This window comes from Cupressus sempervirens, chromosome 6, assembly GCF_028749045.1.
Source record: "Cupressus sempervirens isolate cs-2001-9-10 chromosome 6, ASM2874904v1, whole genome shotgun sequence".
In the NCBI taxonomy this organism is placed as follows: Eukaryota; Viridiplantae; Streptophyta; class Pinopsida; order Cupressales; family Cupressaceae; genus Cupressus; species Cupressus sempervirens.
The window spans coordinates 119,431,394-119,503,482 of NC_143123.1; the positions used below are offsets into that span (position 1 = coordinate 119,431,394).

Sequence of the window (72,089 nt, forward strand, 5' to 3'; positions counted from 1 at the left end):
AAAAGCATAAACAAAGCAATTGATACATAAACATAAATGCAAACACCTCAATGGTGTAGACCACTCAGGGTCACAATCATGATCCATCACAACAAAAGATCAGCAAGGTTGCATCCATCAGGACGACTTACAAAAGTCAAATGGGAGAGGCACTACAAGTATAAACAAAAGGGAAATTCTATATATAAAGAGAAATATTAGTATAAGTGAAAGGAGGAGATAACACTCAATAGAGTCAGCATGTATATGTGTATAGCTATGTACATAAGTATATTTTTATATACATTATATAGCATCAAGGAGATATATATAGAAATGTATATGCTGCAGCTTTACAAAGATCAATTTTGAAAAACCAAAATTTAGTGAGTTAGTTTATGTACATATTATTTGGCTTATAAGTGTTTTGTCACTAATGCCAAAGGGGGAGATTGTTGGCATTAAGTTATTATTTCCATTAGTGACAACACTTATCCATATTAGTATAGCTACTGAGCTTAGCACTTAATTCTCTACTCTCACCAAGCATTCCAGTGTTAACCAAGCTTTGAAGAGTTTAGTAGTTTACACCAAGCAGACAGTGGCTACCGAGTGAATACATGCAATATGAAGATTAGCAGTGTCTACCGAGCTTCATAGTGTCTACTGAGTAGTAAGCTTGTGTCATGTAGATTCTGTGTAAACCGAGCATTGGAAGAATTAGTGTTTATTGAGTGAGGCAAGGTAAACTCAGTATCTACCGAGTGACACTACATCTACCGAGTCACTAGTGGTCATTGAGTTCAGAATTACAAAGAGTGATCAGTATGGACTGAGCCTTCACTTCTACTAAGCGCATGATGATGTCGAGTAATGCAGTGAATGCCGTGTATCAGAAGGTCACTGAGTCAGTTTAGTGAACCCAAGTTATTTACTATTGGGCCGACTTTGTAATGTATTTGTTCACTTGTGTTTTGGCCGACCTTGTAATTTTATAAATTTGAAAGGTATATATGTAAGGTGTATTGTAAGATATCACATGTATGGAAGAAATAGCGAAGTAATAAGAAGTATATGTGAAAGATTATTAGCAGCAGTTCAAGGAATACAACAAGGTCAACACAGAGACATAAAAGTTATATCTATCACATAAGGTGATTAGTGCATAAAGGATCTTAATAGAAATCAGTTGTAAGTAGATTCACTGCTTCATCTTAATAGGTGAATCAATTTTCTAAATCCTCTAACAAGGTAGACTTAACAGTCTTTGTACAAATCTCTTAATCGAGTACATACTTCATTGTATGTTTGTAAATCCTCTAACAAGGTGGACCTAGCAGTCCTTCGTGCTCCTAACAGGGCAGATCACCAGAAGTGATCAATGTAAGCCTTAACAGGCCAACTTTATGCTACAATATTGAAGTTTTGTGGGTATCATCCCCACCCCAATTTTACTTTCTATTTGGAAGGTTTCTGGGTGACCAAAATATTGCGTTCTTTTGTGTGATGAATGTTTTAACTTTCAGTATTAATGCATACAATAACAAAGATTGGTTTGTGAAAAATTTAAAAGAAGATTTTAAAGTTACTGATTCACCCCTCTCCTCTTAGTAACTTATCATATATTGAATATTTCCAACACAACATGCATCTCTACTTGATGCAGGCCAAACGAAGGATACATAAATCTATGTTTCTACCATGGATTCCTAGGTAAGTACTCTCTCATATGCTAAGTATGTTTATGTAGAAGATCTTGAAACTAAATATGAAATATGGGAAAAGCTTAAAATCATGTATGATAGAGACCAACATGTCCAAAAGGATAAGACTGATAGCTCGAGAGGAAAACATGATGATATGAGGATGCAAGAAGGAGAAAATATCGAGTGGTATAGTAAAAGAATAAAAGATGTTATGATAGACATAAGATGAGCTAGAGGCACATTAGAGGAAGATGTTGTGGTGAGAAATATACCAAGGAAGTTGTAGCCTCAATATGCAATAAGGGTCTCAACCATTCAAGAGCTTAGATCATTAGAGAAAGATAAGGTGTCTCTCGATGACATGAGAGAAAAGATCGCAATGTTTTATTTGAGTAATTATGACAACAACCTTCCTAAGGGGCAAACAACATTAAAATATCATGTTTCACAAGTTGCACTCAAAAGAGGAAAACAAGTGGAGAGCACTTCTAGATCTAATAGAGACCTTGAGAGTCTCTTTGTTGAAGAAGTTAAATAGGAAGAGCTAGAGGCTCTACTAGCAGGAAGATTACCTTGGGGAAAAGGGAAGTACAAAGATAAAATCCCTTATAAATATTTTAAGTATAGAAAATTTAAAAATAAGATATATAGTCTCAAGATGTCCTGAAGGAAATAAAAAGGAGAAGAACAGAGGCAGATGAGATTCAAACACAAAGGAAAAAAACATTGCTATCTTTTAGAAGGTATGGCCAATAAAGACTTAACTTATTTTCATGATGATGAGGAAGAGATAACCTTATTTGTAATAAAATAAGAGTGGGTAGAGAGAGCTCTAATATCGATCACTAGACAAAACAAAAATTGGATCCTTAATAATGGTTGCTCTCATCACTTTGAGGAATGTGATGGAGGAACTATAAGATTTGGAAATGAAGCTCCTTGTGTGGTAATAGGTAAGGGTTCCATATTCATAATTTTGATTACACCAAAGCTAAAGATGTGTATTTAGTCGAAGGAGTGAAGTATAACCTATTGAGCATAGCTCAACTAAGTAATAAGGGTTATAGTTTGAATTTGGCAAAGGGTCATGTTGGATTTTAGACAAGATGGGCAAATTGTCGGTAATTGGTGAGAAAATCAAAGGTAATCTATTTTACCTTAACTCTACTATAAATAATTGCTTAGTAGATAAATCTAAAAAATAGTTGGCTCTAGCATAATAGGTTATGCCATGTAAATTTTGGAAATGTTGTTAAGATAGGAAGAAATAAATGTATGAGAGGCATGCATCAAATCACAAAACCTAATAATGTTATGTGTAAAGATTGTCAACTGGTTACATTAGCTAGTTTGAGTTTTTCTTGTAAATCTTTATCTTCTAAACATATATCAAAATTAGTATACTTTGACCTATATGTTCAAAGTGTTTAAAGCCAAAGTGGAAAGAGAGACATGCAAAGTATTGAAGTACATGAGATTACTAGATAGGGGAGGTGAGTTCACCTCACCAAAGTTTGTAAGTTATTGTGAAGAGAATAACATCAAAAGGTAGATGTCATCCCCTATAACATTCAACAAAAATGTATCACTGAGAGAAGAAATAAAACTATAATAGATTGGCCATAACTCTACTAATTTAGAAGAATATTGCACAAGTCCACTAGAGAGAAGTAGTGAGAACTACAAATATATACCTTGAATATGGTACAAGTGAAGAAAGATACACATAAAAGTCCCTATGAGATATAGTTTGGACACTCACCATTGGTGAGTTTCTTTAAAGTGTTTTGAAACAAATTATACTTAAAAAGGGATGAGTGCCAAAGGAAGTTGAAACCTAAGAGTGATGAAGGAATATTCTTAGGAAACTCTACAAAAAGAAAGGTTTGCCAATGTCTGGACACAAGGACAAATAAGATAGTGGAGTCTACTAATTTAAAAGTGGATGAATTATTCAAACAAAATGATGAAGGAATCAATAGAGAACTAAAAGACTACAAATATTTTGTTTACACACCACTTGTTACACCTATACTAGAAGAATCTATAGAAGCAATACAAGCACAGACAAAAGCAATTCAGTCTGAGGAGTCAATAGTTGAAGCACTAAGAAAAGAAATGATGATAGATACATTTGTAAGAATAAACCACTCAATAGATCAAATTATTGGATATATTATTAGAATGGTGACAAGAAGAAAAGTGAGAGATACTACCTATCTACTCTCACATGTTGAGCCCAAGGCAACAAAAGAAGCCTTAGAGGATGAAGACTGGATAAAAGCCACAAAGGAAGAAATTAAACAAATAACAAATAATGATACATTCATATAGGGTACACAACCAAAGGAAAAAAATGTCATTGACACAAAGTGGGTATTCAAAAATATAATGAATGAAGATGGGGAAGTTATAAGGAACAAGGCCAAACTATTCTGCAAAGGATGTGCATAGGAAGAATGAAATGACTACGGAGAAACCTTTACACCAATCGCTAGACTAGAAGGAGTCATGAGACTCCTATCATTTGTAGTATACAAAATATTTAAAGTTTATCTAATGGATGTAAAGTCCATATTTCAAAATGAAGTCATTGAAGAAGAAGTGTGCATAAAATAACATGAAGGATTTTTATCAAGAGATGGAAAGCATAAAGTGTGCAAGTTGAGGAAAGCCTTGTATAGACTGAAATAGGCACCCCAAACATGGTATGAGAGACTTCACTAATATTTAATTAAGATTGGGTTTGTAAGGACAAATGACAATGAAAAGATCTATTTAAAGGAGAAGATAGGAGCATAATTGATGATTGCATTAATATTTGGGAATGATATCATCTTTGGAGGACATCATCAAATGAGAAATAAATTTTCTAAAGAGATGAAGAAAGAATTTGAGATGTCAATGATTGGAGAAATGGATTTCTTTATTGGAAACAAGCATCTCAATTAAAGGGTGGAATTTTTAGAATCTGAATAAAGTATGTGAGGAAGACTGAATAACTTTTGATGTAGGGACAGATAGATTCAAGAGGAGTAAGTCCAACTTAAACCCATGAACATCCTCTGCTTAGAGTTACACATGGAAGCAACATACAAATTAAATGAACATCAGAGAAACAAAGACCGTATTTTTCACAACTAAATCGATATAATCAAAAAAAGAATCCAAACATGTTGAGTTGTGAAGCCTTCCAGGTTACGACCATATACAATGAATTCAAGTCCAAGCTTGCATCTTGCTTTCTTCTCTAGGATCTTCTCATGATCTATCCTCTACATAATATTCTCTACAATCTCATAATCCTAATAATGATTTATTACATTAATCTAAGCTCCATATATAGCTAGCTAAGCCACAAGTTGGCTAGTCAGGCATTTAATTACATTATAGGTCCACCTTGGAAGAGTAAACCAAAACTATCACAAATATGAATGAAAATTAATACCAAGTCATATTTAGGTCCACACATGATCCAATAATGTGGCCCTATCTTTAAAAAGATCTCATTTCCTCATATGAAATTGCGCAAGATGAAAACTCCACACATTTCTGCAAAAAATGCTTAAAAATCGATGTCCGAAGAAAACAATGATATCTCCTAGCTCTGATTGAGTTATAACTTGAAATTTGAAATAAAGATAGTAGTTTAGGTCCACTAAAAATATTTATGTGTGCAAAGGATAATTAATTAATTTTAAGTGTGCATCCATCCCAAAATTGACACATAGAAACCCATCATGAAAACTAGTAGAAAATTGATGTGTTAGAAAAATGACCATATCTCCCAAACCATGATGAATTATGACTTGTAATATTAACCATTGATATTACTCTAGGCCATCTTCAATTCATAAAAAATTTAGCCTCTAAATCATTATGAAAAATTAGTTATAGTGCCTACAACAGGTACACTAAATACATAAAAATACAGTTCCAGTAGCAATGCTACTTTACGAGTAGAGAAATGTTTTGGTTGACGCAAGATTGTGCCAAGACCCAAGATGCTACTACATTAGACACATGGGGTTAATAAAGAACTAATGTCCACATTAGGCACTACTCATATTCTGACCTGAATCATAAAGATCCAACTCAACTTATGTAATCCAAGAACTATCTTCAATTGGCTTGTCGTTCCACTAAAATAGATATTCCAATTAATCTTTTCCTCTAGTGCTTCTGCTTATCCTAGTATCCAAAACTCTTTCAATGCCATCAGCTTGCTTCTTAAGATAATCTAGTTTATCAACTATCTCATGATTTGATTCATGGTACTCATACATGTCTACAATGTTTAATATAGGTGAAATATCCATATCCTTTGGTAGTTCAATCTCAAAAGCATTAACACTTTCAAACTTCTTCTGAATTTTACAAGGCCCAAACTTCTTCATTTTCAACTTGTTGTAGGTTCCAACTAGAAATATGTTCTTCTTCAAGTAATCCATTTCTTCCTCACCAACTTCAAAATATTTATGTCTTCTTGTTTGATCCACTCATTCCTTATATAGAAAATTACTATTATTCAAGTTATCTTTGACTTCTTGATGTAGTTTCTTCATGAAATCAACAAATTCTTAAGCCTCAACACTCCTATTTTATTCCATGCTCAAGTCTCTCAATTCTATAATTCCCTTAGCATGAAATCTAGTAACAATCTGAAATGGTGTTTTCTTAGTACTTCTATTCACAAAATTATTATATGCAAACTCTACTTGTGCCAAAACCAAATTCCAATTAGAAGGCTTATTCCCAACCAAACATCTCAATAAGTTACCCAAACTTCTATTCAAAACTTTAGCTTGTCCATCTATCTAAGGGTGAAATGTAGAACTAAACTTCAACTCTATATTCAACTTCTTCTAAAGTGTTTTCCAAAAATAACTAGTAAATTTAGTATCTTTCTCTGAAACAATAGATTTAGGCAAGCCATGCAATCATACCACTTCCTTGAAGAATAATTAAACTACATGTAATGCATCAGATGTTTTCTTACAAGGTATGAAATGAACCATCTTTGAAAATCTATCAACCACAACAAAGATAGAATCATTACCCCTATGAGTTATAGTTAACCCAAGAACAAAGTCCATATTGATATCTTCCCAAGGCTTATCAAGTATAGGTAAAGGTGAATATAATCCCGAATTCTAACTAGTTCCTTTTGTTGTCTGACAAATTCTATGACTTCTTACCATTCTCTACACATCCTTATAAATTTGTGGGCAAAAGTATCTCTCTAAAATCAGTTTCACTATCTTATCAATCCCAAAATGTCTAGCAAGTCCACCACTATGTTTCTCCTTCATTATGTTTTCTCTCATAGATCCTATAGGTATACATAGATGAATTCCTTTAAACTACATGTCTTCTTGAACGAAATAATCAGCCCATTTATTGCTTATTGTTTGTTCTTTACAAGCTTTCCAAGGTTTTGCAAAATCAAGATCAGTCTCATATAAATTCTTCAAATCATCAAAAAGTACCTCAACTCTCATCTGAATTAGCAAATTTCTTCTTCGACTCAAGGCATCAACAACTTTATTCAACTATCGACTTTTATGCTTTAATGAAAAGGAAAAACTCTACAAAAACTCAACCCACTTCATATGTCTTTGATTCAACTTATGCTAACTTCCCAAATACTGCAAAACTTTATGGTCAGTATACGACACAAAATCTTTAGGCATCAAATAATGTCTCCATTTCTTCATAGCTTCATTCATCAATCTCATGAAAGCATTAGGTGCATTAGTCAAATCAAAGGGCATAACCAACCATTCATACAATCCTTCATTAGTCTAAAAATCAGTTTTCCATTCATCTCCTCTGATTCTAATATGATGATAACCACTTTTCAAATCAATCTTTGTAAAATACTTTGCTCTACTCAAACTATCCATTATGTCATCCATTCTAGGCAATGAAAATTTGTACTTCACTACTATCTTGTTTATAGCTCTAGAATCAATGCACATTCTGCATTCTCCATTCTTTTTAGGTGCTAACATAGTAGGTACTACACAAGGACTCAAACTTTCTCTGATCAAACCCCTCTCTAGTAATTCTTGCACTTGTCTATTTAGCTCAATCTTTTCACTAGTTGTCAATCTCTATGGTACTTTATTAGTAAAAATAGCTTTGGGTATCAAATCTATACAATGACTTATACTTCTCATAGGAGGCAAACCATTAGGTACATTATTAGAAATGATGTCATGAAATTCAGTCAACAAAGGTTCAATCTCAGTTGCATGTTCCAATTCATCTTGTTTCTCAATCTTTCTAGAAATCAAAGCATTGCAAACATTTTGTTCTTCCATTTCCTTCGCAAACTTTTTACCATCTACCAAACATACTCTGACTATAGTATAGTGACTTTCATCAAACTTTTCCACCAAAGGCAACAATATTTATTTCTTTCCTTCCACCCAAATAGTATATTGAAATAATCTACCATCATGCAAATCTTTTCTATCATACTGTCAAGGTCTACCCAAAAGAATATGACAATAATCCATAGGTATAATATCACACAAGACTTCATCATGATAATTTCCAATTTTAAATTTGACAAGGCATTGTTCACTTACAAGTAAGTTATGCTCCTTCTAGATCCAAGCAACATGGTAAGGCTTAGGATGACTCAATCTCTACAAGTAAAATTTGTTAACCAACTCTTTGGATGCCAAATTATCTGAACTTCCACTATTAATGATTACTTTGCAACATTTTCTAATGATCTTACATCTAGTTTTGAACAAACTTCTTCTCAAAATAGGTTCCTCGTCAACTTTTTCATTCTGCAAAATCCTTCTTAACATCAGGTTCTTGCCATTTTTCAAATTCCTTAGGTATTTCAGAAACTTCTTCACAAGCTAAAGTATTTATGCTATTACCTCCAAAAAAAAATCTAGAGTTAGTGCATTCAAAGGTCCTATGTCCTTCTTCACTAGATTTGTAACAAGCATTCAAAGGTCCTATGTCCTTCTTCACTAGATTTGTAACAAGTAACTTTAAACCAAGATCTCTCTTCTCTTTTTCCACTATTATTATTCCTAGAATAACAAATATCTCTACCTCTAGAGTAATTGCCTCTTTTAGCAAGTTCATCTTTCCATCCTTTATCTTGCATTATGTTGTCAGATTTTCTACTTTCCCCATAGGTTCTACCTCTACTTCTTTGAAATCTACGACCTCTTCCTCTGTGCCTTTTATCATGTCTCTTTGACAATCTTTCTTCAACTTTCAAAGAAAATTGATATGCCTCTTCTAAGCTATCCATCTTAACATAGTTGATCTCATCTTTAATTGATACTCTTAGACCATTTAGGTATCTAGTCACTTTCTCAACTTCATCATCAACATGTCCAGATCTTATATCCAACTTGTAGAATTCTCCAGTATATTCCTTCACACTCATGTCCTTTTGTCTCAAATTTTGCATTTTTCTCAACAAACTAACTTGGTAGTCTACTAGGAGAAACTTCTTCTTCATCTTTCCAAGCATCTTCATCCATGTTTTGATCTTTTCTTTTCCTCTCTTTTATCTGTTAGTTTGCAAATGATCCCACCAAAGAGATGCATGACCTTTCAACTTTATGACTACAATCTTAACCTTCTTATTATTAGGAGTACCTTCATACTCAAGATACTTTTCCATCTAAATGATCTGATCCAACAGTGCATTAGTCTCAAGTCTTTAGACATAGTGAGAAACTTCAACAATAGGTTTGGCATTAGCTTTAGACAAAACTCTCAAAAGTATTCCCTCATCTTGTTCAACTTTAGGGATAGGTTCAGGATTAGATGTTGCCTCTACTTCATCACTAACATCTTCAAGATGTACCACGTTGTCTCTAAAGCTTCAAGTCTGGTTGCAATATGTCTCAACATGTCCATTATAACATTATCAACATTTCCTCTACCACAAACCATCTTGACAATAGTTCTTGCAAGACTATAAACTTCTGCAAGTTATAGGTTAGATTCCAGATCTACCACCCTACAACCAATCTAATAAGGTTCTCCACGATCTAATCCATAAGAAATAACTCTACTCTAATACCACCTAACATAGGGATGGGAAAATTCAAGAGGAATAAGTCCAACTTAAATCCACAAACATCCCCTTCTTAGAGTTATGCAAGGAAGCAACATACAAATTAAATAAACAACAAAGAAACAGAGACCAAATTATATGCAACCATATTGATATAATCAAAAAATGAATCCAAACATGCCCGACTGTGAGGCCTTCTGGGTTACGACCATAAACAATGAATTCAAGTCCAAGCTCGCATCTTAACTTCTTCTCTAGGATCTTCTCATGATCTATCTTCTACATATTATCATCTACAATATCATAATCCTAATAATGATTTCCTACATCAATCCAACCTCCTTATATAGGCAACTAAGCCACAAGTTGGCTATTTAGGCATTTAATTACATTATAGGTCCACCTTGGAAGAGTAAACCAAAACCATAACAAATATGAACGAAACTTAATACCAAGTCAGATGTAGGTCTATACATTATTAAAGAATGTGGCCCTATCTTAAAAATATCTCATTTCCTCATACAAAATTGTGCAAGATGAAAACTCCACATGTTTCTACGAAAACTGCCCAAAAAATCAATGTCCAAGGAAAATAATGATATCTCCTAGCTCCGATTGAGTTAGAACTTGTGCATTGAACTAAATGTAGTACTTTAGGTCCAATACAAGCCCTTAAGTGCACAAAGGATGATTCATTAAGGATAAGTGCACATCCATCCCAAAAGTGACACACATAAACCCATCACAAAAACTGGCAGAAAATTGATGCATTAGAAAAATGGCCATACCTCCCAAACCATGATGAATTAGGACTTGTGATATTAATTATATATAGTACTCTAGGCCCTCTTTAATCCCTAAAATTTGTAGCCTCTGAATCATTATACAAAATTAGTTACAACACCCACAACAAACACACAAAATACATAAAAATACAGTTCCAACATCAATGCTACTTTACAAGTAGAGAAATGTTTTTGGTTGATGCAAGATTGCTTCAAGACCCAAGCTGCTCTTGCATCACCTTTAGACTAGAGGATTCCAAATTGGTAGGCACCCCAATGGTGATAGGTTAGAAATTATCAAAAGAAGACAATAGCCCAGAAGTGAATGAAACACTTTACCAATCCATGATCAGTAAATTGTAGTATGTTATGCACATCATACTAGATATTTCACAAGAAGTAGGGATAGTGGTTAGATTCCTGACCAATCCTAAAGAGTCACACTTATTTGTTGTAAAGGGGATCTTTTGATATGTAAATGGTATGGAAGAATATGGTTTGTGGTATCCTCACAAGAGAAACTTTGAACTTAGCATCTTCACAAATTCTTATTGGGTGAGAAATATAAATGATAGAAAGTGCACAATAGGAGATGCATTATTTCTTGGAGGAAGATTGATTGTATGAGCCAGTAAGAAGAAAAATTATATCTCTCAATGAACAACAAAGGTTGATTACATAGTTGTACTAGTAAACTAGATTTAGAATGTTTGGATCAAATATTTGCTAAAAGGAATTTATGAAAGGGTAGAAAAAATAGTGGTCATAACTGTGATAACAAAAATGTAGTCAACATATCAAAGAATCTAGTCATGCACTCAAAGACAAAGCACATCTCAATTAAGTATCACTTTCTAAGAGAGCAAGTGCAAGATAAAGTGGTCACGTTGGAATACATTCAAAAAAAGACCAAATAGAATATATATTTACAAAAGCTCTTCCAAAGGATACTTTTGAGAATCTTAGAGGAAAGTTAGGGGTCATACCGCTATCATACTTGAAGTAGATAGTAAGGCCAGACATCAATTCATAACCTTCCAATATTAAACCTATATTGAGTTGATGACCAAGAGGAACTATTCAATTGAGGAAGTAGTCACATAAATAAAGGTGATAGGAACCTTCAACATTGATGTCAAAGGGGGAGAAGTATAGAAAGAACCATGATTAGTATGGGGATAAGAATGAAGAGAACCATGATAAAAGTAAAGAGGAGCAGTGAAAAGAGAAATATAGAGGAACAACAAGTAGAAAAAATAAAGGAAGAAGTAAATTGTGCACTTATGTAGAGAAAGTGTGAAGAAAAGAGTGACAAAGAGAAAATGAGAGAAGTGACAAAGAAACAAAGAGATAATCTAAATAAGGGATAAAACATCCAAAGGACTCAATTATCTTAGGGAGATATGTTGAAGATAAAGAAGAACACAATATTTTCATGATATTATTTTCTAACAATGTTGTAGTCAATGAAACACCTTCATTTTTTTATGAAGAGTATGTTAAGGCATGTATCATTATATATGGTACTGAAGTTTCCATAAATGCCAAAGGGGGGATTGTTGGCATAACTATCATAAGGGAAGATATTGAGACCCACAGAGCTTACTGGTAAGACCAGTTATATTCTGGTTGTCATTGATGTCAAGGCTAAAATGAAGTACAATCACTATAAGGAAGTGAACAATGAAGTTAACAGATGGGACCAAAGGATGGTGGAGATAAGACATGTGAATATAAGTAGTCTTTAAAATTGTGCTTAGAAAAATTAGGCTAAGTACAAGTTGACATTAAGCAAGCAGTTGAGGTAGGTATACATGAAGCAGTGACTAGTTGTCATACAGACAAGATGAAGAGAAGCCACCAAGGTTAGAAATAAAGACAAGAAATACATGATTGACCACATAACAAGGTAGGAAAATTTCACTTAATATCTTGGAGAATGGTGAAGGAGTTGTAACATCAAGTTCCAATTAGAAGATCTATAAGTTAATTCAAATTTGAGTTCTATCGAGCAAGTAGACAAGAAGGGTCGCATACAACCTACAAGAATGATGCATGATAAAGATAGGAGAACACTGTGATGTCCCCACTCTGGCATATAATAAACAAGTACTATATATAAAGTAATATTAATAATATTATTAAAATAATAATATTTCATTAAATAACATTATATTACAATATCATATATCATATATGATAATAATAAATAATCATATTGTGATTAAGATATATTTTAATATACAAGTGCTATATAATATAATAATATATACTTGATATATTAATAATATAATTATTAATATACTTTATAACATTTAAAATAATATAGTATTGAATATAAATAATATATATATATCAACACTATGATATATAAGATTAATAATATTTATAACACTAACATGATTAATAACGATATCACTATATATATAATATATGTTATTAAACTTATATAAATAATAAATATACTTAATATATGGTATATTATTAATATAAATATATATAATAATTAATATAATTACAATTCTTAATATAATTATCATCAATGAAAGGACATGATTGTATGAAACATGCATATATATACAAAATCAAAACATTGAGAGGATGATCATATTGAATATTATCAGGCTAATACAAATAGGAAGGAAAATCAGTAAAATGTCCAAAACAAGACATTACAAACACACTCAACATAGGTAGGAGAATTCAAAATTTAAATTCTCAAATTAGGATTTGAAGGTGATTGAACAAAGATTGTATATAGTTGTTCATTTTTTAATGAATAAGTTGGATTGTAAATTTGTGATGATACCATCCTGATCATTGCCCTAAAGAACAAATATCTTATTTTCTCTATCCTATTTCAAATTTATTTTCCATCCATAATGTCTATATCCTCCTTAGAGTTCCAACATTTATATATATATAAGTTAATCTCAATAGTCACACTTTTTGGGACTATTAATAATGTACTATGTTTTAATACATGATATTATTGTTATTTTACTTATATAACATAATTAATAGTTCATATTCTATCAATTAAGTATTGTCACTATATGTATAGTGAGCTATAATATTTATTCATTATATTCTTATTAATGTAATATTTTATTATATAATAAGATTTAATATTATTTAATAAAGATTATATATCTCATAATAATTTATTAATTTATAATGTAACATGATTTATATTATATCTTGAAATAATATAACTAATTTAGTAAATTGTTATTTAATATTTAATAGTAATATTACCATGTACATATCATTGTATTTATTAATTAACTATTTCAATAAGATATTTAAATAATGTGTGCGTAGTTTAAATATTATTGTAGACACTCATGACAACATTTGAGAAGCTGGATTACAAAAAAGAGCTATGATGATTACAATCATAAGAGAAAAGGAGAGGAGGTATGTGAAGGCATAAAGAGTGGAATACAATTGTATTGAGTGAATCTAGGGAGCCAAATACATAGTAAGAGAGAGTGTTGACATGGAGTACAATTGAGAATAGAACTGAGAAAGTCCGAGTTATAGAGTCGAGGAGGGCTCAAGCAAGTTGCAAATTGATCCATCAACATAAAACTGATTTGAATCAAGCTAAGTTAAGTAGCTATCCATCACATATCAACCATTCTATTATTCCCTTATAAATACAACAAAAAATCCCATTGAGGGTGGAGTCTAACAAGATTTTGTACTAAAAATCCCTTAATCGGGTGACACATTCATTTCTATTTTAAGTCATTTAATTAGGTCACCTTTAAGTCACCTTTAATTAGGTCATCTTTAATTAGGTAAAGACTCTAACAGGTCTCTATTAAATCCCTTAACCAAGTGACACTTAACATTGTCTATGTAATATTCTAACAAGGATAAGCTCTTGATCAAGCACACTTTAGAAGGGTGCAATATTTGTGAGCATCATCTCATGCTCTGGTTCTCAGCCAAATCAAGTTTCCATGAGATAAATTGGTGTCATGTGTTATTATCTTTCTATCTTGAATGTTATGTTACTCATTTGGTAACTACTTAGGTCACCTACAAGAATGTCAATAGACAAGTGAAAGGTGAAATTTTGAATTTACCAATTTTATACTGATTCATGCTACCCTCTCAATATAATTAACATTGTGTGGACCAACAATCTATTGGAATCTTTCTTTGTTTGCTAAGAAAGTTCTCCATGCCTTTAGGAGCTTCCTCTCCACCATCTTTCACTCCCTCTAATACTTTCTTTGATTATTTTTCAAATATCATTTCTACTTTGACTCCAATCGATCTTATTCTAACCTCCAAACTTTACTGTATATTATACACTCCTTTAATTGATGACTTCAATTATGACATTCTTTGCGTTTCTTAATAATCTCTTCCACCCCTATCTATTACCACCAAATCTCTTTACTGGTCCTTTTTTCCAAAGCATGGGGTAACAAAGGGTAAAGCTTCTAGGAAACAAATTTTTTAGCGTGCATACTAAAATCCTTCTTTTGAATAACTTCATTTATCTTAAAAAAATCTCCACAACTCTTTGCCTAAGATTTTTAGTGCTTCTCCATTGTAATATTTGTGAGGAAAGTTGTATAGCCTAAGTCAAATTAGGATTTCCTCTGTTACATCTTTCTTGGTGTTAAAATTTGGTATCCAATCCTTAATGTAAAACCCTCTACTTCTTGTCATAAATGATCCATTATACATAATCCACTCTTTTTCCCTAATATTATCAATTACCACAAGAAGGAACCCACTTAGAAGAGTTCTTAAAGAGAAACAGTTACATGAATTCTCATCACGCTATTTACAAAACCTAACATATGCTAGCCAACCTCCTTCCTATTACATGGGAAGATCCTCTCTTTATACATTGAAATTGTGTCTCTTTGTCATTCGACCTCTAATCAGCTAATTGCCAATCTAGTTTTAATCATCTTTGATTTATTTTTCATTACCTAGGATTTTTGGGCTTATTTTTTGGTCTCCATTCCTTCTACTTCAAACTTTTGAAGCCCATAGTTATCCTTGAAGATTCTTGCAAAACCTCCTTGACTCCTTAACCAAAGGTTCCCCCCATTTATGTCTACTAATTTTCCTTTGTCAATCCTCTTGAACTATATGGGGAGGATTCAATGCCACAAGTCTTCTCCAGTTCTAATTGTCCTATACAAGGCTTGCTTTTTATTCATCAAAACTCCAATCTCTTTGAAACCCCACTCCTCTACACCTCTCTTCCATTCCTTTTACAATTAAGTTATTTATAAAATTATTTGAAGAGTATTTTTCTTAAAGGAAATTCAAATTATTTTAGTTTGTTATAAAAGGAATTTTCATTATGTTTAGATTCTTTTGTTCTTCTAGAGGTACTCCTCTATATTCTTAAAATACATGTAAAATTGTTGCATTACTCTTGTAATCTATTTGAAATTTTTCCCATGTCTTACTGATGCAAAATAAAATAAGAATAAAACATGTGTAAGTATTAGCTAGGCTAAGTACAAATTACCTTTTCTTAATGCCTCATAACTACTAAGAAAATTATTGTAATATATATGCTAAGGTTTTTATAATCTATTGAATTATTTTACATATGAAAAGTTTCTATTAACTAAAAATATAAGAACAACTTATTTTTTAAGTGTTCAAGATGAGTAGACATATATCCTTATCAAGATACCTAGGTTAGGGATTACATTTAGGATAACATTCTTTGATAGAGATAACTCAAACCTTGATTATATCTCTAATCCTAACTCACTCCAACATGTCATTTTGAATATAACCCTAATCATAATGCCAATCAATATATGAACCACAACACTAATAAAAAACAAACTCTTACCATAATACTAAGCATGATCTAAAACCTGACCATGACAATCATTTCAATCCTAAACCTTATCCCTAACCATGATTTGCAATAAACCTAGCCATAAAATGCATGATCGAAAACTGAACCATGATAATAATTCCAATCCGAAACCCTTTCCTTGATCATAATGCTAATTCTGATGTAAACCCTATCCCTAACCATAATTATAACCTTAAATTCTAAACCTTTATCCTAACTCCTTGTCCTAATCATAGTCCTAACTATATTACCAATCACACTCTAACCATAATAGTAACTAGAAAATAAAGCCCAATCTTAAACATAACCTTAACTTTAACTTTAAACCTCAATCTAATCAAAACTTTAGCCGTAACAATAATCTTGATTGGATATTATTATTACTACTTCATTTGATGTCTTCCATGTAGCATCAGCCTAAGTCCTAATCCTAGTCCTTACTATATTACTAAGTATACCCTAACTATAACACTAACTATAAAGTACACTCTAACCTAAACATACTGTTAATCTTAACTTAAAATCTTAATCCTAATCTTAACAATAATTGTTAATTGAATACAATTATATTAATTCATTTGATGTGTTCCATGTTACATCACTACTACTAAATTAAATTGTGTACGTGTATGTGTGTGTATAGAAATTGTGGAGAGATTTTTTTGCTAAGTGTTTATATATAGAATTCAATCACCTAAAATATGTAAAAATAAATAATCAGATTAATTGAAATTATTTATCCAAGTTATATGTCTTTCAGCACTTTCATAACGATTATTTTGGTTTTTAATTTTCCAATCCAAACTTTGATTATTTGTAACAACAATTTGAAAAACGTGAATTGCGGAAGCCTCAGTTCTATTTGGCCAATGCCCATTAAAGCTTCGGTACAGCATTGCATTTGCTTTCATGCACACCTCTTGCTGCATCTTGTGCTAGAATGGCGAGTCGGTGTTCACGTTTAAACATTGGGCGCCTGCTTCACCGTAAGCTTCTCTCTCTTTAACATCAAGATACGTGCGAAGGGTAGTATATATTTTACTAATTAAATGACTGGACTTGGTATCCTTCTGTGTAGATGAAAAATGTACAGCAAAAACAAGATTATTTAGCAGTGGAAAGCAGAGAAAGAGGAGGCTTATGTCGAAAGAGGACCGAGCTGAAGCTGTCAATTCCTTTGTTAAACAGTAACGTGTTCTCTTCTCCCTAATATGCCTGCCTGCATGCCTCTATTTGTTACTCAATGTCATATTTAGCTGGAATGAAAATGACTCTCTACGTTTTCAAAAATTAGGGTAATATTTCATTTATGAATTAAGCTTATAGGCAAGGGTAGTTTTTAAGGTCATGGCTAAGTGCCTTTGGGCAGTTTCTTAATGAAGGCACCCACCAATATGCCTTCAAGTGATGAACGTTAGTTTACTATGTCGAGGGTGGGAGCAGGTGTGGCAAACAGAGGGGGATGAGCTAGTGCCAGTTGATTGTTCGGTTAATATTAGTACACTCTTTTTTTGAGTGTCAATTGATCGAAAGGGTTTTAGGATGATAAACCTTTAGGTTGGGGAGGGTATTTATGATATCTTGCTATCAGATAAGAGCTCCTCCTCCATTCCTCTGGAGAGCATAGACCAAACATAAAGCCGTTGAGGGGGAGGCAGTGAGCATAGTGAATCCCTAAGCCAAATACCTTGGTGTCTATGATCCCCTTGCTGAGTTTTCCAAGTATTTTTACATCATACATTGTTACAGGTGTACATACGCCCTTCTCCCAAATTTGAACTTGTGCCTCCTCTATCGATCTAAGTTGCTGATTCGGGTTTGGGGATGGATTCGGGTTTGGGGTTCGGGTTCGTGGGTTCGGGCAAATTTTTTTTTTCCCCATTTGGGTTCATGAGTATATATATTTATATATGCAAAAAATAATAAAAACTCACATAGTTGTAAAAGTAAAACTAAGTGATTCCATAGTATGAATATATCAATGTTACTTGATTATTGATCAATGCCAAATGTCAAAGATAAACATTAAATACTCACTCATTAATCTATGCTAATGTTGTAAATAAAATCATACATTGAATTACTAAAATGCAAAATGGAATTTCAAAACATAGACTACTTCATCAGATTGATAGATAATAAATTATAACTTAATAAAGTTTGAAACTGAGAAACATGGTGATAAATCATAAATGACTCAATGAGTCAATGACAAATGTTTAAACATAGTTTATCAAAGATGCAAATGCCCTTCAAGGGTCAAATGGATCATCAAAATATGAGAGATCAATGGCTTCATCCTCATCTATATCATTGACATTTTCCTCATCATTGGAATCCAAACCGGTTCCACTAGCCCTAGATGCAGCTACATCCTCCTCCTCATCCTCCTCAACATCTAGCAAGGCAATTCTAGATATATCTTGGACAGTCATATACAAGTCAGAAGTCTCAGGTAGTACATCCCACAACTTCTTTAGTCCCTTCTTATATCCTGGATCCTTGCGTGATAGGAGGCCCCAGCTGTTGTGAATAAATACCAAGTCCTTTTCTTTCTTCGAACCCAACCGGTTACGCTTCACTGAGTGGATAAAGGAGTATGTACTCCAATTCCGCTCAGCAGCAGAAGAGCTCGCAAACTAGAGAGAAAACCAACAAATTTTAAAAAATTAGCTAAGTAATTTTACAATACAATAGGAATTTAATGTTAGAGTAAATAATTAATTTACTAATTATTTATTCTAGTTACTTAAGCTTACTTAGGTAAATGCATTTTATTTATTAGTTGTAGTCTAGGAGTTAGTTATAAGTTGTTGACAATACGGGAGTTTGTTCTCTCCTAAGTCATACTTATCCTCTCACATTGTTCGAGGACTTTCCACCTTAGGTGGATGTATGCTTAGTTGTCACATTTATCTCCTAGCATCTTCTAGCTTGTTCTAGAAGATTCCTAGAGCTTTTTATATTCGGACTCCCTCATTGTATTATCACATCATCACTTCTTGCATATTGTAAATACATTTTCTCTTGTGTTTGCATACTCGTGGTCTTTCATGTTCGTTTAGGGTTTTTCCCTTGCTCCTCGCTCTTCTGTCCTTGGCTTCTCTTTGACAGGTTTTCGCATGTAGGTGATCTTGGGCGTCTTCGGAGTCGGATTCTCAACTCCTACATGGTATCAGAGCCTTCCTGCTATTGCTTCGTTGAAGGATTTTTGAAGCCGTAATTTGGAGTCACAAACCCTAGTTTGTTTGTGCAATTTTTCTTCAAATTGGGGGTAGAGCGAATTTTCGGAGTACTTTCAGCCCAAACAGACGTTGCCATTGGATTCGGAAGGCCGTTTGCAATCAGGATTCATATAAAGCTTTTCGATTTTGGACACAGGGCATTTTTGAAAATTTTTTTGGAGCCTCCAGGTCGCTGTCGTACGGACTGTACGGACGAAAAAGAAAAAAAAAATCGCCGCCGTAGCAACGCCGAAGCGCCACTTGGTGACCACCCCACTGCCATTGTTTGCTTGCCAACCCGCCGCTACGTCGGCGGGTCTCACCGTAGCGCAACCAGCCGTCACCGCCGCCCGGGCGCAGCCAGCGCGCCACCCACGCGCTGCCCGAGCGCCATCGAAGGGCCACTTCAGCCAGCAGCGCCGTCGGGTTTTCCCCCCGGGCGCCACTGCCACCGGCGGTCCTCTGCACCAATAGGCTGCCGCCACGTGGACTCCTACATAGACTTGCTGACGTCAGTCTCTCGATCGCTGACGTCATTTTTCGGTGACTTGACGCCACTTTTCGGTCGCTGACATCACTTTCCCAGTTGACGAATTTTTTCTCGGCGACGGTCCCGTGATGGTCGTACGGGCGTCAATTTTAAGCCAGTGTCTGTAATTTTCCAGCAAGGTGCATTTTTGGAGCAGCAGTCGGTTTTTTGGCTATAACTTGAGCATACGGAGGTTTTTTTCCGATTCGAAAGAAGTGTCGAAAAGCTGACTCAGAGACAGAGACATTGGTGCTGGTTTTGTTAGATTCCGAGTTCGTTTGAGCTTCCATTTTTGGCGTCAAAGTAGAGGCTTGTGTTTCCTCCTATTCTACATCAACGAATCCAGGTTCTTTTTTAGTTTTTTGCTTTCCTTAGTTGTTTTTGTGGTATTTGAGAGATATTATTGTACATTTGTGGGGGGGTTTCTTTCTTTTCTGTAATTTACTTCAGTTAAGACCCTTCTACTTCCGTCTTCTTCTTTCTCTCAATGGCGGATTCATCTATAACCCGTCTCACACCACACAACTACCACACCTGGAAGGCACAAATGACTAGGCTTCTCATGTCAAGAGGTCTTTGGTCTTGTCTGGATGAGAATCAGCCAAATCTTACGCGACCTTATGAGGTTCTACAGCACAGGAACAAGATGGATGAAGCCATGGGACTGATTGCACTCAACATTTCAGACAGTTTGTTGTTTCACCTGGATGGTTTAACCACTCCATGGGCTTATTGGCAGAAATTTCAAACTTTGTTTGGACAGGTGAATGAGTTCCGAGCACTTCAGTTGGATGCAGAATTGACTTCTTTGTCACCAAGCAACTTTCCCACCATCGAGGACTTTCTGATGAAGTTCAAAGCCCTACATGCAGTTTTACAGGGATGTGGGAAAAACAAAACGGATAATGAGTGCATATTTTTGATACTCTCAAAGCTGAAGGGGCAGTATCAGGTCTTTTCTTCTACTTTCTATTCCACCATGGATGCCCTTGGAGACAGACATAGGATGCCTACATTTGATACATTTTGTGATAGGTTGACTAGGGAACAGGCAAAGATCCAACAGGTGGATGGCTCTGGCTCTTCCAGCCAAGCATTGGTTGCTCAAAATTCTAAGGGGAAATCAAAGAGGAAAGGCAAATCGAAGAAAGACACATCCAAATCTGATCCTCCAACTAATCCTCCAGCAAACCCTCCCAAGGGTAAAGATTCTTTAAAGTCGGGTGAGTCTACCTCCAAGACCAAGAAGAAATCGAGTGAGAACTGCAGCTTTCGCGGGAAAGATGGACATTCAGTTTCTAGGTGTTGGAAATGATTAGAGGCTTTAGAGGAAGCCATGAAGGAGCATCACATTTCAGCTCCTTAGTCTTCATCTCCATCTGCAGGGAAAGGTCATGCTCTTTCTGCACGAGCTATGACTTTAGTGCTTTTATGGATTCTTGATTCCGGGGCTTCTCACCACTTAACAAACACTCCCAAGTTGCTTACTTCACTTGCTCCTTGCGCCACCACATAGATTGCAGTTGGGAACTCTTCACAACTTTCAGTTTTGGGTTCTGGCACTGTTGCTTTGGCCGGGGGTTCTCTACAGGATGTACTTTGTGTTCTTGATATTTCAATGAACCTTCTGTCTATCTATCAGATTTGCCACTCTGGCTTTGGGAAGACAGTCGAGTTCTCACCACATGATGTGGTTATTCGGGACTTGCATGATCCGAAGATGATTGTGGCCACTAGGAGTGTTGACTCTGCATTACGCCTCTACAGATTTGATGGATTTGAGTCTTTTGATGACACAGGTTCATGTTTAGTTGCACATGCAGATTCAGTAAGTAGACTTTGGCATGAACGTTTTGGGCATGTCAATTAGAGATATCTACAGCAGATGAGCACACAGGCACTTGTTCTTGGGCTTCCCCAGATTTTCTGTCCAGATGGTGTTTGTCAGGGATGTGCACTTGGCAAGCAACATAGGGATTCTTTTCCACATGGACGAGCCACTCGTGCTTTAGCACCTTTGGAGTTGATTCATAGTGACCTCATGTCATTTCCTACTCCTTCCTTTTCAAGTGCTAGATATGTGCTTACATTCATTGATGACTTCTCCAGACGCACATGGGTGTACTTTCTTAAGTACAAGTCTGATGCCTTAGACTTATTTCGAGTTTTTAAGGCATTTGTAGAGAAGCAGTCTGGACTTTCTATTTGGTGCATACGCACGGATAATGGGGGGAGTATGTGAACCAGGCTTTCAGAGATTTTTGTTCTGAGCATGGTCTTCAGCATCAGCTTTCAGTGCCTTACACTCCTCAGCAGAATGGTGTGGCTGAGAGAAAGAACAGAACCCTTCGGGAGATGGCAAATTGTACGATTCAGTCTAGGTCCATGGATTCATGTTTTTGGGTAGAGGCAGTCAATTGTGCCAACTACATTCAAAATCAGATGCCTCACAAGGCACTTCGACATATGACTCTTGAGGAGGATTGGTCCTGTGTTAAGCCTGATGTGTCATCATTCAGAGTTTTTGGGAGTATAGCATATGCATTTGTACCTGATGCTTAGAGGAAAGCAATGGAACCGAAGAGCCGACCATTGATTTTTGTTGGCTACTGCGAGGATGTAAAGGCTTACAGGTTATTTGATCCTGATTCCAGAGAGGTCCTATTTCGACAGGATGTCCAGTTTGATGAGAGCCCTCCTGCAGTACATTCCTCACCTCCAGTGCCTCCTCCAGCTCCCACTACTCCCTCTTCATCTCCACTTTGTTTCACAGATGATGAGGATGATGATCATGGTGATCCCGATATACCTCCACCACAGGATCCTCCCCAGATGCCTAAATGGGCTCGAGCTACTGTTGATGCTGCAGGATCTCTAGCTGGTGACCCATCCACATCCCGTTGCACCCGTTCTCACACTGCAGGTTCCAGTCTACTTTTGCGGAGGCCACAGGACATTTAGAATGGGACAGTGCAATGGAGGAGGAATATTCTTCTTTGATGAAGAACCACACATGGGATCTTTGTTCTCTTCCCAAGGGGAGAAAACTAGTGCGTTGTAAGTGGATTTATCGCACTAAGTACGCTGCTGATGGTTCCATTGATAAGTATAAGGCTCATCTTGTTGCGAAGGGTTTTTCGCAAGTCAAGGGTGTTGATTACTTCGAGACATTTGCCCCTGTCGCCAAGATGAATTCTATTCGCCTTGTCTTATCCCTCGTAGCTTCACAGGGATGGTCAGTTTATCAGATGGATGTGAAGAGTACCTTCCTGCACGGTGATATCACAGAGGAGATTTATATGGAGCAGCCTCCAGGTTCTGTGTAGGATCCCACTTTGGTTTGCAGGCTTTGACGTTCATTGTATGGTCTCAAACAAGCCCCTAGGGCTTGGTATGAGAAGATGGACTCATTTCTACTGTCTACAGACTTCACTTGCTGCTATTCCGATCCCATAGTGTACATTCAGCGTCTTGGTGTTGAGATTCTGATTCTTGTTTTGTATGTTGATGATCTTATCCTTACAGGTAGTTCGTCATCCATGCTCCAGGATGTTAAGCGTGCACTGATGGACCAGTTTGAGATGACTGATCTTGGTTTGCTGCACTACTTTCTTGGTCTTCAGATTCATCAGTCTCCTACTGGCATTTTTGTGTATCAGCAGAAGTATGCTCTTGACATGTTTCGTCGCTTTCACATGCTTATTGTAAGGCTGCTCCTACAACATTTCAGTTGGGTGTCACTTTGTCTACCTCCTGCTCTTCACCTACAGTGGATGCTACTTTGTATCGGCAATTGGTTGGCAGCCTCTTGTACCTGACACACACCTGCCCTGATCTATCTTTTGCGGTTGGCCTAGTCTCTCGGTTTTCTTAGGACCCTCATGAGGGTCATTGGCAAGTTGCCAGGCGTATTCTGCGCTACATTCAGGGCACACTTATGTATGGCATTCACTACACTACGGGGATTCCACATATTGTTGGCTACACTGACTCAGATTGGGCCGGTGATGTTGATGATCGGAAGTCTACTTCTGGCTTTGTGTTTTGCCTTGGCTCCGGTCCCATCACATGGTCGTGCAAGAAGCAGCATGCTCGAGCACTTTCATCTATAGAGGCTGAGTACAGGGCCGTAGTTCTTGCTAGTCAGGAGGCTTTATGGCTTCATCAGTTGATGACTGAGTTTGGATTTCCTCTTGATCGCCCTACTGTTTTGTGGTGCGATAATCAGAGTGCCATCCACATTTCTCGCAACCCGGTGGAACATCAGCGTACCAAGCACATTGAGTTGCATATGCATTACATCCGTTAGTTGATCCAGGATGGTGTTATTGCATTGGAGTACATTCCTACTGCCGGTCAGGTTGCAGACATCTTCACTAAGCCTTTTGCATCGCCACACTTTCTTCAGCTATGGTCAATGCTTGGGGTTACGGAAGTTGTCCTTGGGGGGATTGGTTGAGGCCTTCCTTCCTTCACTTCATGTTTTTTTTCAGCATGTTGTTTTTACCTCTTTTTGGAGGAGGGTTTTTCCCATAGGGTTTTCTCTCTTTCTCCGTTTTACAGAGGTTGCATTTAGTTGCATTGTACTTGAGTACCTAAAATGGCCTAGTTGTCGGGACCCATTTTGCATTTTTCCTTTGTTTTGTGAGCTTAAGGCATTTCCCTAAGTTGCACTTAAGGGGGGGTGTTAGAGTAAATAATTAATTTACTAATTATTTATTCTAGTTACTTAAGCTTACTTAGGTAAATGCATTTTATTTATTAGTTGTAGTCTAGGAGTTAGTTATAAGTTGTTGACAATATGGGAGTTTGTTCTCTCCTAAGTCATACTTATCCTCTCACATTGTTCAAGGACTTTCCACTTTATGTGGATATATGCTTAGTTGTCACACTTATCTCCTAGCATCTTCTAGCTTGTTCTAGAAGATTCCTAACGCTCTTTATATTCGGGCTCCCTCATTGTATTATCACATCATCACTTCTTGCATATTGTAAATACATTTTCTCTTGTGTTTGCATACTTGTGGTCTCTCACGTCCGTTTAGGGTTTTTCCTTTGCTCTTCGCTCTTCTCTCCTTGGCTTCTCTTTGACAAGTTTTCGCATGCAGGTGATCTTGGGCGTCTTCGGAGTCGGATTCTCAACTCCTACATTTAAGAGTGTTAATTCGACAAGCTAAGTGGGCATAAGAAAAGGAAAAAAACTTAAAAACATACTTGTGACAAGATCTTAATCGCAAGAGGTTGGAGGTACATGTAACTTTCCCCATGTAGGTATCACCATCCAATGGCATCCAATCTACTTTGGTCATTGATTGCATCAAGTTTTGCATTTTTGCCTGAGACAAAATCAACAAACTCTCTCCTAACATTTGATGCCACATTAGGATCACTAAAGAGCCTATTAAGTGCCCTCTTATACCCAGCAATAACTTCAGGATCTCCATATGGTGCCACTCTACCAGGAATAGCAAGTATCTCACTGCTATAATATCTAGGAGAAAGTGCATATGCCAGGAGGTGTAAAGGTGTAGTCATCTTGTTCCAATGATGTAGAACAATTTTCTCCACCTTAGCGTACAAGGTATCAGGATCCTGCTCTCGCCTCTGAATGACCTGGGATGTCAAATGATGTACATGTAAGTTATCTTGATGTAGTGCTAATAACTTAATTAAAATAAAAAATCAAAATCTCTCAATAAACAAGGATAAAGTATTGTATAAAAATTTAAACTTACTGATTTCATTCTTTCTAGCATGGAGTCCATGGTATCATATATGTTCCCCAAACAAGGCTCATCCGTGTCGGCATACCGAAGCATAGACATGATGGGCTTGGTGAGTTCTAATGCATATTCCACCCTATTCCAAAAATCATCACTCACGATCAAATCCTGTACAGTTTTGGCCTTTTTTGTATCAGCTTGCTTCCATCCACCCCATTTGTTGCTAATAACTATTTGACCCAATGCCTCTTTCACCCTCACAAGTCATCTAAGGACAATTGTGTGTGAAGCAAACCTTGTTTCAGCAACCTATTACCATGTTAATTCAAATTGTAAGTTAATAGGATAAGTTGATAACACAAAAATTTAAGAATATGTATTAAATTTTGTAAAGTATGACACAAAAATTAAAATGATAAATGAAGCTAATTAAAGTTTAAAATTTACCTTCAATAATTCCAAGCGGGAGAAAGTTCTGAAAATTGCTTGTGACATATGGTGGTTTGTCACAAACATTTGGACCTGCTCACCCTCCTCATACACATTTTTCATCCGTTCAATTTGGCTGACCATTGTTTTCATCACTAAGTTCAAGGTGTGGACAGTGCATGGTGTCCAAAAGATATGTTCATATCGTGATTCTACCAAAGCACCTGCAGCCTTACAAACTTTAGCATTGTCCGTTATTATTTGGACAACATTGTCAACTCCCACGGACTCTATGGATTCAATGAGAAGTTGGGCAATAAAATTTGCATCCTTTACTTGCCCTTCACGATCAACTGCCTTCAAAAACATTGCTCCCTTGGGGCAAACAACAATCACATTTATTAATGGACGGTTTTTGCAATCTTTCCATCCATCAGAGACAATGCTCAATCCCGTTTGGATCCAAGAATCTCTTATTGGTTTGAGGAGGTTTTCTACATTTTTTCTCTCCTTATGCAATATGGTGGTTCTCAACTTTTCATATCCAGGGGATCGGTAACCATGAGGTGCATCATTTATTGCTTTCACCATCTCTCTCCAATAAGGGGATCTCACTAGATTGAATGAAACCCCATTTGTAATCAAGCAACGCCCAATCTTTATGTCAGCAATTGCTCTCTTGTCATTTTCAAATGCCATATCTAATGGGCCTCTCTTGCGGGATGCGGATGTTTCTATTTCATCTTCATCCATAGATGGGGTAGGTAGGAAGGGATGTGGTCTACTGATTGTTTGAGAGGGTGGTGTTGGTGGTTTTTGCTTTGACTTATCTTTTTTTGCCTTTGACACTAAACTATTAGCCTCTTGTTGTTCTTTTAACATGCCTACTATTTGAGGAGCCAACAACCCTTTTTAACCTCTCTCTGGGGGCCCCTCACACATGGAAATCCCTTGACCTGGTGGACCTATCAAATGATGTTTAACTCGCAATAGGAGCTTCTATATTGGTTTTGGCAAAAATTACATTTCCATATATACCCTCCTTCACCAGCACATTGCTCAATTCTTGTTATATACTTCCACAAAGGAGAGCCTTTATCAATTTTAAATCTTTGGGATCCCACCCCACCCACTGAACCTTGACTACTCATTCTTGGATTCTTGCAATCTATAAAAACAAATTTTAAAAAAATTTCAAAACTCATACAAAACTTGATAAAAATTTAGAACAATAAATATTTAAAAAAAATTAAAAACAAACTATGAAAGAAGCAAAAGGAAGGATCAAATGCATACCTGGAACACTCAACACTGATTATTTGAAGGATTTGAAACTCCACAAACAATCTCTACAACCTTCTCTTCAAACTTGCAAAATGGCCACACCAGAATGAGAGAGCAAAATGACAAAGCAAATGAGAGATTAGATGAATGAAATGCATCTAATAGGCCTTACTTTAGGGTTTGGCAAAAAATAAATTAAAAAAACATATTTTTAATGCTTTTTTGGGCCACTTTTTGGTCCCACCTGCTGAGGGTCCGCCCGGATTCACCTGGGTCCGCGATGGGTTTGGGCAGGGTCCGTGTTTTGGCCTGCGGGTCCGCTCGGGTCCGTGCTTGACTCGGGCGGACCCGCAGGCCAAAACATGAACCCTGCCTGGACCCGTCGCAGACCCGGGCTCGAATCCGGACTCGGACCCGAGCTCCAGGGTCCGAATCCGGCAACTTAGCTATCGATTAAAGAGACCACCACCATTTTGTTTGCTCAAGCTCTACACTTATCTTGCATGTTGGAGGATACCTTTCACATTGTGCCCTGGCATATTAGTAAAGGTTTATATTTGAAATGCACTCCTCTTAAATGTTGTTTTATCATCCGAATATGACTTTTATTGGTACTGTTCATTAAAGATTTTGTGAGATATATTTTTATCTCCTTGTATGCATATTTATCTTACTGAAGTTGTTGCATGCTGTTGCTTCATCCTCCATATTGTTTTCAGCAGTTTCTTCTTTGTACAATAGTTTGGACGTGAATATGGTTCAACCTTGCAAGCTTCTACTTTTTGCTCTTAATATAGTGTCTCTTTTAGTTTTGACCTCTTGACCAAGTTTGTAATAAGATCAAAGTTCAAACCATGGCTCCAGTTTATGAAGATATATTGTTGTTTATACATGAATATTGAAACATATGGTGGTTTATGATTTTTTTGTTGTACTAATGGATTTTATGTATGGATTACGTAATGATATGATATTTCCAAGGTAACATGGGGACTCGTCCCGTGTTCTCACAGCCTCTGTCCCTGTGTCCTCTCCATTTCCGGGACAGAAGGATGTAAAGGAAACATACCTCTGCTGTCCTCTATTCAAAAGAAACCTTGGAAGCAGTTGGAAACTTATCTAGACAATGCTTCCACCATTCAAAAAGCCCCAAAAAGCATATTTTTAAATTTTTGGCCAAAAAAGCAATGTGGGGGTCCCACAATGGCATGCGTTTGTCTTTCTATCCCTAAAATGATAAAAGGACATCAAAATGAAAACAAATCACTTCTTACCAAACATTTGTTCTCCTCTATTTCTCATTTTTTGCTTGTTGCTCTGAGATTTTGCTTCTTGGAGAAGAGATTGACATGATTTAGAGGATAGATTTGGCTGAATAGAGGAGATATTGGACTGATTTTTATTTGCTACAAATTTGAAAGAAGATCTCAGCTGCAAGTTTGAAACTACAACCAATGTATTTTCCTCTTATTTTTCTTTTTTTTCTTTGTGAGTAAGCTTTTAGTATGTAGATTGAAATCTTCTTTCATTGGTCCTGTTACAGATCTTGCACCATCAAAAAAATGCCACAAAATAAGCAGCGGCTATAGTAATGACAGCCATGAGGGTGGTTGTTTGAAACTACAACCAATGTATTTTCCTCTTATTTTTCTTATTTTTCTTTGTGAGTAAGCTTTTAGTATGTAGATTGAAATCTTCTTTCATTGGTCCTGTTACAGATCTTGCACCATCAAAAAAATGCCACAAAATAAGCAGCGGCTATAGTAATGACAGCCATGAGGGTGGTGACAATAACAATGAATTGCACACAATGTCATTAGACCCATCTTCAACTTCTGAAAATTCAACCTCAGCCTCATCAATAGACCTCATTTTGCATGCTCTACACTCTCCCTTAAAAAAATTTCAGGAGGCCCTTTTAATCCCAAGAATCCATTAAGTTAGTTTGCCACAAGTGTGACTTCCAACAAGGGAAAAACTACTCTGCGAAGCAAGAAGTGGCTTTGTCATGTTTGCAACATTCATTGTCATGAGAGCTGTACTAGGGTTACGAGACATCTAGTGGGTGAGAGTGGACATGGTGTTATATTTTGTGAGGCAATAACATTGAAATTACAGATTGAATTTGCAAAGTTGGTTGGAGTAAGTGTGGACAAAATCGTTGCTTGTTACAATAAGAATCTAAAAAGGCCATCCATTGATATGCATGCCTCTTACAATGTGAATGTGTTAATTGAAGAGTGTCTGATAGAGGGAAGAATAAAGTGAGAGAACTTTGGTGATAGGGTTAATTAATTTCTAAAAACATGAGCAAGCGAGTGATGCAATGGCCAAATTCTTTAATGCTCGTGCTCTTCTATTTAATTATGCAAGTTACCTTATTTCAAAGTATGGTGAGAAATATATTGATAGTTGAATCATCTTATGGCCCCTTGGAGAACATAGATTGCATACCTCCCTCCTTAAAAACAACATTCAAAAGTGCCTACATGGGTAGCTGAGTTGTCTCAGGCTTTGGATTTGCTACCCATTTCTCTCGAGTTCGACTCCAAAGTCCAAACTCAATGCGTCTAGCTTGTAGGAAGCTTGGTACATCCCAGAGGATTAGTCTTGCCCTAGCTCGCCCTTTCTTGACCCCAACTTGGCAACAAGTAAGTCCAAGGTAAGGCGGAGTGGGGGATACTTGTGGGACAACAAAAAATAAAATAAAAAACTCAAAATAACCTTGATGATGGAGGAGATGAAGCAAACATGGACTATGACTGGTTGTTCCATTGTCATGGATGGGTGGATTGATATTCAACATAGGCCACTCATTAATGTTGTTGATATGTCTTTCTGGTTCATACTTGCATATAGCTGTTGATTGTTTTGGGGCCACACAAAATAAAATATAAAATTCAAAAACATCCTTGATGATGAAGGAGATAAAGAAAACACAGACTGTGATTGGTTGTTCCATTCCATTGTCATGGATAGGTGGACTGGTAGTCAACATATGCCACTTATTAATTTTATTGATATATGCCTTTCTGGTTTATACTTCTATAGAGCTGTTGAATTTTTTGGGACATTAAGGATGCTGATTTTTGTTTGCCATTTTGAAGTATGTCGAAGAGGAGGTTGGGCCTTCTAAAGTTGTCAAAGTTGGGACAATTTTAGCTCATGTATGTAAGTTAGCTGGTTTGATGATCGAGAGTGTCTAACATAACTTCTTTTGGACTTCTTGTTGTGTGCACACTTTGAATAATGTTTTAAAGGACATAGGCAAAATAGATTGGGTGAAGGTAGCAGTGGTAGATTCTAGAGACTTGCAAATGTTTGTATGTAACCATCAAACATCACTTGTACTATTCCAGATTTTCAAAAAATAAATTCCAAAAATGAGTTGAGACTAGATATGCTGACTGCTATATTTTGACAGAGAGGATGTTGGAGGTGCAGGATGCTCTATAATCTATGTTTACTTATGCAAATTGAAAAAAGTGGTCTCAATCAAAGATAGATGAAGGGAAGGGACTGAGTGATGTACTTAATGAAATTTGGTCGACAAATATTTAGTAAGAATTCCAAAATTTATTTTTTATTTTTGAATTTGTTTGTTACTAGTGTTACTTATTTTCAAGGTCACCAGGAGACGGGGAGACTTCAAGGTCTCTGGTACTGGTACTGGTACGACAATTTTTCAAATAGGATATGGGGGTGCTTGGAGACGGCAATTTTTAATTTTTTTTTAATAATAGTTTAAAGAGTCTATTATTAAAAGTAAATACAAGATTTGAAAATAGTAATACTGTAAGGCTAAAGTAAATAATAATAGTAATGTCACATTAAAAATTAAAATAAACTCATAGAGTCAAAGATTTCAAAACTCACATGATCACAATATTGTATCTCATAGACGTATTTGTTTTTCAAATATTGCATATGATCACCATCATATCAGATTGATAATCGCTGAGATTATCATTACATATTCAAATTTTAAATTCAAAAAAGTATAGTTTGATGCTGAATTGCCGATATGCAAACAAAAATGAACACTTTGTACAATAAACAAAAAACAGAAATATATCTAGTATTAGTATGTCGATGGTACTATCATCTACTCCACAAGGTTGTGATCATCCATCTCAAGGTCTTCAACTATCATGCTCTCCAAAAAATCATCACTCTCCAAAAATATTTTAAATGATTTAATCATTTAAATTGTTGAGTAAAAATAAATTTTTAAAAGTGTTTCTAATGTTTTTAAAGTTATTAATTTATTAAATAAAATATATTAAATGATTTAATCATTTAAATTGTCGGTGGTCTTAATTTTTGTATGAAAAACATTCAAATGAGGCTAAAATATATAAAATTATTTAATATTATATTTTGCATTTATATTTTACCAGGAGACTTCGGGGAGACTTCACTTTTTGGATGAGGAGACGGGGAGACTTAAGGAGACTTCGTCATGAAGTCTCCAACCTTTTTTGAGGTTTTCGGAGACGCAAAAAGTCTCCGAGACACGACTTTTAGTGGGGAGACGGGTCTCCCGGTAAACATGCTTATTTTACTTTGATTTTTGAAAGTTCTAATTTTTAAATGTTGCTTGCAGGTATGTTTGCTTTACCACTACACTAGTTGTGAGGGTAATTGGGTATGGAGATATAGATTTGTTACAAGCTAAGGTTGCCATTACACCAAAAGATCGACTTGTTAATGCTCGATACAACCACTAGACTTATAGAACATAGGAGGGGGTTAAGCCATGTCACTAATTCTGAAGGGGAACGTTGGCAATTAGTCCAACAATCCCCTCTCAATGTTAACCTAAGGTGATTTGAACTAGTAACCAAGGTCTGATACCACTTGTTACAAGCTTGGGTTGCAGTTGCACCCAAAGATTGATCTGTTAAGGCCTAATACGACCAGTAGACTTATGGAGCTCAAGAGACAATTAAGCCTGTTGGCAAAATCTTCACTGCTCCCCTTAGGATTCGCGACGAGGGCTTAACAACCTCTTGTGTACTGTAAGTTGAGTGTCTGTATCAGGCATTGACAAATTGGTCTTTTAGCGCAACATCAACTCCACTCTAACAAGTGGTATTAGAGCTTGGTCACAAGTTTGAATCCTCAGACCCTTTTCCCCTCAAGATTCATGACAAGGGCTTAATCGTCCTTGGTTTACTATAAGTTGAGTTGTATCAGGCATTGACAGATTGGTCTTTTGCCACAACAACCCCACTTTAACCAAGCTATGTCATGAATCCCGAAGGGGAATGTTGGTGGTTAGTCCAACAAGATTCTCCTAATGTGGGAGAGATTTATGAGACTTTTGATAGCTAGTTTGATAAAATGAACCTAGACCTCACGAAATGTTTTCTTCTAAGGATGAAGGGGTGATGGAGGGGCTTACAACAACCCTTGTTAAAATGTATAACAAGGAAAAGGAAACCCTTCCTTGAGAGCAGTCACTTCTATTCGCTGATCTTCAGGGTGCTGCATTCAAAGGTTAGGTTGGATATGGCAGCCACTGTACAAAAAGCCCCATTGGATGGTGAAAATGTCATGGGAGGGACACACCATAAGTGAAACAACTTGCCATTGGATTGCTTTCACAAATTGCTAGTTCCTCTACTCTAAATTAGAAAGAGGAATCGCTCCACCTAAGTAGCCAATCCCGGTCCTGGTTTGGATTCAGGTTTGGATTTCAGGATTCCACAATTTTTTTTGGGCAGATTCCTTTGCTGTGGGCATATATATTGACCATAGTTCCAAAAATCGCCATGAAATCGCCGAAATCGCCGAAATCGCGATAAGATTCATGGCTCCCGATTTTTTTGGAATCGGAAATCGCTGGTGGCGATTTTTTCGCATGAATCGCCTGAATCGCCAAAATCGGCGATTCATGGAAAAAATCGCCAGAATCGCCATCGGGTATCGCTAGAAATCGGCCGCGGCAGCAAGGATAGAAAGTTCAATTTTTTAAAAAAAACACATGTTTTATTTGCTTTCTAAGTTGACTTTCCTCTTTGTTATAACCCTAAAGAGCCTTCTATTTGCTTAGTATGAGTAGAAGAGAGGAAGAGTGAGAGAGAAGAAGAGAAAAGAGAATCCATAGGTTTCCAACCGGCAAGAAGGAAGAGCACCAAAGAGATCAGAAGTCCATTTGGGGAGGCCATAAATTGCATTGGGAGCATTAAGGAGTCAATATCAACACTCCTCAACTCATTTGCAAGAGGTAAGTGTTGGTTTTTTTTTTGCATGTTAGTGTAGTATGCATTTTTTGTTAAATTTTTTTAGTGTTCATTTGCAAATCTTGAATGTTTTTTATTTTTAGTTTTAACTTTTACTAAATTGTAAACTAGGGTTTGTTGTTTTGTAGTTTTTGTTTATTAGTTGCAAACTTTGATTTTTTACATGAATTTTTTTATTGCAGCAGCCCTTTGCTTTCATTTTCCAATTTCCACAATGGGTAAAAAAGATGAATGCTGGAAATATAATGAAGAGTTTCCTGGGAGAACCAAATATCAAACAAAATGTATATTTTGCAAAGAAAAAATAAATTCGGGAGGTATCTATAGATTGAAATACCACATTGCTGGCATACCTGGCCATGATGTCACAGTTTGTACTCAACAAACCGCTGAGGCAAAACGCTCTTGTTTAGTGGCATTAGAAAAAATTGAACAAGACAAGTTGACTAAGAAAATGCAACTTGAAGGGTTAAGAGGTATTGGCTCCCGTGCTCCCACATCCGCAACCGCATCTACATCTGCAAGTGCATCTGCATCAGCTTCCGCATCCGTAGGTTGTGTTGGGGAGGGTTCTTCTAGGCCTCCTTTTCATCCTAGTGCTAGTGCTCATGTGAGTGTTAGTGGTAGTCGGTCTCATACTGAGACAGAGTCCAACACCAACCTATTGCGGCCTAGAGTGCGGAAAAGCAGAATGGATAGTTACTTTGTGCCCCGCACTACTCCTGGCTCCCAACCCACGCTTGAGGGCATGGGTTTGAACAAGGAGATTCATGATGCTGCCAGAAAAGAGATTTGCAAATTCTGGTACTTTTGCAACATTCCATTTATTGCAGCCAGGTAATTGATTCTTTTTTCTTTGTTATCTTCAAAGTTAAAGTTAAAAGTAAAAGTAAAACTTTAATTATATCTACTTGTTTTATGATTTTAGTTTTTGACATCTAAATTTCTAATCAATATCATTATCTATTTGTGACAGGACTCCTTATTGGCAGAACATGATAGATGCAGTTGCCATTTGTGGTCCGGGGTTTAAAGCCCCAACTGAGGCTGAGTTGAGTGGATACCTCCTGGAGGAAATGGTTGAGGATATGAGGCATGAGCTTGAGGACAACCGAAAGGAGTGGATCGAAAAGGGTTGCACCATCATGACTGATGGTTGGACAGATAGGAGGGGAAGAACACTCCTCAATTTTCTTGTATCCTGTGGAGGTGATTGATCATTCTACTTTCCTACATACATAATTTTGAATCGTGATTGACTATTTCAAATTTTGATTTGTTGATTGCTAATAGTAATTATAATTCGTTGTTTTGTTACTTGTAGGATATACCATGTTCCTCAAATCCATTGATGCTTCTGCTCATGTAAAAAACGCCACATACTTATGTGAGGTTATTGAGGAAGTTATAGCAGAGGTGGGGGAACAACATGTGGTGCAAGTGGTGACGGATAATGCAGCAAGTTATGTTGCTGCAGGTAAACTTTTAACTTTTTAAGTTTTGAAAATAAATTTATTTGAATTTTGAACTTTTTCTAATTCTAACTTAGAATTTCTAAGTTTCCTAAGTTCTAGTTTGAAATTTGAATTTCTAATTATCTTAAAATTGTTGTAGGCAAACTTTTGATGGAGAGGCACCCCACCATATTTTGGTCCCCTTGTGCAGCACACTGCCTTGACCTCATGTTGGAGGAAATTGGCAAACTTGAGTGGGTCAAGTCATGTGTGGAAAGGGCAAAAAACATATGTAAGTTTATTTATAATCATTCATTTGTCCTTAGCACAATGAGGAAGTACACAGGAGACAAAGAGTTAGCTCGTCCAGGGATCACGAGGTTTGCCTCGAATTTCATCACCTTGCAGTCCTTGTTGACATCAAGGGATGATTTGAGGAGCATGTTTGTTGGGCGGGAGTGGATTTCATCTTCCTATGCTACGACCACTGCAGGGATAGATGTGGTGGATTGCATATTTGATGATGATGGTTTTTGGAAACCTGCTAGAGAAATACTTAAGGTAATTTTATTGCAATTTAACATTTAATATTTTACAGTTTACTATGCTAATTGTTTAATGATTTAGTTTTACCTTATATTATTGAATTATTCTATGTTTAAGTTTTGACTCAAATTTTTGTTTTACTTTATATGTAGGCCACTGAGCCTCTTGTATCTCTCCTACGAACTGCTGATGGGGAGAAGCCCTCTATGGGCTACATATATGAGGGCATGGATAGGGCCAAGGAGGCCATTAAAGCTCAGTATGCAGGAGTGCAGGAGAAGTATGCCCCTATTTGGGACATCATTGATAGGAGATGGCAGAATCAGCTCCACAGACCCATCCATGCAGCAACTTACTTTTTGAATTCGGCATTTCGTTTCCGTCCTGACTTCAAGGCGGATGAGGAGGTTCTCACCGGATTATATACAGTGATCCAGAGGTTGAGTACATGAGGATAGCAGTGCTGCAATTATTGAGCTTGATAAGTTCAATAATAAAGAAGGGCCACTTTTCTCTAGCAGGGTAGCCATAGATGCTCGGGAAACAATACAGCCAGGTAAAAATTAAATAATATATTCAATGTTCATGAATCTAGATTCTAAACTTAAAGTTGATTATGTAATTTTAGAGTTAACTTGTAATTTGTAATTTGTAAATGAGACTAATTATTTTTATTTTCCCTTATTTCAGATAGATGGTGGCAAATGTTTGGGGCCACAACCCCAAAACTTCAAAAAATTGCCATTCGTATTCTGAGTCAGCCAAGCAGCGCTTCTGGATGTGAGCGCAGTTGGTCCATGTTCGAGCACATCCACTCGAAGAGGAGAAACAGGTTGACAGTGCAGAGGTTGAATGATCTTGTCTTCGTTCATTACAACCTCCGTCTTAGGATCAGACAGATTTTGGGCACTGACTCCTCTCCGATCATTCTGGAGGAGATTGATCCAGAATCAGAGTGGCTCACAGAGGTTGTAGATCCAGTCTTCACTGAGGAAGACCGTGCGTGGATTGACCAGGTGGATATAGAGGCTGAGGCAGCTAGAGCACGTTCTTCAGGCATTGGTAGACGCACACGTGCACGCACAGACACAGGCCCTAGCGACATTCGTGAGCCCATCATATATGCGGGAGATATGGCTCGACAGTCCTCTAGGACCTACATTAGACGCCTTGCTACTAGGCAGACTGGATACTCAGAGGCTGAGGCTGAGGCTGTAGCCGAGCTTGAGGATGATGTTGAGGATGATGATGACTATGAGCCTGAGGCTTGAGCTGGAGCCTTGTTTTTATATTTTGTTTACAGATATTGATACTGAATCATTGATAGACATATGTTTCAAAGTTTCAAACTTTCATGGATCTTCATCTTAGATTCTTACATAAATTTATGATTTGATGTCTTATGGATCATCTTACATACATTCTATGATTTAAATCATTATGATCATTTGATTTCTATTTACTTCAGCTAGCCTACAATTTACATTTTAGAATCTTAGATAACATAGTTACGTATGTGATGGTTTTTATGTTTCATGTTTATGTATGTTAAGTTTTAACTTCTATTTGATGATGTTATAGTGTGCTTAAGTTATATTCAATAAAGGGTGCATGAAATAAGTTTTAAATTGTTAAAATCTTTAAATTTAACGGGTTTTTTCAAATTTGCCGATTCATCGCCGATTCATTGCCGATTCATTGCCGATTCACGATTCGATTCGACCTTGCCGATTCCGATCCGATTCCGATTCACGTTTCTTTGATATTGACACATTCAATATGCATGTATGTATGTATGTATATGTATGTATCCATGTATGTATTTATGTTAATAGAGTCATAGATGCAACGTGTCAATGCTCATTCATCATTGGTTCAAAACTTTAAACAAATAATAATAAGAAGTTAGAAGCAAAAAAATGAGAAGTTGAGCAATGCTAAACCTTAATGAGTTCATTTTCCACCCTGTCATTTTGTTCATTAAAAAGCTCATAAGTTGGACAATCCATGTGCTCAATAAAAAGGGCTTAATGGTTAAAAGAATCCATATGGAGAAGCACATGATGTAGCTAGCCATATAACATATGTCTTAGCTCTAAAAACTATAGAAGGTACTCATAGAGATGTATAACATATCATTTTACAAGATGAAAAGCTTTTCAAAGGATGATGCAATATGATTTTAATGACCCGCCTTTTGAAATTGAAGTCCAATAAAAGAATTGCACATAAAGTTTAGTCTTGTTTATGCTGTTGAAAAAGAGTGAGGATTAAATATCTTTACCAGATAATATAGTCTTGCTTTTCTGGGCGTTAAAAGGGATAACAAATATGAACTTGTCCATTGAAAAAAATGTGGATTACTTTCATGCCTCAATGTTGCAAGATACACTTAGCATTTTTGTTGTCATTCAAGGAAGGAAATTACTACAATTTATTTGATGGATTAAGTTCACTTGAAGGGCACTGCTAGATTTAAATTTGGTTCTTAATACTTGCAGTCTTAAGTACAAATAATTTCCAAGCACCCAAGGTAAACAACATGTTGAATACTTCAAATTCACAGTCTACAGTGCAATTAAAAATTTGTTAAATGCACCTTAAATAAATTAAAAATACTACTTGTTAAAGGCTGAAGCGGCCAATACATGCCTAGCTTCCTACAGATTTTGCTTGGATATTGGCTAGAATCTGGACAAGAATCCTGCCCGGAATCCTATAGCAATGCACAGGAAATTTGGATTCCCATCTAGAATCTTGCCAAAATCCAACAAAATCTGGGCAGAATCAGGATCCAGAATCTACCAGAATCAGGATTGAGAGGCATATCAGAAGAATCTGGTGTAGTGGTCCACATATGGCTTCATCCACAATATTAAGAAAAACAATCTTGAAAGCTAGCTGAAAAGCTTGTTGCATTTCTCAATACTTTTAGATTTTTGGACTCACATAGTAGAAGTACAAATTAGGAAAAAAACTCCAATTATATCTGATTACATGGGAATCGGGCCATGACTTGATTTTTTCCCCAAAAAAATTGACAAAACTCAACAATAAAGGTTAACTATTTGTTGCCAAAAAATTGACCAAAATGGGTTTAAATCATGAAAAATTAGGATTAATCTGCTAGGAAAATTGTGTCATTTTTTGCCAAAAACTCTAATAATTGTGATATATGCTGCCATTTCCTATAAACACAACAAAGCCATTTGCATAGAAGATTCGCTATTTTTCTAAACCCTAAAATATGCGAATTCTAGTGAAAGAATTTGTTCTAGGTCAATCATAGGAAAAGTTGAAAGAAGCAGGAATCAATCCGACCAAGCACCCAACCTCTCGTATTCCCTTTTGACCCTAGCTTGAGGAATTAATCGTCATTTCTTATCAATGCGGTAGAGCTGATTTACAAAGTGCCCAAGCATTTTTAAAATAAACTATTTATTAATATGTGTTTTTGTTTATGCTTACTGTATAATTTTTTTAATATATATTTTTTGTTGTTTACTGTATAAAATTTTCAATACGTATTTCATTTATTGTATAGGTATGTTCTAATATGCATTTTCATTTATTGTATAAGTACTTTTGAATATGCATTTTGGTTTATGGTATAAATTTTGTCAGAGGTATATATATATATATATATATATCTTGTATTTATTATGAATAGGTTTTCATAATGTACTTATATACTCTATTTATAATATATTTATGTACTATAGTGTTTATACATTTGTCTCTGTCTAGTTATTTTTTATGCTATGGTGGTATGGTTTGTGCAATGTAATCAACAATGTGAATATAAGCTATGAAAATCTAATTTTTACAATTAATGGGTTGGACTCTATATATTGTTTGCTCTCAATATATCTATGTTGTACAAATGCCCTTCAATTTTTTTAAAAAGTAAGTTTTGATTATTTTTCTTCACTTTTTTAATGGTTTTTTTCTTGAATTTCTAAAAAAATCCTACTCTGGTTAGTTGTTTTAATCTCAGTCAAGTCATGCTTCTATGCGAGAGACTACAGAGTATCGACAAACTCCAACAACGTGATGGGATGTTGATCTTGAAGATTTTAGGCAGATTGACAAGGAGGTGAAACCTGGATTGGCCAGTATACCATTAGATGATCTGCTTCTGCCCAAGAGAGATAGTAACTCAGATGGTTCTGAGTTTTAGAATTGATAGCCTAACTAAGGCTTAGTTTCATAGGTTGTAGCCTATTATATTTTGATGTTTGAGGTTTTAGGATACATGTTTTAGACATTTGGATATATACATCATGGGTATGATGTTTGATACTATTGTTTCAATGTTGTTATACGACTGCTCTCATTATTATGTTATACTGCTGCTATTATGTTGTCATACTATTGCTCTCAGGATTTATTTACATGTTTTGTTATCAATTATTGACGTCTCTCTCTCCCTCTTCCCCTCCGCTCTCTAGAATATATTAATGTATTTTGAAAAAGCTTGTTTCTCTTAATGTTGTGGGTGAGTGGACCAATTCTTCCTTGCAGCAAAGAAATTAACAATCTGTGAGAGCAATCCAATGGCAAGTTGGTTCAATTTTGGTGTGTCCCTCCCATGAAATTCCACCATCCAGTGAGTCTTTTGTGCAATGGCTGCTCTGCCTAGCTTAGCCTCTAGTTTGCCGGATGTAGGATCCTAAAGATCAACAAATTGAAGCGACTTCTCTTGGAGAAGAGTTGCCTTTTCCTTGCTATACATTTTAATAAAGGTTGTTGTAAGCCCCTTCATCACCTCTTCATCCTTGGAAGCACTCGACAAGGTCTATGTTCATACGACTTTGGGTTAAGAGCATAGTCAAGCATATGAAGAGGGGCGTTCATTGTGTTCCCTAACAGTTGTAGCAAGGGAAATCCCTTAATTGGGTGGACTTTAACTGCTCTTTTGGCATAAATCCTTTAACAGGGTCCTTTAACTGCTCTTTTGGCATAAATCCTTTAACAGGGTGGACTCTTGTAAAGATTTCTAAAATCCTCTAGCAAGGTATATCTTAACTGATCTCTTTGTACTCCTAATACTGTACTAGTCACTCCTACTAGGGTGAACCCTTAGAAAGGGTATTTGTAGCTCCTAATAGGGAAAACCTTTATACTGTAGTGAAGGGCTTGTGGGTGTCATTCCCACCATGATTTTCTCCCTCTACCGAGGGTTTTCATGAGAAAATTAGTGTGTTATGTGTCATGCATGTGTTGATGTTTGATGTTGTTTACTTCTATTTCATTCCTATAGTTATATGTTATGTGTTTTGGAAGTTATTAAGGTCAATTGTGTTAGTAGTTGAATTGATAGGCTACCTTTTTGCATTGATTCAGCCCCCCTAGTGCTTTTGAGTATTGACATCTACCAATAATGATTACAATCCAAATGTTTGACTCAATTGATATAACTGTCAATACAAGATATGTGATGGTGAGAAAGTTGAAATCTTGGATTTGGGCGGCTCACAAATATCTAGAATGTTCCATCCCCAAGAAAGGAAAATCATAGTTAAAGAAAGACACTGACTATAAGAAAATGATTTCGTTAATCATGTTACTCAACAACCAGAGTGGACAAAGGAGGAGTTTTCTTAGGATTGACGACCAGCTAAAAGAGGAGATCCATGATGAAGCCAAGCAGAGGAAAATGTGAGTAACCAACAAAAGACTCAGAGTTATATGATTGTTACATGTTAAGAGTAGTGTAACACCAGTACGGGGGTACATCAGGATGAGTTTCTGGGACACGGGGAAAATGAGCTTCATTTTGGGGACAGTAGAGGGAGAGCTAAGGGATGACAAGGTGGTGTGAACAGGGTAGGGAGGGGTGTTGTATAGTATACATATAGAATTTGAAATGCTAGTTATGAAATGTTATTTTAGTAGAACAGACCAAATTAAATACTTGAACATAGCAAAATCGTAACATGAACTAGAAGTAGAACCATTGAACATTCAAATAGTAACATATTACATACCCAATAATAACATTCAAAATCAAAATTCAAATAGAAATTCAAGTATTCATCCTAGCGGTGGCATGGTTGGGGAATGGCGGAGGTGGGGGTACTTGAGTACTCAAGTACCTAATGAGGGGACGTCTTGGGGATGGGTACTTCGAGGTTTGGGAGGGGGGTGGGAGTCCTTGTGTTACAACTGGTTAAGAGTGACTTACAGTTGTATAGGCAGCGATAATAGAGATAAAATGGAAATTGTGCTCAAGGGAGAAGAAGAAAGTGTAAGATCAGTTGCAACATACGAAGGATCCAAGATTCAAATTCAAAAGACATACCTGATCAGTAATATAATTGGCTTATGTGTGGAAGTAATTAAACAGATTTTGCAATGAGAAAACAAGCAGCGATATGTATCAGAATTTAATCATACAAGCACATAAGTCTATGAAATCATACTGTCATCTAAATCATTTGGAGAATAAGATGGGAGGAAATTCTTTTACCTTGCAGAGTTATATCAAACCTTCATTTTATCACAAGCTATATTCCAGGGTATATCTTTTCCAATGTAAATGTCAATCCATCTCGATTACATAATCCTCTGATTTTGCTACCATCACATGATTTTTCTGTCAGCCTTTTCTCTCTTTTCCCCACAAAAACATGTATGTTTTTTTGGGACAACTACCAGTGCTGCCATGTTTCCAAATTGCAGCAGAAACTCAAGGCACCTTAATCCACAGGCCACCAATCCGCCAACCAGACTAGAATGCATGAAAATGTTGTTTTTCATTAGGCATCGAGAGTTAGCAAAACTGGTTTAAAAACTTTTCAACACTTAATCTGTTGTCCAATAATGTTGGTCCATTGGTATAGAAATTGGCATCATTAAAGTGTCATTAGAAAATTATAAATAACTTTCCAGGTTATCACTCAACAAGAAATTTTCAATATTAGATACCATCATTGATCAAAACATCACTACCAAATATCCTCTCACCACAAGTTAATAATGAGAATTAACCCAAATGACGATTTACGATAATTCTACCTTCATTGAGGTATACTATAAATTATAGACATAAGTTAATCCCAATAACATACCAAGAAATATATTAATAACAATAATAATAATTAATCATTAATGTTACTGGACAATCTATATAAATTATAATGATCTAATCCTCTACATATTTATATTAAGTCAATAAGTAGCAATAATCATAATAATACTTAATACATTTTTATAAGAATTAACTAAATTCACCAAAGGAGACCAACACACACGACTCAATGATCATAAAGTCATGAAAGAACATAGAGTCACCGTAGGAGGGCATTCATGAAGTTTGAAGGTAAAAATTCTCTGGTAATTGAAGGCGTTTAATTGACTTTTGATGATTTCAATGGTCAGGAAAATATTATTAAGCCAAAGAGGAAAAGGAAACACTTGTTAGATGTGAAGAACACTAGTCAAAGGAGATGCAGCAATACATACACTATCTTCTGAACTTTCAAAAGGTGAGTTAATGTTTGATTTACATAATAGTTTTGTGGATGGGTGTGAACTTGAAAATTATATGTTGGTTAGTGCTAATTCAAAGATTTCAAGTCACAAAATAGAATTATCAAGGTTATTACAATAGAAAAGAGGATGAGCATATTGTTTGCAGGATCAAAGAGAACCTCTGGTGAGCCTAATTCTATTATTCCATTCTTCCAAACAAGCAAAGGAGGGATTGGACATCTGTTTGCAAGGAGCATAGAAGATTCAAGTTCTTGCTTGACAATTTAACTTTCCAATTGAAGGTGAACCGGGTAATACATTTGGGTTGGTCTATGTTCAAAATATTCCATGTTTCCTGACCAGGGTAGTTATCTGGAGCTTTTGGAAATAGTTTCAGGTGTATACTGACAATCCGACCTACAAAACATATCAGCAACATGGAGCATTGACTTGACTTCCTTGAGCCAAGTCATCTGTACTCAGAGCAAAAGAGTGCAAGACAAGCAGTTATACAGGGAACTGAAAAGAGATGTAAACTCAAGGAACCAGAGCATGAAGTTTGAGGTCCTAAAAGATAGGCGTATAAATTATGATGATAATTTTTTTATTAGATATGCCGTGAAAGATCTCGAATGCCCATTAGTGCATCAAAGATATCTGACAGAAGTAGACTACATGGGATACAAGACCCTTTGGGTGCTGAGGGGTCCTGTATGATGGAAATAATGAGCCCCCAAAATCTGGTGGTAGATAACCTTTTTGAGAATGATTTCTTATTGGTATTGTCTTACCATAGAGTTGAAAGTATTCTGATCATGATAGATTTTGATTATGATGCATTTGGTACTGACACTTTCTATTGAACTGTGAAGGATGTAAGTGTATCCCAGTGACTGATTTGAGGGAGTACATCTTCCAAAAGAATGAGTTGTCTTCTTTTTGGTTTCCAGACTGTCCTGGAATTAGCGTTGCTACTATATGACTACTTGACCATATACTTTGGTTCACATCGATCATCCATGAGGTTGAAAATGACTTCTCACATATGGAGGTAAGTATGAGCTTACTATCATGAATTTCAGGTGTTCTGGCAATGTGAGGGTCAACTATTTTCTCCAAGGTGTGCACTTGGTGTTATAGAATTTCTAATTGCTATTATCATTGTCCATTACACAAATCAGACTTATACGCTAGCAGTGCTCTTCCTTAACATAGTTATTCTTTTTATAGTTATTATAGGCAAATGATTAATTGTTGGCTCATATGATATGGAATTTATTGTGCTAGATTGCAAGTAGGATGATAAAGGACTATGTATTAGTGTAATTTCTATGTGGTGTTTGGATTGAAAGTGGTGACTATCTCTATTCATCAAGGCTGTAGTTTCTCTCACTCTTTATCATTCTGTTCTAGAGTGTCAATGGCTCATGCCCACAAAGAACTCTAATTTGCTAGAGTGCAAGTTGGATGATAAAGGACCTTTTATTAGTTTGATATTTCTTTAATGATGATCATATTATGTATGATTCGTTGCAAAGTAGACTTCTCTTTTGAATATGGATAACTACCTTATTTGTATATTGTACATTTAAAATTAATATTGAACTTGTACAATGTGTGGCCTCCCTTGTTAGTGTATTTGAGGTACATGCATACCTTGGTCATTTTATTCACAAAGTATTGAAACAAACTTGTCAATTTGGTGTGTATTATTATTGAGTGCTAGTTTGTATTGCAATTTGAAGAACGTAAAATTAGCCAAAAGGAAAGCAGTAATTTGACAGAGTTTGGTGCTACATATGTTGATGCTGCTACCTTTTTGTTATGTTGAAGGAAGTGGTAAAAGCATGCTTTATTCCCATTGACAATGTTATATTTTTCAATACAGCAATTGTTCTATTCTTATCCATATAACTATGCAATTTATGTTTTATGATTCTTAAAGGCAGAGCTTGTTCTGTTCAGGTATATGCTACAGTTTCCAGGAAAATTTCCTACGTTTACTCTTGTCATGAAGGAAGTGGGGGGTTCAGCGGATGTTCTGAGAAAGCTTCTTACAGAACTGAAAATAAGCTCAAAGATGCCCCAAGATCAAAAGCAAAATGCAGATGTTGATGAAGGAGTATATCAGGCAACAAAATCTATTGCACCCGAAAATCTCTCAACAGATGCAGAATTAAATGCTGCTACTTTGATGCAAATCAACAATCTGAGTGAAAAGGTTGCATTGAGTTTTGACAACATGTCAGAAATTGATGCAGCTGTAAGTCAGCAAGAAGCTTTATCGCAATCTATAAAAAAGGAGCAAGTTGCACAACCTTTTTCAGATCAAAGTTCACTTCCATTATCAATGGAAAAATCATGTACAGATGTTAATGGAGGACAGGAGGGAGAAAAATCTGAAGCACCTGAAAAGTTGTCAACAGATACAGAATCAAAAGATGCTACCGACTTGGAAATTGAGAGTTTCCAACAGAAGGCCTCCTTGAGTTTTGACAATATATCGGGCAATGATGCAACTGAAAATCAAATTGAATATTTATTGCAGCCTATAGAGAAAGTGGAACAAATTATGGAAAAATTATGTACAGATTTGAATGATGGAGCACAGGAGGCAACTAAATCTGAAGCACCTGAAAATTTACCAACAGATACAAAATCAAATGATGCTACTGCCTTGGAAATTGATAATTTGAAACAAAAGGCTTCCTTGAGTTTTGACAATATTACAGGAAATGATGTACGTAGAAGTCCAAATAGAACTTTATCCCAATCTATAGAGAAAAGGGAACCAATTGTGGAGTCGTATTCAGATGTCAATGATGATGCACAGGAAGCAGCAAAATCTATAGCACCTGAAAATTTGACAACCGAGACAAGATCAAATGATGCTGCTGTCTCGGAATTTGACAGTTTGAAATGGAAGGCTCCTTTAATTTTCAGTAATGTATCAGGAAATGAGATCCCTGAAGATAAAAAACAAATTTTATCCCCGTCAACGAGAAAAGAGGAATTGATTTCAGACCAAAGTTTGCTTCCAGTGTTTTTGAAGAAATTATTTGGAGAAAATATAGAAAACTATGAATATGAAAAAAGTAGTTCTATTGCTCCAGCATCCCCTGAGAGGTCATCAGGGACAAATCTGCTTGGCAATCAAGGAAGAACTTCATTCCAGTCTTTAAACAATAAATGCGAACCTGAAATACCATCAGAAAAGATTGAAAATTATAAACATAATAAAGAATATTCCTCTGTTCATTCTGAGGGTTTACCTTCTGCGAACATAAAAAAAAATAATCTGGTGGTGGACAAAATTAGAGAAGGCATTCCTGTTGCAGAATCTATACATGTAGATGAAGTAGCAGTTGAAAACAACTCAAATAAAAAAGCAAATTGCTCTAACTTAACTTTAAAGAATCTGGAGCAGGACAAGTTAGGACTTAATGTTTTAAAATCTAAAAACTTGGATGATAGAAAAATTGAAAACATCACAAGCAAAGAAGTAAATAACAAATTCTTTGCCATCGCATCAGATGGCAGAAATTTATGTGGTTCAAACACTCCAAAAAAGATTGTGTCTGGAAATTCCATAGAAGTAGGATACACTCGGCATGCTCAAGGTTTCACTCTCTCCCCTAATGTAGACAACAAACAAAAGGGAAGGGGAAGTGATTTATCTGAAAATATGAGCTCACTGGGAACAAATATCAACACTCAGACCAGGATATGGCAGCAAACAAAGCAATTTCGGCAAAATCAATGGAGCAGAAATTTTCCATCTGTAGATGCATTGCTTGATCACAAAGATAGTGATGATGAAGGGGAAGATGATTCTGACTATGCAGCATTTGATTACCCCGAACCTGACAGAGGACTTCAAATCATGATCCCTCAGAAAAATAATGGACTAGCGATGCCAGAGTTTTCGGAACCTAAAAGTCTGAATTGTCTTCTAGTAATGTTCTTACCGAGGGAAGCCACTACAGCTGATGTAGTCAAAGCTTTTGGTCACTGTGGAAAATTTGATGAAGTCAAAATTATTCCATCAAAAAGAGAAGAAAATAGATTTAATTATGCGTCTATCATCTTTAGTGTAAGTTGTTGAAGTCCTGGTCCTGTAAGTCATTTCAATTTATTAGAAACTATTAAGGTAACCATTACATCAATTTTTGAGGTATGTTTTGTCACTATTATAAAGTTCCGCTGTCTTATAGTATGCAAATAGTTGCTAAAATCTTTATCTGTTAGAATTTCTAGCATACGTGGATCGTAAGATAATAAATATATTTAAAATACTGTACTTGTCCAATTGCATGTGGTTTACATTTTGTTTTGAACTTTTGTTGTGAATGTGAAATATTTTTGGTTATTTTTTGAAGTTTTGTGAGGCATACTGATTCATCTCTGACTGGCTTCCGTTTTACAGACAGAAGAGGCTTTTCAGAAAGCATTAATGAAGAAGCATCTTGTCTGCGGTAGGGAACTGCTAGTAAAAATGGCATTTTCTTCTAATCAAAATCTTAATCAAAATTCTGCTCCCAGAGTGGCAGAGAACGTTGGTGTGCCTCTACCTGAGCTAAAAAATTCTAGATGTACAATTATGATCAAAGACTTGCCTCCTGCTATCAATTTTAAGCAGCTCAAAAATGCGTTGGTTTTTTTTGGAACTGTGTCACGCATCTTGGTGGGCCCATCGAATTCTACCATATATGTTGAATTTGAGGTATCAACCATGCTTAAGCATTTGTTCTTGAGTTAGAAATTCTAGATTCATGCCATGCCATGTATAAGAACACGTTACTAAATCAACTTCCATGTAACTTTATGGATCTCAATAAATATTTTCTTGTTTGGCAGACAGATGATGCAAAAAACAGGGCTCTTACAGCACATTGGATTTGCATTGGTGGGCAGCAACTACAGATGAGGAGAGTTGAGACTCCAAGAACATCAGTTGTGAGGATTTCAAATGTGAGCTCAGAAACTTTGAACGGAAAAATTTATGGTGTTTGCAGGTCTTTTGGACGTGTTAAGAAATTGAACCGCAGGGCTCAAGATATAGTAGATGTACACTTTCATCAAAGTGAACTGGCTAACATGGTTGATATATTAGACAGGTATTGTATTGTTGCATTTTCACTGCTGTTTGCCTTTTCTTGTACTGGATTTGATTTTAACCTTGTTTTATCATTTTTTCATGTTTGTTGTCCAATGACAGTCTAAATGGAGTACTTACGAATCAATGTCGCTGGCATGCTCAATCAGCAACTGTTTTCCCTCATGAAACACTGGAAAGCTTATGGAGCTCAGCTGATGGCAGAGAGTATCTGCATTCAGTCATCCAAAATCTTTTAAAGGTTATTAATAAAAAATGTTTCAATGAGAATGATGTACATGAGCTTGCAGCACAATATTATTTATAATAATTCAGTGGTATCAAACAAACTTTGATACCAACAGTGAGAATCATGTGCCGACTGATATACTTTGTACTCTAGGACTATTCTGTAGTAGCATGTTTAGTAATTTATCCTTATTAATCACTAATATTTGAGTTTGAGAATCAGTATTTATATATTTCTTCTGTGCTAGTAAGTGGGTAGTGGAGATTTTCATTTTAAAAGAGTAATCTATGTCTACTATTAACATTATCAGATTTCCACAACCCATTTGAAATGTGTGCATATATTTCTGTTTGCTAAAAAAAAACTTAATCGAGTCCAGAAATATATGCACAAATGTCTACTATTTCAAACATAATGGATCAATGATGTGTTGTAGAGCAGCTAATTATGTTTTGTGTTTGAAATATTGAATTGTCCGTGATACAACAGTATGAACAGTTAATTGACTCAAATAACTTAAAATGCTCTAGGATATTTCTCCAGTACCAAGTTTTCGGCCCTCCATCCTTATTTGTCGCTGGCATTTTGGTGTGGGATTTAAGATTTTTAGATTTTACTCAGTCCAGGAGCTTGAAATGGAAACAGCCATTTTGAACTTGTAGGCTGATATTTTAGAGAAAATGGAACAATGATGTGTTAGTGAGAGCGTCCAATAATATTTTATGTTTTAGAAATTAGTAAACTTATACCATTTTATTTCTTTTGAGTTCGTTTATCTTCTTGAACTTTGTGACATGCTTTGCAAATGGGCTATCCTCTTTCTGTTCAATGAGTACCAGAGATCCTTGAGATAAATTTTGGAAAAAAGTTATCAAATGACAAGTAATTGAACATAGTGAATTACAGAATGTGAAATAACACTTATTGAAGGGGGTTGTTCACAAATACTGAATTTACCCCAACCTTACTCTTCTATCACCTTGCATCGGTATTTCCAATCTTATGCTGATAGTAAATGTTGATAGATCTTTTTAGGGAGCCATGGCTTTTCTGTCTAATCAGCCCTCAAACTTAAATTAGATTATATCTAGGAAAATTCTGTTATCCTCGAGTAGATGTGTTATGCTCTGTGTTCAAGCTCAACACAATTGTTAAGTGTTATTTTTGTTAGAAATAGGGAATACTTTTTGCCCAGTCATGGATTTCAACAATTAACCATATACTCGCATAAATAAACAAATTGAAAAGTGAAGTGCATAACACAATGAAACTCATAATATTATATTTTGTTAATCAAGGAAACCCTAGCCAAGGGAAAACTCTAGTGGGGATGGTACCTCCAAAATGGTGCATTAATTTTTAAAAAATTCTGTAAGGAATGTTGACACTGATATGAGTCTCTTACGTGTATTTTAGTACACATGTCCTTGTTAGATGACTAGACCTTGTTAGAGGCTTCAACCCTATTAGTTGTAATATAAAAATGAGCTCATTACTCTTACAATGAATTCAATGAATTACAATTTGTACAAGAGATACAAATATTGTACCAAAATTGACTATAATGACATCTTCAGTATTTGATTAGTCATTGTGTGTTACTTGTATATGATCATACCCGTATATCATCTAATTGCATCTGACCATCCATTCATACATATAACAACATACATAAAGCTCACATATCATAATCATAGCGTTGTCGTGCTTCACATAGAAAATCTGCCTTTTTATACACCCTTCATAATTACTTTGTTCAATCATCCTGAATAACTAACCATGTAAAAACTTATAAATCTTTTCATCACAATATGCCAACTTAGGGCTAACATCTAAGATGTCGCCCTTAAATTGCGAAGTTCTTGAATTATCAAGACAATTCAATTCCTTAGCCAAATTTTTTGTTCTTTGCCATGTGCACCGACTTTGTGATAACACACTACTTATGCTTTTCGTCCAAAACTCATTCCAACTGACATATTAATATTAGCAAACATAGATATGTCATCTACATTTTTTGTTATACTATATTCCAAAATTGTGGCCATATATTTGCCTCTAGTGAAGCTTGTTGATTAAAATAGTTTCTTGTTGACAACTATCATTTGTCATGCTTAAACAATTTCTTCATCAACTCTAACCAAAACTTTACCTTTAAGTGACTTTAATTGATAAGAGTGTTGACATAAATGACAACATCCATGTATCAACTTAAGCCAACTTGCCAACAATCTTCTCCTTTGGTATTGATGGAACACTTAGTGAAAATTTTGCCAAGTGTAAAAACCTCCAAAATGTTAAAAGTGATCAAAGCCTCAAATTGATCAAAAACTATATGCATGACCAAAATACTGTAATTCCCTTTAGTTCACACCTTACTATACTTGCCCCCCTTCATCTTCTTGCACGCACACACGCGTGCACACATCATTGTCTAACTCCCCTATTGACATCAATGGTGCCAAAGGTGAGTGATCTATTTACAAATCAAAATTGTAGTGCTTTTGATCTTACTAAACATACCTCGTGATATCAAAAAACATGTTCTTCTCAAAGTCTCAAACTTTGTATCCCAAGTCTTCATGTTTTTTGCAACATGGATGATTGCACAAATAACATAAGCTACAATTTCGGCTCCATTTAGGTCTAATGGCCTGAATGCCTCATAAGTCCTCTTTGCAAACTCTAAAATCTCAAGTTCTTTTTGCATCATGTCAAATTTAGGGGTCAAGAGACTTCACAATAATGCGAATCTCCCCAACACACCCTCTCCCCCCTCCCCCCCCCTCTCTCTCTCTCATAACTTCAAATGTCTTGCTTAATGTCTTGTCCATCTTTTTTGCTCGTAGTTCTTTCTTTTCAAATTGACTAGCTAGCCTCTAGCTTTTCTTCATCTTCCTTATGCACTTTGTAACATTTTCAACATATTTAATTGGTTTGTGCAAGTGATATGGACTTTCTTGCCTCATAGTACACAACTTCTAATACCTTTGATGCATTCATCAATGACTTGTACATCATTAGCAATGTTCACACACACTTTATGAAACTACTCTCAGCTTCGAATTCCCTTTCAACTTTAGCCTTAGTTGATTCTGCCAATGTAGAGTAATGGATGTCAAATTCCTCGATTACCTTGGTTAGGTTCTCTGCGCATTGTTACTATCAAGTGTCTTTGGTGTTGGTAAGGTTTTTTGTAATATATCAAGTGCTTGTTCCAAAACTCTTGCATGTTTTTCTAACATTTTCTCTAATCGTTCTTTAGCTTTGCAAATGCAAAAACTGATACACTCAAGTGCATTCTCATTCCTGTCCTCTTTTACTAAACTTGAAATGTCTTGGTTGAAGTGACTTGCCAATAATGATTGCAATGATGAACTAGGTGTAGTAGGTGTAATCACCTTCTTTGTCATGGCGATGATATTCTCGTGTAATTGTCCTTTGATTTGATGGAGTGGACTGAATATCCACTTGAGTACTAACATTTGCTATGGGAAATGAAGGTGTACTGTTATTTACTATAGATTTAACTTCTATTTGATCATCTACCATATCCTTTTGACCATGATCCTCATCTTTACTCCGATCTTCCTCATCATTATCAACATTTTGATAAGCTAGGTTCTTTGCCTCTATCATGATTTCTTGTAAGTCTTTAGTATTCATCAAGTTGTCTTCAAAAGTGTCATGTTCCTACTGCTTTCTTCTAGTGTTACACCTAAAGTAAGTGGGATGCCTGTCACAAACAAGTCATGTTGTTTTAGAGTGTTGTAAAATTAATTTGTACCTTTTGATTCTTCAACAAGTTTAACTAATGGTTCCTTGATTGTATGCTAATTGATTTGTGTGTAGGCCGAGTGTTATGATCTATGCTTGTACTTGGTTCATTCAAGACTTCAATTAGAGTGCTTTATGTTTCCTTTGCAATCTCATCATACATACATGCCATAATATTAACCAATCTCATTTTGGTCCTCATTTTAGGCCTTGCCCTTTCCAAAATCATCTTCATGTCATCAGACATGATAAGTGTGCAAAGTTCACATAAGTTATTCTCTCTAATCTTCTTGTCCTCTTCTAAGGTTCGTTGTCTTCTCACATCCAATTTGTCAAATATAGGGTCTATAATACTACCTTTAGTTTCTACAAGATTTCTCTTAAAGTAAAAAAATACTTAATAACAAAATTCTCAATAGTTGCTTGATCATCATTAGTGCACCTCAATTAGTATTTCTTTGCCTGATCTAACTTTACTTCTCCGTTAATCCTTCCAATGATCCTTTTAACATCACATTTCCATTTCTTTCTTTCCTCCTCAATATCAAGCTCCACTACTTCAGGGATGACTTCAATCATAGGCTCATCCTGTAGTTCTTTTCTCTATTATGTTTTCTTCTCTCTTTTTTTGACTTTTTCTTCTTAGCGACCTTAGGTTTCTTAGAACTTGGGCCTTGAGCCTCTGCCTTCTATCTTGTAGTCCTAGTAGTTGCTTTCTCAATTGTTTTCTTTGTCCTCGTTGTTGGAGTCATCCTTGTAGACCTCATAGTTGCTTGATAAGGTTTAGGTGTGACCTCAATATCTACAATATGAACTTTAGGTGTATCTTGCACCTCAATAGGTTCTAGAATAGTTGCTTTTGAAGGCTCAATGCTTGCACTTTCTAACTTGGCCCTTGAGAGAACTTCACTAGTCCTTTGATTTCTGTCCATTCCTCTTTGGTGATACCTTCTTGAATAGCAATCTTCTCTACTAACTTCTCAACTTTCCTCTTTCTTGTGTGATGTAGTACAAGGTAGGTGTACCTCTAAAGGAGATGACCAAGCCCCCAAAAAATCCAACCCAACAAAAGTATAACCAAATGCAACAAATTATAACTCACTTATTAGCAATAGATCTTTATATACACAATGTAATATTGATTGATTACACAAGTCACATACAAAATGATAAACAATATGCTAGGGTGTAAGGTCTTCTCGGTTATGACCAATACATTCTAGATTATAGGCCAAAACTTCTCTACTCTCAAACTCCCTCAATTCTAATTGAAATACAATTTTCTAAGACTCAAGGACGTTACATATATAGCCATCAAGACACACAAGTTGACTTTGAGTTCATAATCTCCAAGAATAGAAAACTACTATACAATATAGGACTGACCTTCAAATAATTAATGACTAGATGCATAATAGATTATAAAATTGTATGACCTTAGGTATAGGTCCACACATTAACCAACTTCCTAGATCCAAGAGCATGCAAGCTAACTCTCAAATATAAAACCTTACCAAATTAAATACCAAACATCGTATGAAGAACAACATAGGAAATCAATGCTTGAAAAGACGAATCATAACTTCCGCTAGTTGTAGCATTGAATTATGTGCACATAGGATAATGACCCATGATAGGTCCACAATATGAAGCCAAGCTTGCATAATTTGGAAAGAAAAAATAAGTGTTTGCCGAATCAAACTATCAAACATATAATTGAAAATTAGTAAAACAAGTAAATATCTTTTTGGGGATGCAAGATTGCCAACACCCCAAGTATACTCATGCATTAGACACCCAAGGTTTAAAAAAAAAAAAAGATGTTTCATAATGACTTATAAACATCTAAAAGAATTCACACATAAATCCCATGCTAATTCTTAACCCACAAATCCTCTTCATCAATCAACATATAAGTCTGTCCAAACTTATTGCTACAATGAACTATATCATCAGAAACTTCGGATCTACTACTGATGCTACAACTTCTAGGATCAAATGAATCATACTTGTTATGTGACTTCATTCTATTAGAATATTTCTTTCCTTTACCTCTGCTCTTAATTACGAGATCAAATAACTTCAAGTAAAACCGTCTGGGAACCTTAACCACAGGTTCTTCTATTGTCAAACTAAAAGTCTTGAAAACACCCAGGTTCTTTTCTTTGCTATCTTCCTCATCCTTCAAAGGAATAAAAGAAAATTTCTTACCATCTTTCTCAATAGTAACTATATTCTTTCTGCAAGACAACTCTACTGTCAAATTACCAAGGTCTTCCAACTAAAACATGACAAACACTCATGTCTACTACATCACATAAAACTTCATCCTTAAAAGGTCCAACACTGAAATTAATCAAGCATTTTTCTCTAACCTACATCCAATGATCATCTTGAAACCAACTAATACCATAAGGAGTATAATGTTTCAATCTTTTCAAACCAAGTTTCCTAACCATCTCTCCAGAAACAAGATTATTAGTACTACCTCCATCCATAATAACTTTACAACATTTACCTCCAGACTTGCATATAGTTTGGGATAAATTCTTTACACTAGTTACATATCATGCTTAGCCAACATGATTCTCATCAAAAGAGATTCTCCAACATCTAGTGAAGCCAAATCAACATTAGAAGGCTCCACTTTTTGCTCTTCTTGTACTATCAAGTTGTGTTCTAGATTACAAACCAAAACTTCGCTACGCTAGAGATTCTTCCAAGTATTTACTCAAGGATTCCCTAAATGCTACTTGAAATACTAATTTCTAAGACTCAAGGACATTACATATATAGCCACCAAGATACACAAGTTAGCTTTGAGTTCAGAATCTCCACAAATAAAAAAACTTACTATACAATATATGACTGACCCTCAAATAATCAATGACTAGATACATAATACATTATAAAATATTATGCAACCTCAGGTATTGGTCCACACATTAACCAACTACCTAGATCCAAGAGCGCGTATGCTAACTCTTAAATATAAAACATCACCAAATTAAATACCAGGCATCATATGAAGAGCAACATAGGAAATCAACATCTAAGAAGATGAAGCACAATTTCCACTAGCTGTAACATTAAATTATGCACATATAGGATAATGATCCATGATAGGTCTAAAATATGAAGCTAAGCTTGTAAAATTTGGAAAGAACAAACAAGTGTTTTCCAAATCAAGCTGTCAAACAAATAATTGAAAATAGTAAAACAAGCAAATATCTTTCAGAGATGCAAGATTTCCAACAACCTAAGGATGCTCTTGCATTAGACACCCAAGGTGAAAAAAATATGTTCCATAAGGATTTATGCACATATGAAAGGATTCATAAATAAATCCCCTGATCATTCTTAATCCACAAATCCTCTTCATCAATTAGCATAAAAGTTTGTCCAAACTTACTGGTGCAACCAGTTGTACCATCAAAAACCTCAAGTCTACTATTGTTGCTACAACTTCCAAAATCAAATGAAATCATAATTGCTACATGCCTTCATTTGATTAGAAGATTCCTTTCCTTTACCACTGCTCTTAATCATAGGATTAGATAATTTCAAGTCAGACTATATAAGAACCTTAACCACATGCTCTTCTATCGTCAAACTAAAATCCTATAAAACACTTAAGTTGTTTGCTTTGTTATCTTCCTCATCCTTCAAAGGAATCAAAAGAAATTTCTTGCTATCTTTTTCAACAACAACAGTATTATTTCTGCAATCATTTATAACTCCTATACCAAATTGCAAAGGTGTTCCAAGTAAAACATGACAAGCACTTATGTCTACTACATCACATAAAACTTCATCTTTGAAAGGTCCAATACAAAAATAAACCAAGCATTGTTCTCCAACTTGCACCAAATGACCATCTTGAAACAAACTAATACCATAAGTAGTAAGATCTTTCAATCTCTGCAAACCAAGTTTCCTAACCATCTCTTCAGAAACAAGATTATCAATGCTACCTACAGACTTACAAAAGTTTCAGAATTAGTTGCTTCTTTGCACTGGTTACACATTATGCTTAGCCAACATGATTCCTCCCATTGAAAGAGATTCTCCAACTTTTGGTGAAGCTGAAGAAACATTAGAAGATTCCACATTTTGTTCTTCTTGTAATACCAAGTTCAATTTGTCAATTTTCACACTAGAATGTTCAAAAGATCAATGTCCATCCTCACCACATTTAAAACAAATACCTTTGAAAAAATAACTTCTTATCAAAAAAGAACTTGCTTAGCCTTATCAACCTTAGTCATAGATTTACGTTTCTTTTTTCCTAACTTTTAATGCAAACTGATAAGCATCTTCAATTGATCTAAGTTTCAACATATTTATTCATCCCACACATTGAATTTCAAACTATTAACATAACTTGCAATCTTTTCCTTAGAATATTCACAATGTCCAAATCAAATTTGTATTTTGTAAAATTTTCCAATGTAAGTTTTCAAAGATATATATTTTTTGCTTCAAGTTCTGCAATTTCTTAAACAATTCAAGTTCATAGTCTTCAGGAATTGATTTAAGCCTTAAATCTAGAAACCATGGATTTCCATCTACTAATCCTAGGTTCATCATTATCTTCTCTATCCTTCTAGAAATCTTTCCACCACAAGGAATCATGACCTTTTAACTTGGTTTGATGTGCTAACCTAACTCTTTATGGATCTACCATATTTTCTAGCTCAAAGTAATCATAAATTTCATTAATACAATCTATCAGTTCCTTAGGATCTAAAGAAGAAGAATAATTTAGAACTTTCATTCTATGACTCTTACCAACTTGTTCCATAGCCTTCAACAATCTTTCTTATTCTATAAGGATATCTGCTTCAGGTGCTTCAAGATTTTCAACAACTTCAACATATTCTTCTTTAGTTTCAGGGTTCCTCCTCAAGCCATTCAAGACATTTTAAATCCCATTTCTTATCTCAACCTTGAATTCTTCAAACATATTCTCCATCCTCCTAGAATTCATTCTTCTAGGGGAACACATTGAATCGAAACAAGGTGCAACTTCCTCAAGCTTCAGTGATCTGTCCAACAATAAGGATCAATATATCTATAACAACATTCCAAAAAAAACTTGAACAAGTCCTTTGTAATTGTGAGCCATAACTCTAATTCCCCATGTCACAACCATGGATTCCAAGTCTTCACAAGCTCTCCAATCTTAACCAAGATTATATTAACAACTTTTAGATCTAACCACTCTCTAACAAGTCACCAATAAGATTAAAGTTTAGCTCTGATAAGATCAATATCTAGATCAAACAACCAGATCAACAACTAGCTCTGATAAGATCAATCTCTAGATCAAACAACCAGATTAACAACCAAATTTGATAAAATCTAATGCAGTACAAGATAGGTGTACCTCAAAAGGAGATTGGCCAAGCCCCCAACAAATACAACATCGTAGAATATAGAAAGATAAAATTGAAAATAACACACTTATAAACAAGAGATCTTCATATACAACATTGAATATTGATTGATAAGACAACTTGCATACAACATGATAAGAAACATTTTGGGTTGTAAGGCCTTCCTACATAGGGCCAAATACATTCTAGGTTATAGACCAAACTCATTATTCCTAACTTTCTCCAAGTATCTCCTTGACCACTACTTCCATGTTGATGCTTTTAAGACTCAAGTACACCACATATATTTCCATCAAGACACACAAGTCAGCTTTGATTTCACAATCTCTAGTAATAGGAAATGTGCATTACAATATAAGATTGAAACTCAAATAGTTAATGACTAGATACATAATACATTAGATAACATTATGCAGCCTTAGGTATAGGTCCACATGTTAACCATCTGCTTAGAACCAAGAGAGTGTAAGCTAACTCTTAAATATATAACCTTGTCAAATTAATACCACACATTGAATGAAAAACAACATATGACATCAACATCCAAGAAGATGAAGCATAACTTTTGCTAGATGTCACATTAAAGTCTGCACACTTAGAATAATGATCCATGATATGTCCACAATTTGAAGTCAATCTCTTGGAATCTAGAATATATAAACAAGTGTTTGCAAAATTAAACTGTTAAATAGGTAAGTGTAAAATATAAAATAGAAAATATATTTTTGGGTAATGCAAGATTTCCAATAGTCCAAGGATGCTCTTGCATTAGGTTCTCTAAGTAATATTGGACAACAATATTTAGAGGGTCATAAATCAGAGCTCATGAGGGGTATCAACAAATTGTTAGATGCTACAATGCCACATTTTTGAGGTCTACAATAACCTCTCTCAATTATGAGAAATTTAAATTTATTTGAATTTGACACAACACAATCTCTCTTGATGCCAAAAAATTGCACTAATGGTTGGTTGGTGTTGGAGTGCATATCCTTTAAACCATGCATGTGGAATCAATTCGTCTACTCTGTTAGCTCCACACTAGAGAGTGAACCCTAGTGACAACCTTATTTTTTCCCATTGTCATTAGAACATTCATGCCCACCCTAGTGTGCCTAAGGTGCCCTAAGCAATATTGGAAAATAATCTTTAGATAGCCACAAAACATAGCTCATGAGGGCTATTAATAGAATGTTTGATGATACAAGACCTTATTATCAAGGTATGCAATAAAATCTCTCACTTCTGGGAGATTTGAATTCATTTGAATTTGGCACAATAATCTTTCTTGATGCCAAAACTTGCAATGAAGGTCAATTGGTTGGTGTCGTGGTGCATATTTTTCAAACAATGCATCATGGGATCAATTTGTCTACTTTGTTAGCTCTAGATGGGTGGGTGAACCCTAATGAAAACCCCATTTTAGCCACTAATTTTTTGGAACGTTTGTGCCCACCCTATATTGAAGTGTACCCAAGGTGCCCTAGGCAATATTGGGTAGCAATCTTCAGAGAGTCATAACTTAAAGGTCATGAGGGGTATCGAAAAATTGCCATATGTTACTGGATTGTGTTGTCAAGGTGTACAATAATATCTCTTAGTTCTAGGATATTTAAATTCCTTTGAAGTTGGTACACAAATTTTTCTTGATGCCAAAACTTGTAGTGAAGGTTAGTTGGTTGGTGTTGTAGTGTATATCTTTCAAACCATGCATTTTGGGATCAAATTTTCTGCTTTATTAGCTCAAAATGGGTGGGTCAGCCTTAGTGGAAATCCCATTTAAACCAGTAAGTGGATAGAACATCCACACCCCCCTTGCATCAAAGTGTACCCAAGGTGCCCTAAGTAATATTGGGCAACGATTTTCAGAGGGCCATAACTTGGAGCTCATTAGGGTTATCAAAAAAATGTTAGATGTTGTAGGACGATGTTACTTAGTCTAAAATAACCTCTCTTAGTTCTAGGAGATTCAAATTCATTTGGATTTTTCACAAAAATTTCTCTGATGCCAAAACTTGAAGTGAAAGTCAGTTGGTTGGTGTCACTATGCATATCTTTCAAACCTTGCATCATGGGATCAATTTGTCTGCTTAGTTAGCTCTAGATGGGTGGTCAATCCTAGTACAATCTTGTTTTTCCACTAAGTTGATAGAAAATTTGTGCCCATATGATATTAAAGTATACCCAAGATGCACTAAGGTATCTTTTCTCAAATATGACTCAACCAACTTATAGCATCATCTCCCCTTACCAAATTCACTATTAAACTTAACTTCTTGGACCAACAGTAGGATCCCTCCAATCATTCATTCTCTAAAACTTCAAGGCCAATCAATCTTCCATTCAATGGAGTTTGAGGTCAACTTGAACGTAAATGTAAGAGTTCTCCATCATTCTTGTGTTCAAAATACCCAATCGAGGGTTTTTAACAATCTCCAATAAACTTATGCTATCTTCACCAATCTCAAATGAAAATGAATGGAACAAAAGATAAAATGGGACACGATTAGTCCTTTATCAAATCCACAAAGGGAATTAGACACTACTTCATTATCCCATAGTGAATGCTTGAGGGAAACATGTTGTCTTTACTGTCAAACAGAGAAATATGCATTAAAATAATATTTTGATTGATCAAAACTTTGTCACATTGACTCTATTCATTCATTATTAGGAATTTACCTTCTTTGTAAACCTTTTCATAGTTCAATGACTGGTCAACTACCTCCTAAATTCCTAGTAACTGACCATGGTCTCTTAACTTCCTATTAATTGTTGACTGGCCACTAACTAAAAAATATTATGTTGTCAAGTTGATAAACTTGACAAGCATGATTCTCTTCACCCTTATAATTTAGTAAGCCTTTTTAGTGGTATTATTTCATGCTCTTTCAAAAAACTTGAAACACTACTAACTTATGCCCTATCCCTTATAGTCCTTATTGTCAACTAGACAAATTGAGCCCATTATACAATAATGGCATTTGCTACATCCTTGTGTGACCAAGAATGACCTTATTACACATTTATATTCCCTTAAAAAATTTCAAAGGCCACAACCCCTTATTCTATTACATAGTGACCCTTGTAGATTCATTTGCCTCATAGTAACATTGCATACACAAAAATTTCATCACTCCATTTACTTTTGATAAGCACTAATGGCCAAGTTACATTGATTTAAGGCCTTTTAGGTTCTATTGATCTTCATTTTTTCTATGTTGTCTAAGTGACCCCCTTGCCATATCTCCAAATCCAATGCTCCTCTCATCGTACAATGAATAAATTAAATTAACTAAAATGAAAATAATAAACATACGTTAAATTATCCAAGTTGAGTTCAATTTGAGATGAGATTCCATAAACGTGACTAATACACACAAGCACAACAAATGAAACTGATTTATAATATATAAATAGTATATATAATAGATGTCACACACACACACACACACACACACACACACACACACACACACACACACACACACACACACACACACACACACACACACACACACACACACACAAAACTATTTATAAAAAATAAATCCATATACAAACATGGCACAAATGTCATCTCAAGAAAAATTACAAAATGTGGCACATGCTATCAAAATATGTTTACAATATCAAAGTTTCTAGATGGCATGTATGCCATCTCAAAATATGTCATGAGGCATCTCAAAACTACTAAAACATCCTATGTTTCTGGTGGATCATCAAAATTCAACCTCTTTAATATGCTTCTTGGGTTCAAAGCATCTTACATGAAAAAGGAAAACCTCAAGTTAGACTAGTTAAATTACATGATTTGCACATATAAAATAAAAATATACTCAAATGCATATTGGTCAATTATTTAATGATTTTTTTTTAATTTGAAACTCTCACACATACCTCTCTCTGTGTATTCCTTGATTAATCAAGAGTCCTCGCATACGTTCTCGGCAATGATTAGACATCACCATCTTTGACCTATATAAATGCTTGTAATGTTGTGAGATTGATCTAAGATTTATCCTATAGAATTATTATTGATACCATAATAAATTTATAACATGATCAAGAATTCAAGTTAAAACTTACCTGTGGTGATGTTTCCTCTGGAAGTATTAGTTACATCAGTAAAGATACAAAACTCTAACATCCTCCCTCCATTACACTAGACATTTCCTATAAGAGTTGAAAGCATATTTGTTAAATCATGAAAATCAATTTTGTATAATTTATGAAAAAGGGAAAATAACAAATAATTGATAAATATGCATATACTAGGGATTTGGTTGTAAAATGCCTAAAGGTTTGGGCTGTCGAATATGCTTGGAGTGATCATCAGTGACCACACTCTATATAATAAATAATGTAATAACATTGTGTTAGTACACACAAGTTAAAAGTATGCATCTACATTTAATATCTTTGAAACACCTAATTAACTTCCCCTTATCAATGTATGATGTTTTTCCCTCCTCACATTACCCTCCACCGATAGGTAAAACCTACAAGATAAAAATAAGATGAGAAACCATGTAGAATTCAATATAAATCAGGAAAGTAATGATTATTTAAAATAATTTATACCATAAAGGTCTTGAGGCCAAAAGAAATAGATTAGATCATGGACCCTTCCACTTGTCTCATCCACTCCTTAGTCATCAGTTGAAAATTTAAATCACATAAGCATGTACATAAGTGCATGGTTGTTAAAATTATTCTAATAAAAAATCATTTTAAATTAACTATGCTATGACAAATAGAATGTATAGACTTACCATGACACAAGGAAACCATGGCTTGTCTCAACCCTCCTCACCTCTCCCATGAGATGCCTTACCATGAGATGCTCCAACATTTGTACCTAGGTCTGTTGTATACCACTCCCCCCAAATACATTATAATATATACCAAAATTAGTCAGGGGACCTAGGAATAGATTATTTTATGTAATGCAAGTGTGGGACATGCATACACATAAGTTGTTTGTCGATGTACTCATCCCAACATCATCAATAGAGGGAGGCAACACTTACCTAGTCTGGGAAACTAGTAAAGAACTCAATGAATGAATGAGTCTAATAGATTTTGAGGTAGCCTCTATAATAAAATCAAGATGTTGCATCAGAGAAGGGGGATAGATCACTAGAGGGGACATAGGTAATCTCTTTTTTTTTTTTGGTGAAAATAATCTATCTTGGGGAGCTCCTAATATTACACCATTTTTGGAGCTTATGCTCCAAAAAATCACTATATTCCCAAGCACAAACATAGAATACAATTTTGTCAAAACATAAAAGAGCACCTCCTAATTGTTGTGTGGTGGTTTGTTAAAAACCATCCACCAATAGTCCTAAAAGTTGGCATGCATTGCCTCATTCTTGTACCATTTTACTGAAAATTTTGGTTTTGTTCTTTTAAGTTTGATACTAGTTTTGGGGTTCACAAATAGGTTGGTCCAGTCATCTTTTGATGCAGAAGCATCCTACAAAAGTTAGAAATCCTACATGCAAGGGATTCAAGCTCAAATTTGTGGGCTTATGATTCACGTATTTGGGGATGTGTTTGAGGCATATTGGGAAACTTTGTCCTGAGTGTGCATAGTGATTGGAGTAATCATCTTGGAGTTAGAGCCATTTTGGTATTGCTAGTTACATGTTCTTGATTTACTGGCAAACTTTGAAGACTATATTCATGAGCTTTGATCCAAGGGAGTTGGTGTGTGGACTCTTGGATTTGGATAGTTGGATGCCACATGGACCTATGCCTAAGGGTGCATACTTTCATGTTGTCATATGAGTTAGTAATACATTGTAAACTTAGAGCTTGTCCTAAGCATTTGGTAATTTCATGTATTTAATGTTTGTTGCCAAGATGAATTGAGGCTTAAGGGTTTATTTAATGTGAGTGATTTTTTATGTAGCTTTCTAGACGGACTTTTGGGTTGGTTTAGTATAAGTAGAGGGTCTTGTGATATCTTGGATCATTTAGTTCAACATGAAGGAGAAGAAGTAGCTAAGAGAAGCAAGTTTAACAAAGCTAGTAGCTAAATGTGGGTTTGGGAAACAAGAAGGTTAGTTGGTTTTTTATGAGCACATGCTTAGATTCCTCTTGAATTTCTCTACCAAATTGTGGGTTTGAACTACCTATGGTTTGGATCTTGCAAGATCTTGCAGAATCATTATTGTAGTTGCATCGTATTTGGTCGTAACCTAGAAGACCTCACAATTAGGCATGCTAGATGTAAATCTTATGATTCTATTTTGAAAATTGATGATGTTTCACTACAACATTTGGGGTCCAATTGTGGCAGCAATGTAATTTGTAGTGATTTTCATTTTTTTTAACAAATGTCCCCAACATCATTGCAATACTGATGTTGGCATCGTAATTGTGACATCAACGTGATTATAAACAAAAAAAGAAAAACAAAATTAATCATTCCTAATTGATCAATTTTGGAGAGCTCCAAATGAGGGTATAGAGAAGTTGCAAAAAAGTGTGGAGTGTGGAGATTTACGATTACCTAGCCGCACCCTTGCTCTACATTTAATTGAACTTTCTCTACATTTTGTTGCTGTGGTATTTTTCTTATAATGCATTATCCTCATTATTTATTCTTTCTATTGTTTCACAATAACTTTGAATATGTTCCTCCCTATATGAGATCTTAAACTTAATAAAATGTTTTTTGTTTTCTATGGCATCGAATGAGCTTGACTATATTGCAATAATCTCTATTCAATCTATGGTCGTGCCCTGGCTTTGAAATTGCATTACCATGCCATGCCCTTATGATCTTCATGCCCTTTTCCTTGATCTTCCCTTGCTACATACAAATTCTAGAATCCAAATAATAAAACAATAAAACTCACTCAACCTTTGCTAAGTGGCTTACCTCAAGATCCTACACAAAAATAATACGTACTAGGAAAAATGGGAAGAGTTCACAATAAATTTTACAAAAAAATATTATAGAAGATATTTTTAGAAATAAAAAAGCCATCACCCAGCTAAATTGGTCTATTTTTTGATTAGCTAGGTTGATTATGAATTCTTGTAGAACTGTGATCAGATTAAGTACAATAAAATGAACAATCAGCTATTCCCAACTAGCAGGATCAAATATAATTTTCCAAGGTGATAAAATTGCATATGTTGATGCATCACTTGCATACTAGGCATGAAGCACATTCCCAAATTTATAACAATTGGTTGGATATAAGGTCTCCATATGCTAGCCCAACAATGGAAGCCAAGGATGTAACCATGCATGTATTGACGCAGTCTCCCTATGAGGATCCCAAGTATCTACTGTTGCTATTAATTTGGGCATCACTATATGATCCAAAATGTTATGAAGTAATGAAGTTGGTAGTAACTTCTCCCATGTATCTAGAAAACATAACATAGGTTTAGGGTCCCTTGGCTCCCAGGAATTTGTAGTAGCTATTCTCACTATTGGAAGAATAACTTCAGTGAAGAGTTGACAATAAGGAGTTGAAGAAAGTTATGCTTCAATGTAAATTCCATAATCATGAGGTTCATTCCCTTGTAGAAGCCTCTACCACAATGACATTACCTCTAAACCATGCAAAGGATGTTGAAGTGGCTCCCGACCTTGAAACACTCTGATAAGAAATGACAAAGAAAATGCAGGTGTAATACATGACAAATTGCACAACTTGTAGTCCTCCTAATATTTGAACTATAAATTCTCAAAGACACTTGCAAGTGATTCCAATGTCATAGTACCTACCACAACACTTTCTTGGATTCTATTTAGTGGCTCCCATAATATCCTTTATGTTGTCTAGCTATTGTTTCTACTGTGTAAACTCCTCCTAAAGTCACTCCTTCTCATTCTGGTATATTGCCACAAACTCTCTCTCTCATGCCTTAAATTTTGATTATCAAACTTCTAAATATTTTCCTCTACCATATATAAAACCAACTTCACATTGTGTCATAACTCTAGCATAGGTGTTTGATCCTTGATAGCTTTCATTTCAAGATTCAAGTTTTCAAGATTGGTCAACACCCTCACTAGTAGACATCTCATGCCAAGCACTTTTTTTACTATTTCAACACCATGTTCTTGCTTTTGAGCTAATAGTTCTTTAGGTGCATTTTCTTGTAAAACATTTTTTTTTTGAACAATTGTAAACTCTTATATATATATATATATATATATATATACACACATATGTATATGTATATATGTGTGTATATATATACATACACACATGTGTGTCTATGTATGCATCTCTATATATATACATAGAGATCTATTCTAAGGTGCTTATTACATCTTAGCACAACAGGAAAAATTGATCCAGCTACATACATATTCCAAAATCCAAATAATAAAACAATAAAAATCACTCAACTCGTGTTGAATGACTTACCTCAAGATCCTGAACAAAAATATTGCAGACTAGGAAAAATGGATAGAGTTCACAAGAAATTTTACAAACACGTATCATAGAAGATATTTTTAGAAAGAAACAAGTCATAAACCAAATAAATTGGTCTAGTTTCTAATTAGTTGGGTTGATTACAAATTCCTACATAACTATCATTTGATTAGATACAATTAAATGAACAATCAATTGTTCCTAACTAGCACGATCAAGTACAATTTTCCAAGGTGATAAAATTGTATATGTAGATGCATCACTTGCATGCCAGGCATGAAGCACATTGCCCAATTTATAATGAATGGTTGGATATAAAGGCTCCATACAATGACCAGACAATGGAAGCAAAGGATGTAACATGCATGTATTGGCACAATCTCCCTATACTGTTGTTGTTAATTTGGAAATCACTATATGATCTGGAATGCTATGAAGTACCAAATCCAATACTAACTTCTCCCATGTCTTTAGAAAATGTAGCATAGGTTCAGTGTCCCTTGACTCCCAAAAATTTGTAGCAACTATTCTCATTGATGGAAGAATATTTTCAATGAAGAATAAAGAGTTGAAGAAGCAAGTTCTACTTCTATGTAAATTCCATAATCATGAGGCTCATTCCCTTGCAGAAGCCTTTGCCACAATGACATTACCTCTAAACCATGCAAAGGATGTTGAAGTGATTCCCAACATTGAAACACTCTTATAAGAAATGGAAAAGAAAATATAGATGCAAAATGACAAATTGCACAACTTGTAGTCCTCCCATTATTTGGACTGTAATTTCTCAAAGAAACTTGCAAGTGATTCCAATGTCATAGTACCTACCACAACACTTTCCTGGATTCTATCCAGTACTCCCATAATATCCTCTATGTTATCTAGTTATTGTTTCTACTGTGCAATCTCTTTCTAAAGCCACTCCTTCTCCTTCTGGTATATTGCCACAAACTCTCCCTCGTTCGATTATGACACATCTCAACTAGTTGCTCCAATGATGAAATCACCCATCTATCTCAAGATTGTGCAAGCACTTGTTATTTTACAGAATCTAGATAGATAATGACAATTCCAAAGCCATATACCTTAATACCATCATGTGTGCATCCCACTTTAGGGAAAAACAAAGGATGACAAGTTCTTGTGCATATGTTTAATTACTTCCTTGGTGGCTTTCATTTCAACATTCAAGTTTTCAAGATTGGTCAAGATCCTGCACAAAAATAATGCAAACCAGGATAAATGGGCAAAGTTTTGAAGAAATTTTACATAAATATATCATAGCAGATATTTTTAGAAAGAAACAAGTCATAACCTAGTTAAATTGGTCTAGTTGCTGATTAGCTAGGTTGATTACAAATTCATATAGAATTCTCATCATATTAGGTACAATAAAACGAAAAATACACTGTTCCCAACCAGCAAGATCAAATATTATTTTCCAAGGTGATAAAATTGCATATGCAAATGTATGTATATATTATGTATTTATATATGTATGTATGTATGTATGTATGTATGTATGCATATATGTTTGTATGTATATATGTATGTATGTATGTATGTATATATGTATGTGTATATGTATGTATGTATATATGCATGTGTATATGTATGTATGCATTTATATATACATATATATGTATATATGTGTATATATAAATACATACACACACTTATGTGTGTGTCTATGTATGTATGTCTATATATATATATATATATATATATATATATATATATATATATATATATATATATATATATATATATATATATATATATATAGAGAGAGAGAGAGAGAGAGAGAGAGAGAGAGAGAGAGAGAGATTGTGGAATGTGGATTATGGATTTAAAAAAAAAACAACAACATTAATCATTTCCCATTTGTTTTGATCGTTTGGTGTATGAAAGAGGGTGGAGATATCCAAACAAGGGTGGAGAGCTCTAAATATTGGTGGAGATCAGTGGAGATCTAGGATTTTATTGATGTTCCCTTGTGATCATTGCATTTCATTGCCATGCCCTTGTGATCTCTACACTTTGTTGTTGTGCCCTTGTGTCCTCTGTATATGTATTGTAATAATTTTCCTTAGGGAAAAATTCACCCAAGACCATGGAACTCAAGCACAAGCACAACAGTAGACCAAAGAGAGTATGATTAGAATGATGATATAATATTCATTCAATATGTATTTAACTATACTAGGAGTGCCTATATATAAAAGACCTCTGGAATGCTTCTAGAATGCATAAGAATCAACAACATGATAAGTCATACAACTAGGCACATATCCACCAGATATGGGTTATCCTCCATTAAGTATAGGAGTAAGTGTGATGATGAGAGGATAAGCCTACTCTAGATGCTCAAAAATGATTCGCATCTACGATTTCATCAAAACAAAGCTCTATTTGACATATAGTGCACTCTTTGAAAGAAACAATCTTCACCCCATTCCAATAGGTCCTCATCTCATCTCTTTAGTCTTCTTTCATTCATGTCTTCATTCATTACCATTATCATGTGTTCCAATATACCAAATCATCTTCATCTTGCATTCCTACATTTCAGCATCATCTTGTACTGTCGGTCAACCTTCTAGGGCTTTCCACCTAGTCTAGCCTTAGTTTGATCTTTGTTTGACCAAGTTTGACCAAATGTGATCATATTTGACTGATATCACTCATGTTCTAACCTCTTTCCACCATTTGGGGCATGCACACAGAGTTTCATGTCATTTCGAGTCCAATCGGGCTGTTTTTGACCCTTGGAGCCTTCTAGGGTGCAATCTGCACTTTCAGAGCATACTTGGGCTTCCCAAGTGCACCATGGGTACACTTGGTATTGTCATAGTGCACTTGGGCTTACCAAGTGCACAATGGGTACACTTGGGTGCATTTTGGGTGCACTTGGGGCAGTAGGATGCCTAGAACTACTCCCGAAGCCCCTATGTTGCACTTCAGAGGCCATAACTTTTGTGTTTCAACTCTAATTTTTGAACTGTCAGTTGCGTTGGATTAATCTCTTCGTTCTAAAAAAATTTAGCTATTATTTTCATTATTTTATCACTATCTTGAGTGGTAACCCTTGAAAATACTCTTGGGCCCCTGAATCGACATCACTCTTCATACTAATTCATCCCATTTTCTCATCCCACTAACTTCGATCTTTTGGCCAACCTGATTGTATCTTAATAGTGTCTGTCATCATTCATATCCTCTTTCACATCATTTTGGAACCATTCAACATCATCAGAAACCATTTCAAATCAAGTCAAAACCATTTCATATCAACTAAAAATCACCCCAAATCAACCTAGACTCACCCAAAATCAATCCTAATCAGCCCAAAACGTTTCAAACATATCAAATCTATCATCATCTTTTCAATCCTAGGCATTATTGTGGCTTTCAGTGCCTTGAAAACCTATCAATCTATCAAATCTTATCAATTTGACCTTAGTATTGTCATGCTCTCAGTGCTAGGTCAAACTATCATTCATGTCATCCAATCTTTGACATTGTTGAGTCTTTCAATGTCAGATCATGGCATTATCAACCATTTTAATAATATTGACAGTGTCTGTCAATGTTATTATGATCAACCATATCAATCAATCTTGATCCTCTAGCATTTACAATATTGGTTAAATGTTACGTATCTTTAATTCATGTCATGTGTCCTTGGCATGTTATCAATTTTGATCAGTCAAATTGACCATGGCTTTGGTCTATCCCTCATCATCCTAGTCATTCTCCATTATCATCACATTTTCATCAAAGGATATTGTCACACTTATCAAATCAAATTGGCCAGTCACCTACTAATTTTCTCTATAGGATTAAATAACTCATAATTTAATACTCATTACTAATTATTCTTCCTAACTAACCTTCTCAATTAATTGATATTTTATTAATTGATTGCTTCATCATTCACAAAACTATAGAAATTCTCAATTTCCTAAGTCATATTTCCACCATTAATTCCATTTTCACTAATTTCTATTTTGTGGAATAATGAATTTTTAATTCAAATACTCTACAAAATATTGACATCATCATGACACATGGGTGTGAAACCTCGTTGATTCTCCTTTGACACTTGGCTAAGATATGTCATAATCCAATATTCTTATTCCTTACGCAAATCCATATTTGGCTTCCTTCATCATAGATTCTTGGCTTTAAGTGGGCTTGAGGTGTCATATGATGCGTCATAGATTCTCAACCATATTTAGCCTTGTTTGACTTCCAAGCATCATAGAATCCTACACTTGGAATCTTGTGTCATATGTGTCATGGATTCTCAAAGGAATCTCGTGCCAAGTCACATATCTAAGGGTGAAAAATCCAATGCCCTCACCTTGTGTGTTGATTATAAAATGGAATTCTTCTTCTCATTTCTGGTCCCTAATTCTTAAGTCCCTAGTTTTCTCACATTTTTAACTCCATCTCTCACACTAAAATCACAACTTCAAATATTCTCATAGCAATATCCATATCATAGGCTTTTGCTTCAACATTGTGTGCAGTATAGGAAATTTGGAACTACATAACATGGATAAGAAAGAAGGACATGGGAGCTACAAATGAAAGAGGGAGTTTTAACATTGTTTTCCTTTCTTTATTCATTTGGCTTTCATGGTAGACTAGAGGGTGTTAATATATGATTATTGAGTTTGTGATTTTCTCATAGTGTGTTAGACATTAGCCCATTTTCTAGGTCCTACAATTGGTGAACCCAACGTGAACATGCTTATCTAACTTGGGTTTTCTTGTTTTGTGCTTGTAGGTGCAAGGAAGGAGCTCACTTGGAAGGGTATAATGACTATCTACACTTCCTTATCACACCTAGATTAATTAGGGGGTCTAGTAATATGGTTATATGCTTTCATTATATGTATTTTTTTAGCTTTCTGCCCTAGGGTGCACTCTGCCCTATGAGGGTGCACTTGGGATGCCTAAGAGCAGTTTTAAGGGCCTAGGAGACACCACAACTCTTGTTTGTTGTTCCTAACTGACCAATTGTGCCCAAAAACTACCAACTACACCTTTTTGAGCCCCAACTACACCATGGGAATATTCTACACTATCTAGGTGCACTTGGTAGTATAGGTGTCAAAATTTTCAGTTTTCGGGTCTTGATTAGGCACCAATTCCCCACAATTTGCATCTGGGCTCCCAACTACATCTAGAAACTACCAACTATGCCCAAACTAGCCCCAAATACACCATGGGCATAGTTAGCACTATCTAAGTGCACTTGGGGGCATTCTGAGTCATTCTAGCCTTTTGGGGTGCAGTTTGCTTTGTCAGAGCGCATCTGGTTCACAAAAAGCACCTATTTCAATCAAAATTTGCACTTATGGTTTCTATTTTCTTCTAGGACCTAGATTAGAGGTTTTTTTGTTACTGATGGCCTATTTTTAGCATGTGGCGATCATTGGATGAAGACATGATCATAACAAACTACTAATGCTTGCCTTGCAGGACGTTGTCTAAGACATTGTGTGTTTGTCAAAACCATGTATGTGGATTTCTTAGGTAAGATAACACTTCGTTTGGTGTTTAAAATGAACTTTTTCTTTTCGGCTTGTCATTTCTATAGTGTTTGAATCCCTAGGAGTTGCATGGACGTATCCTCTCCCCTTGCCATTCGTGGATCTTAGGTGTAAGAGAAATCTGTGTAACTTCTATAGGAAGCCTACCTTGGACCAAGATACTCGATATTGGGTATGCCAGGGGATGACTTCAAAGCAATAATGGGCCAAAAGCCAGGTCAACATTCTAGCTACTATATAAAACTTGATTACGGTGAAAACCGTGTCGATGGTATTGTTGAGTGA

General features: G+C 35.4%; 2 protein-coding genes across 3 annotated transcripts; both read left to right on the plus strand.

The window, feature by feature from the left end:
- The first annotated feature begins 17,195 nt into the window (after nucleotides 1–17,195).
- LOC149551513 (uncharacterized) lies at nucleotides 17,196–48,868 on the plus strand. Of its 2 annotated transcripts, none has more exons than XR_016352767.1 (6): nucleotides 17,196–17,378; nucleotides 17,471–17,579; nucleotides 45,271–47,398; nucleotides 47,732–48,028; nucleotides 48,167–48,422; nucleotides 48,524–48,868. XR_016352767.1 is itself a non-coding variant. In XM_089787017.1 (6 exons), exons 1-6 carry the CDS (start codon nucleotides 17,333–17,335, stop codon nucleotides 48,726–48,728), a joined length of 3,045 nt encoding a protein of 1,014 aa, XP_089643143.1. In that variant the 5' UTR covers nucleotides 17,199–17,332; the 3' UTR covers nucleotides 48,729–48,868. The 2 variants fall into 2 exon arrangements, 1 of the variants encoding a protein (XP_089643143.1); XM_089787017.1 differs by having other exon boundaries at nucleotides 17,199–17,378; nucleotides 48,163–48,422.
- On the plus strand, nucleotides 33,904–37,291 carry LOC149551514 (uncharacterized). Its single transcript, XM_089787016.1, has 6 exons — nucleotides 33,904–34,666; nucleotides 34,806–35,038; nucleotides 35,154–35,306; nucleotides 35,444–35,844; nucleotides 35,982–36,385; nucleotides 36,520–37,291. Exons 1-5 carry the CDS (start codon nucleotides 33,993–33,995, stop codon nucleotides 36,279–36,281), a joined length of 1,761 nt encoding a protein of 586 aa, XP_089643142.1. The 5' UTR covers nucleotides 33,904–33,992; the 3' UTR covers nucleotides 36,282–36,385; nucleotides 36,520–37,291.
- Nucleotides 48,869–72,089: the final 23,221 nt, after the last annotated feature.

Coding starts and splice junctions, on each gene's coding strand:
- LOC149551513 (XM_089787017.1), top strand. CDS start 17,333: ATGGCGAGTCGGTGTTCACGTTTAAACATTGGGCGCCTGCTTCACC. Junction 17,580..45,270: donor GTCAATTCCTTTGTTAAACA/GTAACGTGTTCT, acceptor TGTTCTGTTCAG/GTATATGCTACAGTTTCCAG. Junction 47,399..47,731: donor ATGCGTCTATCATCTTTAGT/GTAAGTTGTTGA, acceptor TCCGTTTTACAG/ACAGAAGAGGCTTTTCAGAA.
- LOC149551514 (XM_089787016.1), top strand. CDS start 33,993: ATGAATTTTTTTATTGCAGCAGCCCTTTGCTTTCATTTTCCAATTTCC. Junction 34,667..34,805: donor ATTCCATTTATTGCAGCCAG/GTAATTGATTCT, acceptor TATTTGTGACAG/GACTCCTTATTGGCAGAACA. Junction 35,307..35,443: donor AGCAAGTTATGTTGCTGCAG/GTAAACTTTTAA, acceptor AAATTGTTGTAG/GCAAACTTTTGATGGAGAGG.